This window comes from Macaca fascicularis, chromosome 4 (genome assembly GCF_037993035.2).
Source record: "Macaca fascicularis isolate 582-1 chromosome 4, T2T-MFA8v1.1".
Lineage (NCBI taxonomy): Eukaryota > Metazoa > Chordata > Mammalia > Primates > Cercopithecidae > Macaca > Macaca fascicularis.
The window spans coordinates 4,116,564-4,187,721 of NC_088378.1; the positions used below are offsets into that span (position 1 = coordinate 4,116,564).

General features: G+C 46.4%; 1 protein-coding gene across 4 annotated transcripts; it reads left to right on the plus strand.

The window, feature by feature from the left end:
- The first annotated feature begins 21,061 nt into the window (after window positions 1–21,061).
- On the plus strand, window positions 21,062–51,485 carry RNASET2 (ribonuclease T2). Of its 4 annotated transcripts, none has more exons than XM_005551454.5 (9): window positions 21,062–21,503; window positions 24,726–24,786; window positions 30,524–30,579; window positions 32,714–33,151; window positions 37,294–37,364; window positions 42,041–42,154; window positions 46,952–46,997; window positions 49,698–49,772; window positions 51,183–51,485. In XM_005551454.5, the coding sequence occupies exons 4-9, from the start codon at window positions 33,005–33,007 to the stop codon at window positions 51,384–51,386; spliced, it is 657 nt and encodes a 218-aa protein (XP_005551511.1). In that variant the 5' UTR covers window positions 21,062–21,503; window positions 24,726–24,786; window positions 30,524–30,579; window positions 32,714–33,004; the 3' UTR covers window positions 51,387–51,485. The 4 variants fall into 4 exon arrangements, with proteins under 4 accessions (XP_005551511.1, XP_045246339.1, XP_073892864.1 ...); XM_045390404.3 differs by having other exon boundaries at window positions 32,714–32,771; XM_074036763.1 differs by lacking the exon at window positions 49,698–49,772.
- The last annotated feature ends 19,673 nt before the right edge of the window (window positions 51,486–71,158 follow it).

Below are 71,158 nucleotides of genomic sequence, written 5' to 3' on the forward strand. Positions count from 1 at the left end.
CTTGTGGCGGCAGCTGGTCTAGAGTCCACATAGCAAGTAGCTTCAAGAGCTGATTACTTAGCTCAAGGAGGGAATGTGGGATGCGACTGCTGCCTCACCCTCCTGCCTCTGTGGGTCTGATGATTTGTAGCCGGTTCGCATTCCTCAGATAAACTTTCTTTTCTTTCTCAATGTCTATACAAGGATCCCTCAAGTTGCAGGAAATATGAACAGGTACTCAGGCCTTTCGATTTCCAGCACACAAGTTTCTATACTCTCACCAAGAGTTAGTTGCCTGATCTTTTCTAAAAGGGCTCAATGAATGCAAACGTCAAACTTGCCTTTGCAGCTAGATCCAAATGATCACCCTGCATTGGTCTGTTCTCACACTGCTCTAAAGAAATACCTGAGACTGGCTAATTTATAAAGAAAAGAATTTTTTTTTATGCTGACTGCAAACTCCGCCTCCGGGTCAAGCGATTCTCCGGCCTCAGCCTCTCCAGTAGCTGGAACCACAGGCGCCCACCACCACACCCGGCTAATTTTTGTATTTTTAGTAGAGACGGGGTTTCACCATGTTGGCCAGACTGGTTTCAAACCCCCACCTCGTGATCCACCCACCTTGGCCTTCCAAAGTGCTGGGATTACAGGTGTGAGCCACCGCGCCTGGCAAGAAAAGAGGTTTGATTGGCTCACGATTCTGTAGGCTGTACAGGAAGCCTAGCAGCTTCTGCTTCTCCGGAGGTCTCAGGAAACTTTCGATCATGGTGGAAGGCAAAGGGGAAGCACAGGCATCTTACTTGGCGGGAGCAGGAGGAAGACAGAGAAAGGGAAGGTGCTCCACACTTTCAAACAGCGGATCTCATGAGAACTCACTCACTTTACAGTACCAAGGCGGGATGCTGCTAAGGTGTTCATGAGAACTCTGCGCCATGATCCAATCACCTCCCACCAGGCCCCATCTCCAATACTGGGGATTCCAATTCCCCATGAGATTTGGTCGGGGGACACAGATCCAAACTGAGTCAGGAAAAGAGGGTCTGGAGGCAGGGAATATAAGGCCGATTCACACTTCAGCTATTACAGGAAATATCTTCTCCGTAGGGGGCACGCTGAGTAAATGACTTTGTAACTTTACTCCTTCCTCTTCATTTACACAGGGTGTACCCAAAGTAACCAATGGAATACAACCTCTAGAGGGCATCTAAACTCCCAGAAATTCTGTAACGGGGCCCTAGAGCCCCTGTGTTCAGCCCCCACTCACACTGTGGAGTGTACTGTCATTTTCTTTTTTCTTTTTTTTTTTTTTTTGAGACGGAGTCTTGCCCTGTTACCCAGGCAGACTCACTGCAACCTCCATCTCCCAGGTTCAAGCAATTCTCTGCCTCAGCCTCCCGAGTAGCTGGGATTACAGGTGCCTGCCACCAGGCCCAGCTAATTTTTGTATTTTTAGTAGAAACGGGATTTCACCATCTTGGCCAGGCTGGTCTTCAACTCCTGACCTTGTGATCCACCTGCCTCAGCCTCCCAAAATGCTGGAATTACAGGTGTGAGCCACTGCGCCCAGCTGTGCACTTTTCATTTTCAATAAATCCCTTCCTTCCTTCCTTCCTTTGTTTGTGCCTTTTGTCCAATTCTTTGTTCAAGACACCGAGAACCTGGACACTCTCCACCAGTAACATATTTTGGCGAGCCAGCCATGAGAAGGTAGACCCAAAGTTGGGGATTTATTTTTCTCCTTTCACCTTTAACATACAGGGACATCTTTGTCTTTTCCTTTCCAACTCAGGACCCTTGGTGGGAAGCGTAGAAACACGGAAGCAACTGCAGGTTTCTGGCTGTGGCCTGTGAAACTAAGGGGTTTCCATATGGAGGCACCTAGCCGCCACCACCACCCTATTCACTTAAGGGACCTAAGTGTTTTTCTTTTTTTTTTTTTCCTTTGTTTTTCAGTCTTTCAGCGACTATTTCCTAGCAGCTTCTAGGAAATTGAGAGCAATTCGCTGGGGTCACTCCCTGGTATTGCCTGAAGGCCAAAGAGTGAATGGGAGTAATTGCCCTACCCAGAAGGGGGAATGACTCTTTTTAAAAATCTTTTCCAGGTGTAGTCCCTGATCCCTGTGGTGGTGAGGCTCAGAGAAAACTCACAGTTGTTTCAGGTGACTTAAACCTTTTCTTATGCTAAGTTCTTTCCTTGTCCTATTCAACTGTCTAAGGACAAAAAAGCCCACCCAGCATCCAGTTCCTATTTATCATTACAATTGAGAGCTATGCTTATAAAGCTCATAGTAGGCTCTGGAGGGAAAACACGCAAGTGGCCCCGGTGCCCACCTAAGGTCAGAGATGTCTGACATTCTAAGATTGGACCCCACAGGGGGACGCCCTGGGGATCCTCCGAATCTCAACCTCTCCAAAGGGGATGCTCTCGGCAGAGGTTCTGAGGTCTAGTACTAAGCCCCCCTTAGAATTTTCTCTTGGATTTGCAATACTGTTTAGCCCCAGTATAGTTTGGAATCTGGAGTTTCCTGTTGAATGGGAAAGTGGGATGGCGTTGCATGTATCCAGCCTTTGGTGCTGCTGTTCTAAGCAGGGGGCCTGGTGAACATGTGACGTGCTCCTTGGGTGCTGTTTGGCCCCAGTGTTCTTTGGAATCTGGAGAGGTTTGGTCTTTAAAAAACAAGCTCCATGGAGACTGTTTTACCTGAAATTTTGGTTCACAGCCTTCATTGGATTATCTATTGGGACAAAGTAAATAGCAATAAGCTTGTATTGCTGTCTCATAGCTGAGCTTCCAAGCTGTTGGTTCTTCATTTACGTGTGGGTATACATGTCTAGATGTGTTTATTTGTGTGTACACCTATTGCTATACATTGTGTCTACCAATTGGCTTGTAAGTAAAAGAGCGCTCATAAATTAAGTAAATAAGTTCAAGCAATTTCAAGTTCACCTGACTTAAGTATAACTTTGCTAAACAAGCTGACTGTAAAGTTATTGGTAGAATAAAAATAGAAATATAGGAAGTGGCTCATGCCTGTAATCCCAGCACTTTGGGAGGCTGATCTGGGTGCATCATCTGGGGTCAGGAGTTCGAGATTTAAACTGCTACTACTGCACACAATGTGTTTTTAAAAATGTTAAGCCAGTAAGTACTCAAGCACTAGAAAAAGCCTCCTAAACATGCCCCGACATAACCCTTCACAGAGAAAGGTCCTGTAAAACCAACCCACACACTACCCTTGGGGAGCAGCTTGTTCCTTTTTCCTTCTTGGTGCTGACTTCCTTGTAAACAAGCTAAAATAAACTCTCTTTGCTACTATGTCTGGTGATCTCTCTTGATTTCTATCCTGGGAGATTACAAGGGCCAGGCACCTGTAACACCAGGGTGCAATGCCAGCCACAGTTGGCTTCCTAAACTGGGTGTGTGGCAGGTGTCTGGGAGCGTTTGAAGCCAGGGATCTAGACCAGTGGTTCCTGATTGGAAGCTTTTGGTCCTCAGGGGACATTGCAATGTCTAGAGGCATTTTGTGTTGTCACAACTTGGGTAGGGAGTGCTCCTATCTTCTGTTGGGTAGAAGCCAGCAATGCTGCTAAACATCCTACAGCGCACAGGGCAGTACCCCCACCCACCCCACCCAAAGTGTCAATAATGCTGAGATTGAATCTTGATCTTGAGGGTCAACTTTATTCAGTATGAAGTTATTTAAAACATAACCCCCAAAGCTTTGTATATTCATGAATTCTTCTGGTCAAGAATTCTTAGGAGACAGAGTGGGCTGGTCCCTGCTCCATGATGTTTGTGGCCTCAGCTGGAAAGAATTGAGTGTCTGAGGTGACTGGTACAGCCATAGTAGGCCTTAGGCTTCCTCACTCACATGCCTGCCCTGGGGTCACCCAAGGGCAAGATGAGCTACGACTGTCCCTGGTACATGGGACAAGAGGTGCATGCAGCCTCTCTGTGTGGCTGGGCTTCTTTATACCTGACCACCTCAGAGCAGTCATCTCAGGGCTCTGAGGGTGAGTGTTCCTGCGCTCAGGGTGGGATTTTATGATGGGACCTTTATAGGAACCACCTAGGGTGCCTTCTGACATACACCGTTGGCTATAGCAGTCACAGCCCTACCAGATTCAGAAGGACGGAACACAGACCCCATCTTTCTATGAAAAGAGGGTTCAATAATTTGTGAACTTGTGTCAAAATTGCCACAGATATGGCCCTCCCTTTTCACTGCTCAGTTCAGCCATGGTGTGACCCAGTGCATGGGCTCAGTGTGTCCTAGAGCACCGTCCCTCCCACCCCTGCAAACCTGGGGCAGAAATGCTCCTGGTGTTTATCCTACCCGAAGCCTCCATGTCAAGGATGTATAGGTTTTTCTTTTAAATCTCAACCAGAAATGTCTCTGTCCCTAGATAGCGGGGCTACTTACAGTAATCCAGGTGAGTTCTCTTGCTAAAGGAAGGCTCCTCTGTACTCCTCCCTCTGCCCCAGTGTGCGACCCTTACTCTTGACATGTGCTTTCTGCTTCTCCTGAGGGCTGGAGGGGTGCACACAAAGCTACCTGCTGCCGTGATTTCCAGATGTCATGGGTTTATCAAAGTATAATTTATCAAAGTATAATTTTCAAGAATTTGTAAAACACAAACCTCATACCAATGTATGAGTATGCAATGTAAGTGCATGTCAAAGACCTAATACTAATATGGAAAAAATCAGGTGATAAACCGTTTGTCTTTGAACTAGCTTTATTTTCTGAAGAAAGATGAGGAATGAGATTGCTAGATACAAAACTGGTAAATGCACCTTCAGAGAACTAAAACTTAACTTCAGAAATTATCTTTTTTATGAGACAAAAATAATTTGCATTTGTACCCTAGCAAGATTCTAAAAGTTGTTGGAAACAGTGAGTTCCTCTTCAAAGTTTCCTCTTGTCCTTTATTTTCAAAGGCCAACTACCTTGCCTCCTTGCCCTTAGTTACAGTAAACAGCCTTCCAGCCATTCTCAATCTGTAACCCACATCCATTCCCAATCTGTGACAACCCACGTCTGTGCCTTATTTGGCACCCTTAATTCTGAAACGGCTCTTCCTGCTGCTGCAGTCCCCACCCCTGCTCCATTTTGAAGTAGCTGATTGGGATCGGCTTAGATTGTGCTGTCTGACCCCAGCCAATGGGGACCGGACACAGTAGTAGGAACTGACTGCGTTAAGGATAAAAACCCGTTCCCTCCTTTGTTTGGTGTGCTCTCGCAGTGACCAGAGGAAGGAGCAGCACGCTTCTGCAAAAGGGTAACTCTATTACCCTACAGCTCTACAGTTCTGGAGTCTCATACAAGCCTTGGTGGGCTGCGTTCCTTCTGGAGGCTCTAGAGAGAGTCTCTTTCCTCGTCTCTTCCAGCTTCTAGAGGCCACAAGCATTCTCTGGCTCACGGGACTCTTCCTCCACCTTCGGAGTCAGTGGCGGGGGCTGAGTCCTTCCCACACTACGTCTCTCCGACTCTCTTCTGCAGTTACATCTCCCTCTCAATGTCTTCAACAATCAGATCTGTAAAAGTTTTCTTTTGCCATGTAAGGAACATATTCATAGGTTCTGGGGAATAGGACGTGGGTGTCTTTGGGGGCCATTATTTTGACTATCACACATGGGCAAAAGAGCCATTCAAAATTCCTGATAGAGCGATGGATTCTAAAGGAAGAGTGAGAAAAGAGTCAGAGATTCCACGTGGCAGCTAACCTTTTAGAAGCTTTACAGTTTGTGTCTAGTATCTAAAAAGGTATTAAGATACTCTTCCCCTCCCCAACTACATATCTGTATAGAGCTGAATTTTCTCTGTAAACTTTAACCAAACACCATATTGTAACAGACTGCATGCAAAAACAAATATAAGAATCCAACTTTCTTTTATTGAACCAGACATTAAAAAGATTTGCAAAAATATAAAGCAATGCTATTTTTCTTTGGAAAATATTTTTAAAACAAATTTTTAATAAAAATATATTAACATAATGGGTCATTATAGTTACTTTTAATTAATAAATATTTTTAAACATTCTCAATTTTAATTTCTAATAAGGTGAATATCAGTAGACATAATGTATAGACACTGGAGTTCTTTTGGGTCCTCTATAAGTTTTGAGAATACAGCAATCCTGGGCTGGGTGAAATGGCTCACGCCTATAATCCCAGCACTTTGGGAGGCCGAGGCGGATGGATCACCCTGATGTCAGGAGTTCGAGATCAGCCTGGCCAACATGGCGAACCCTGTCTCTATTATAAATACAAAACATTAGCTTGGTGTGGTGGAGGGCACCTGTAATCCCAGCCACGTGGGAGCTGAGGCAAAATAATTGCTTGAACATGGGAGGCAGAGGTTGCAGTGAGCCGAGATCCACACCACTACACACCAGCCTGGGTGACAGAGCAAGACTCCATCTCATAAATAAATAAATAAATAAATAAATAAATAAATAAAAAGAAATAAAAAGAATATAGCAATCCTGAGACCAAAAAGTTTAAGAATCACTGTTCTAGACTATACACGAATCCTTGATGGGCCTGTTACACAATGTGCCTGGATGACAATGGAAGGACATGTTATCATCTCTTGGTGGTGTTTCCAAATTGTTAATAACATTTCTTTTTTCTTTTTTTTGAGATGGAGTCTTGCGCTGTCACCCAGGCGGGGGTGCGGTGGTGCGATCTCAGCTCACTGCAACCTCTGCCTCCCAGGTTCAAGTGATTCTCCTACTTTAGCCTTCTGAATAGCTGGGACTACAGGCGCACACCACCATGCCCAGCTAATTTTTGCATTTTTAGTAGAGACCAGATTTCACCATGTTGGCCAGGCTGGTCTTGAACTCGACCTCAAGTGATCTGCCTACCTCAGCCTCTGAAGGTGCTGGGATTATAGGCATGAGCCACTGCGCCTGGCCTATAGATAACATTTCTTAACAAATATTTTCTGGAACGTCTGTGTCATGGAAGAAATGTTGATAAGGACTTGGCATTGGACTGTGTCACTGTTTATGCATTAACTGGCTGTGTCTCCCTCAGCACACACTGAACTTCACAAAGCCTCAATCTTCTCCTTTGTGAAATGGGCATAAATACTTGTTTCATCCAGCCACAGGGTTGTCAGAAAACAAAACAAGATAATTAAAGTAAAATGTATTCTAGGCCGGGCGCGGTGGCTCAAGCCTGTAATCCCAGCACTTTGGGAGGCCGAGGCGGGCGGATCACAAGGTCAGGAGATCGAGACCACAGTGAAACCCCGTCTCTACTAAAAATACAAAAAATTAGCCGGGCGCGGTGGCGGGCGCCTGTAGTCCCAGCTACTCAGGAGGCTGAGGCAGGAGAATGGCGGGAACCCGGGAGGTGGAGCTTGCAGTGAGCCGAGATCGCGCCACTGCACTCCAGCCTGGGCAACAGCGTGAGACTCCGTCTCAAAAAAAAAAAAAAAAAAAAAAAAATGTATTCTAATAAAAAAATTGCTACTTAAATGTAAGTTGATTTTTAAAGCATCTATAGGAGGGTATCCAGGGACAAACTGCTTTTGGCTGAGTGGATAAAGGGATACAAAAATAATAAATGAACAAATGATACTAAAACAATGAATGCCTACCCTAGTCACAGCACAGGGGTGTGTAAGAATTATAAGACACAGCTGTGTCCTGAGGAGTTTATAATTTGTTGAAGAGAGTGATAAATCAGTATATGAGAGTATATTTTCAATGGCTTTAGCCTTCAAGGAAAATAAAAGTTCAGATAAATAACTGAAGGCCTTAGATGAAAGGGGCCAAGTTTCAAGAAAAAGGTGAAATATGAGTTGCATTTTGACAAATGAAGAGGATGTGAAGGGGAGAAGGAGCAGAAACTACCAGCAGAGATGCTAAGATGAAAGGTTAGTGTACCAGTAGAGACAGTCAGAATGGGGAAAAGCCTAATATCTAGTATTCTGAGCCATGCGCCCTGGCTGGCTTTGGTTCTGGTGCATTTTCTATTCCTGTTGCTTGTCTGGTGCAGGGCAACCTTCAGTCTCTTCCCCTGTACCTCCCTTTAATGTTCTTTCCCCTGATGCTTCTGTTTGATGTTGATATTAACAGACATGTACAGAAAGTTAACACTATGATGAGCCAATTAGCCATCCCACACACATACTTATTAGGACAATAATGAAAGCCAAAAGATGATGACATCTGGTTTACTTCAAGCTAGTGAAGACAAGTCATAAGCCATCATTTTAATCTGGTCCGGGTAAACAATTTGTGGTTTAACTAGTTTTCCAAGCCAAAATCAGCTCCAAGGGTACAAGTAAATTACTTTAATGACTAACTATATTTTGAAGAAGGAACAAGATAGTATTTAGACTAAATAGACTCTACTTTTTAATCTGTGGCCAAATGCTTGAAAGAGATTAAAGGAAAATGCAAAGATAAATCAATACAAGGAAACAAAATAAAATAAGAAACAAAATAAGAAAGCTCTTTTATTCCTAAAACTGATTTTTAAACATTAATATGGACTTGTGATGTATTTTCTTTAAAACAAACATAAATCAAGGCTGGGCACGGTGGCTCACGCCTATAATCCCAGCACTTTGGGAGGCCAAGGCAGGTGGATCCCCTGAGGTCAGGAGTTCGAGACCAGTGGAGACAGGGTTTCACCCTGTCTCCCGGGAGGCGGAAGTTGCAGTGAGCTGGGATCATGCCACTGCACTCCAGTCTAGGCAACAGAATGAGACTCCATCTCAAAAAAAAAAAAAAAAAAAAAAGGAACCAAAAAAAAGAAAAAAAACCCATAAATATAACAAATGAGCAAACAAAATTTATTTCCTAGCTCTATCTGCTGAAAAGAGTTAGAAACAAGGACCAACCCAGTGGCAATAAGCACCCCTTGGACCAGGACTATGACCTCTAAATACAAATTTCAACTAAAAAGAATGAGGGTTCCTTTTAACAAAATAAGGCAGGAGTAGCAATATGTGTATTAACTGATATGAAATTTGAGGCTAAGCATATGACAGTACAAAACAGGACTTTAATGACAAAAAGATGAATTTTATAAAGAAAATCAAAAGAAACTGTATCAAGAAAAATAAAATTTTATAAAGAATGTCAGCCAGGCGTGGTGGCTCACACCTGTAATTCCAGCACTTTGGGAGGCCAAGGTGGGCAGATCACGAGGTCAGGAGATCGAGACCATCCTGGCTCACACGGTGAAACCTCATCTCTACTAAAAATTTTTTTAAAAATTAAAAAAAAAAATTAGCCGAGCGTGGTGGCAGGTGCCTGTAGTCCCAGCTACTCGGGAGGCTGAGGCAGGAGAATGGCATGAACCTGGGAGGCAGAGCTTGCAGTGAGCTGAGATTGCGCCACTGCACTCCAGCCTGGGCGACAGAGTGAGACTCCGTCTTTAAAAAAAAAAAAAAAAAAAAAAAAGAATGTCATGGCCAGGCACAGAGACTCATGCTTGTGATCCTTTGGGAGGCTGAGGCGGGTGGATTGCTTCAGCTCAGGAATTTGAAACCAGCCTGGACAACAAACTGAGATCGTATCTTTATTTTGTTTTGAAAGGCGCAGAGAGGCAAGTTGTATTGAAAAAGCAAGACCTATCTGAGTGCTGACTTCAAAAGACTCATCTCATACTTAATGACACCCATAGGCTCAAAGTAAAGGATTGGATAAATATTTATTATGCAAATGGAAAACAAAACAAAAAAAAGCCAGGGTCACTATTCTTATATCAGATAAAACAGACTTTAAACCAACAAAAGTAGAAAAGGACAAAGAAGGGCATTAAATAATGAAAAAGATTTCAATTAAACAAGAAGACTTAACTATCCTAAATATATATGCACCCAACATTGGAGCACCCAGATTCATAAAACAAGTACTTCTAGACCTATGAAAAGACCTAGACAGATATACAATAGTAGTGGAGGTTTTACACACCCCAGTGACAGCATTAGAAAGGTCATTGAGGCAGAAAACTAACAAAGAAATTCTGGACTTAAATTGGACACAACCAACTGGACCTAACTGACACCTACAGAACACTCCACTGATCAACCACGGAATATACATTCTTCTCATCTGCACAAAGAACATACACCAAAATCAATCACTAGCTTAGCCATAAAGCAAGTCTCAATAAATTCAAAAAATCAAGATCATACCAACCACAATCTTGGGCCACAGTAGAATAAAATAGAAATCAATACCAAGAAGATCTCTGAAAACCACACAATTACATGGAAATTAAAAAACTTACTCCTGAATGACTTTTGGGCAAACAATAAAGTTAAGGCAGAAATTTAAAAAATATTTTAAATAAATGAAACAAAGACATAACATACCAAAAATCTCTGGAATGCAGCCAAAGCAGTGTTAAGAGGAAAGTTTATAGCACTAAACGCCTACCTCAAAAAGTTAGAAAGATCTCAAATTAACCATCTAACATAATTCCTAGAAGAATTAGAAAAACAAGAACAAACTAAACCTAACACTAACAGAAGAAAATAACTAAAATCAGAGCAGAACTAAACCAAATTGAGACCCAAAAATCCATACACAGAATCAAAAAAACCAATAATTGGTTATTTGAAAAGATAAACAAGACTGACAGACTGGCCAGGCACGGTGGCTCAAGCCTGTAATCCCAGCACTTTGGGAGGCCGAGACGGGTGGATCACGAGGTCAGGAGATCGAGACCATCCTGGCTAACACGGTGAAACCCCGTCTCTACTAAAAAAATACAAAAAACTAGCCGGGCGAGGTGGCGGGCGCCTGTAGTCCCAGCTACTCGGGAGGCTGAGGCAGGAGAATGGCGTAAACCCGGGAGGCGGAGCTTGCAGTGAGCTGAGATCCGGCCACTGCACTCCAGCCTGGGCGACAGCACGAGACTCCCTCTCAAAAAAAAAAAAAAAAAAAAAAAAAAAGACTGACAGACCACTAGCTAGAGGAACAAAGAAAATGAGAGAGATTCAAATAAGCACCATTAGAAATGACAAAGGTAACATTGCATCCAATACTACAGAAATAAAAAAGGTCCTCAGAGGCTATTATCAACAACTCTATGCACACAAACTAGAAAATCTAGAGGAAACGGATAAATTTCTGGAAGCACACAACCTCCCAAGATTGAACCAGGAAGAAATGGAAACCCTGAATATCAAGTTCCAAAATTGAATCAGTAATAAAAAACCTACCAAACAAAAAAAGCCCTGGTCCAGATGGATTCACAGATGAATTCTACCAGGTGTTCAAAGAAGAGCTAGTACCAATCCTACTGAAATGATTCCAAAAAATCAAGCAGGAGAAACTCCTCCCTAATTCATCCTACAAAGCCAGAATCACCCTAATACAACAAAAGAAGTGAAAACCACAGGCTAATATCCCTGATGAACACAGACAGAAAAATCCTCAACAAAATACTAGCAAACCAAATCCAGCAGCAACATACATAAATCAACAAAAGTAATACATCACATAAAGAGAACTAAAGACAAAAACCACATGATCATCTCAATAGACATGGAAAAAGCTTTCAATAAAATCCAACATCCTTTCATGATAAAAGCCCAACAAACTAGGCCTCAAAGGAACATACTTCAAAATAAGAGCCATCTATGACAAACTGATAGCCAACACACTAAATGGGAAAAAGTCAGAAGCATTCGCCCTGAGAACCAGAACAAGACAAAGATGCCCACTGTCACCTCTCCTATTTAACGTAGTCTTGGAAGGGCTAGCCAGAGCAATCAGTCAAGAGAAATAAAAGGCATCCAAACAGGAAAAGAAGAAATCAAACTATCTCTCTTCACTGATAATATGATTCTATACCTAGAGAACCATAAAGACTCAATCAAAAGGCTCCTGGAACTGATAAATGACTTCAGTGAAGTTTCAGGATACAAAATCAAGATACAAAAATTAGTAGCATTTCCATATACTAATAATGTACAAACCGAGAGCCAAATCAAGAATGCAATTCCAGGGCCAGGTGTGGTGGCTCACACCTGTAATCCCAGCACTTTGGGAGGCTGAGGTGGCCAGATCACTTCAGGTCAGGAGTTCGAGACCAGCCTGGCCAACATGATGAAAAGCTGTCTCTACTAAAAATACATTAGCCTGGTGTAGTGCCAGGCACCTGTAATCCCAGCTACTCAGGAGGTTGAGGTGAGAGAATGGCTTGAATTCAGGAGGTGGAGGCTGCAGTGAGCCGAGATGATGCAACTGCACTCAAGCCTGGGCAACAGAGTAAGACTCTGTCTCAAGAAAAAAAAAAAAAAAAACAGGCCAGTCGCAGTGGCTCACATCTGTAATCCCAGCACTTTGGGAGGCCGAGGTGGGCGGATCACCTGAGGTCAGGAGTTCAAGACTGGCCTGCAACATGGTGAAACCCCGTCTCTACTAAAAAGTACAAAAATTAGCCAGGCGTGGTGGTGGGTGCCTGTAATCCCAGCTACTCAGGAGGCTGAGGCAGGAGAATTGCTTGAACTTGGGAGGCTGAGGTTGCAGTGAGCCGAGATTGTACCATTGCACGCCAGCCTGGGCAACAAGAGCAAGACTCCATCTCAGAAAGAAAAAACAAACAAACAAAAAGAATGCAAGTCCATTTATGATAGCCACAAAAACAATAAAATATCCAGGAATACATCTAACCAAGGAGGTGAAAGATTTCTACAAGGCAAACTATAAAACTCTGCTGAAAGAAATCATAGATGAGGCTGGGTGTGGTGGCTCATTCCTGTAATCCCAGCACTTTGGGAGGCCAAGATGGAAAGATTATGAGGTCAAGAGATTGATATCATCCTGGCCAACATGGTGAAACCCCAACTCTACTAAAAATACAAAAATTAGCTAGGCATGGTGGTGCGCACCTGTAATCCCAGCTATTCAGAAGGCTAAGGCAGGAGAATCGCTTGAACCTGGGAGGTAGAGGCTGCAGTGAGCTGAGATCGTGCCACTGCACTGCAGCCTGTGAGACTCCATCTCAAAAAAAAAAAGAAATTATAGATGACACAAACAAAGAGTAAAGCATTTGATGCTCATGGATTGGAAGAATCACTATTGTTAAAATGGCCATAGTGCCCAAAGTAATCTATAGACTTAATGCTATTCTTATCAAACTTCCAACATCATTTTTTCACAGAATTAGAAAAAAACTATCCTAAAATTAATATGGAACCAAAAGGAGCCTGCATAGCTAAAGCAATCCTAAGCAAAAAGAACAAAGCTAGAGCTATCATACTATCCAACTTCAAACAGTACTATAAGTCTACAGTAGGCCAGGCTTGGTGGCTCATGCCTGTAATCCCAGCACTTTGGGAGGCTGACTGGGGCGGATCACAAGGTCAAGAGATCGAGACCATCTGGCCAACATGGTAAAACTCCGTCTCTACTAAAAATATAAAAAATTAGCCAGGTGTGGTGGCATGCGACTGTAGTCCCAGTTACTCAGGAGGCTGAGGGAGGAGGCGGAGGTTGTGGTGAACCAAGATCGCACCACTGCACTCCAGCCTGGGCAACAGAGTAAGATTCTATCTCAAAAGAAAAAAAAAAAAGACTACAGTAAACAAAACAGCATGGTACTGGTACAAAAATAGACACATAGACCAATGGAACAGAGTAAAGAACCCAGAAATGAAGCCGAATACCACATACTTACAGTCATCTGATCTTCCACAAAGTTGACAAAAATAAGCAATAGGAAAAGGACTCCCTATTCAAAAAATAGTGCTGGGATAGCTGGCTAACCATATGAAGAAGAACGAAACTAGACTCCTATCTTTCACCAAAAGTTAACTCAAGATGGTTTAAAGATTTAAAAGACCTCATACTATAAGAATCCTGTAAGAAAACCTAGGACTCACCATTCTGGACATTGACCTTTGGAAAGAATTTATGACCAAGTCCTCAAAAGCAATTGCAGCAAAAATGAAAGTTGACAAATGAGATCTAATTAAAGAGCTTCTGCACAGCAAAAGAAACTATCAACAGAGTGAACAATCTACAGAATGGGAGAAAATATTTGCAAACTATGCCTCTGACAAAGGTCTAATATCCAGAATCTACCATAAAATTAAATAATTTAACAAGCAAAAAACAAATAATCTCATTAAAAAGTGGGCAAAAGACATGAATAGATACTTCTCAAAAGAAGAGATACAAACAGCCAACAAACATATGAAAAAATGCTCAATATCTGTGATTGTTAGGGAAACGCAAATCAAAACCACAACACCAACCAGAATGGCTATGATTAAAAGTCAAAAACCCTAGCTATGGCAACATGGTGAGGCCTCCATCTCTACAAAAAAAAAAAAAATTTTTTTTTTTTGAGACGGAGTTTTGCTCTTGTTGCCCAGGCTGGAGTGCAATGGTGCAATCTCGGCTCACCAAAACCTCCGCCTCCCGGGTTCAGGCAATTCTCCTGACTCAGCCTCCCAAGTAGCTGGGATTACAGGCACACACCACCATGCCCAGCAAATTTTGTATTTTTAGTAGAGATGGGGTTTCTCCATGTTGGTCAGGCTGGTCTCGAACTCCCAACCTCAGGTGATCTGTCTGCCTCGGCCTCCCAAAGTGCTGGGATTACAGGCATGAGACACCTCGCCCGGCCTACAAAATTTTTTTAAAAATTAGCCAGGTGCTGTGGTATGTACCTGTGGTTCCAACTACTTGGGAGGCCCAGGTAGGATAATTACTTGAGTGCAGGAGATCAAGGCTACAGGGGGCAATGTTCACGACATTACGCTCCAGCCTGGGTGACAGAGTGAGACCCTGTCTCAAAAAAAAAAAAAAAAGTCAAAAAACAACAGATGTTGGCAAGGCTGTGGAGAAAAAGGAATATTTCTACATTGTTGGTGGGAATGTAAATTAGTTCAGTTACCGTGGAAAGCAGTTTGGAGACTTCTCAATGAATTTTAAAAAGAACTACCATGCTCAGGTGCGGTGACTCACACCAGTAATCCCAGAACTTTGGGAGGCTGGGGCTGGTGGATCACCTGAGCTCAGGAGTTCGAGACCAGCCTGATCAACATGGTGAAACCCCATCTCTACTAAAAAATACAAAAATTAGCCGGGCAAGGTGGCAGGTGCCTGTAATCCCAGCTACTTGGGAGGCTGAGGCATGAGAATTGCTTGAACCTGGGAGGAGGAGGTTGCAGTGAGCCAAGATCATGCCATTGCACTCTAGACTGAGTGACAGAGCAAGACTTCATCTTAAAAAAAAACAAACAACAACCAAAAAAACTACCATTCCACCCAGAAAAAAATCCCGTTACTGGCTATCTATCCAAAAGAAAACAAATCATTCTACCAAAAAGATACATGTACTCTCATGTTCATCACAGCACTATTCACAATAGCAGAGACGTGGGATCAACTTAGGTGTCCATCCACGGTAGACTGGATAAAGAAAGTGTGGTATGTACATACCATAGAATACTACACAGCCATAATGAAAGAATGAAATCATGTCCTTTGCGGCAACATGGATGCAGCTGGATTATTCTAAGCAAATTAATGCAAGAACAGGAAACCAAATACCATACCAAAAAGTGGGAGCTAGGCTGGGCGTGGTGGCTCACGCCTGTAATCCCAGCACTTTGGGAGGCCAAGGCAGGTGGATCACCTGAGGTCAGGAGTTTGAGACCAGCCTGACCAATATGGTAAAACCCCATCTCTACTAAAAACACAAAAATTAGCTAGGCATGGTGGCCCACGCCTGTAATCTCAGTTTAGGCAGGAGGATAAGACAGGAGAATTGCTTGAATCCGGGAGGTGGAGGTTGCACTGAGCTGAGTTTGGGCCACTGCACTCCAGCCTGGATGACAGAGCAAGACTCCATGTCAAAAAAATAAATAAGTAAGCGGGAGCTAAACCCTGGGCACCTTGTTGACAAGGTGGCAACAGCAGACACTGGAGACTATTATAGAAGGGAGGCAGGGAGCAGAGCAAGAGTTGAAAAACTAACTATAGGGTACTACGCTCACTACCCAGGTGACAGGATGAACATACCCCAAACCTCAGCATCATGCAGTATACCTGTGTAACAAACCTGCACAGGTACCCCCAAATTTAAAATAAAAGCTCAAAGTTTTAAAAAAATACGTATTAAATATCTATTAAATTAACTGTTTTGTTTTGTTTTTGAGAGGGAGTCTTGCTCTGTCACCCAGGCCGGAGTACAGTGACAACATCTCGGTTTACTGCAACCTCCACCTTCTGGGTTTAAGCAATTCTCCTGCCTCAGCCTCTCGAGTAGCTGGGATTACAGGCACCTGGCACCATGCCTGGCTAATATTTTTTTTATTTTTAGTAGAGACTGGGTTTAATCCTGTTGGCAAGGCTGGTGTTGACCTTCTGACCTCAGGTGATCTGCCTGCCTCGGCCTCCCAAAGTGCTGGGATTACAGGCGTGAGCCACGGAGCCCAGCCAAAATTAAATGTTAATGTAATTTTAAACCATTATTTTAATGCAGAAGGGCTTATCTAAAGCAAAACATCTCAGTTACGTAGTAAAATCTCAGAAGTCTAAAATGCCTTGCTTACCTTTTTAAGATAAATAATTATAAAACAGCTCAAGTTAAGGCAGGAGACCACTACTACTCCTGCTGCCCTCCTCCCCCTACCTTGCCTAGTTCACAAGACAAAAGAGAGAAAGCAAAAAGTTAGAAAGAAACAAAAGTAAGATAAATAGCCAGACAACCTAGGCACCACCACCCGGCCCTAGGAGTTAAACAAAGTAATAATAATAACACCAACCCCTGACCTAAACTACTTGTGTTATCTGTAAATCCCAGACACTGTATGAAAAAAGCGTTGTAAAACTTTTTGTTCTGTTAGCTGATGCACATAGTCCCCAGTCACGTGTTTCCCACGCTTGCTCGATTCATCACAACCCTTTCATGTGGACCCCTTAAAGTTGTAAGCCTTTAAAAAGGTCAAGAATTTCTTTTTCGGAGAGCTCGGCTCTTTAGATGCGAGTCTGCCCATGCTTCCGGCCGAATAAAAAACCTCTTCCTTCTTTAATCCGGTGTCTGAGGAGTTTCGTCTGCGTCTCGTCCTGCTACAAAACAAGCAGCCTAATATCCACATGTGTATGAATACATGTGTGTATGTGTGTGTGTAAGCTCATGGGTCTTTATCTTTTCCTTTTTCAGAGTAAATATGCTTTGAAAATTTGACATCCATGATTAAATGTAATACGTTGCTTTGCTTCACATTTCATAGTAGCATGCTATTTGATCTGATTTATTCTTATTGTCCAGTTCCAAAAAGTTTTTTTCCCTGTGATTCCAATTAGTTAAGTCACACTTGAAGAACAAATTATATTGTGAGAAACACGTGATCGGTCTTTTCTGTTTCTCGCCTGTCCTCCTTTTGTCATAGCCACAGCTCAGAATAAAAGAGTTCCACAAAATGTGTACCACAGTGGCCAGGCTGGCATGGTAAGGCCAGATGTGCTGGGACACCCTGACCAACATGGTCAGACTCCGTCTCTACTAAAAATACAAAAATTAGCCGGGCGTGGTGGCACACGCCTGAATGCCCAGCTACTCCAGAGGCTGGCGCAGGAGAACTGTTTGAGCCTGGGAGACAGAGGTTGCAGTGAGCTGTGATTGTGCCACTGACTGCGCTTCAGCCTGGCTGACAGAGTGAGACTCTGTCTCAAAAAAAAAAAAAGAAGAAGAGAAAGGGCAGGGAAACACTCAGCAGTTGGCCTCACTTTCTCAGTAAATAAGTAATTCAGAATGCAAAGGAGTTTTTAAGGTGAGATTCTTTCAAGTGTGACAAAGCTCTTTCGAACTTGAGAATCCTAAACTGTGTAGCTGTGCCATTGCTCTGCCATTGGAATGGCCAGCACCAGATATGGGCTGTTCCTACAGCCTGGGTTCCAGAGTGAAAAAGACTGGGGACCACAGTGGCGTCTGACCCACAGCCAGCATGGAATGTGAGCAAATGAATGATAAATGATCAACTTCTGTTGAAGCGAGACACTGAGATTTGGGGGCGGTATATTATTGTAGCATAACCCAGCAAAAGCTGGCATGGAAACAGGAAACCTGGAGCTAAAGCCGAGAAGAGTTTTGTGGTGAAAGTATCTCGGTCTCTTCAGAATTAACAAGGATTTAAGGATGTCTGTTCACAGACATGGATGTTGCCATCCTGTCCCCCTCCCCTCTCCTGAGGACATGTTTCTACACAAGCCAGCAGCATCTTTTAAATCTCATAGTTTTACCCATTTACACTATGTTGTGGGAGCCAATGTAATTCCCATTCTGGCCCCTGCCCACCTGCTTGATGCTGGAGCCCTCTTTGTTTCTGTAAAGCTGGGCGGCTTCCAGAGCCAAATCCAGCCCTTACAGCCGCTGCCTCTCCCCTATGTAGGGTTCTGTTTAGGATCCTGGTAGGTGGACAAGTAGTCAAGACAGATGACAGATGCTCCAGGTTCACACCCAAGTTTTTGGGGGTTGAGAGCTTTTCCATTTGGATGTCCTTCTTCAAGAACAAGAAGGTAAAATTGTGGATACGGAATGAGATCTGGGGTCTTGGTGGGGCCCAGGCCAGCGAGGGGCTGAAGTTCCTCATTAGCTTCCCATGCAGGGGTGGGGGAGTAGGAGCGGGCAGTACAGGAGGAGGTGACAGGAACTCTCAGGGGTAGGGAGAGCTGTGTCGAAAATAAACAAGGAAGTGCAACAGGAAATGACTGAGTGGCTCCTTCAGGCTGGGTAGGACGCTGCTGAATTTATCTGAGCCCTATGATCCGATTAAAAATCCCGAGAGTTCTGGAAAATGGCTTCCTGCGAGAGACCCCCTTCTTCCCCACATGACATAGATAAGAGTGATAAGAGTGACGGATGCGGCCGGGTGCTGTCTCCAAAAAAAAAAAAAAAAAAAAGAGTGACAGATGCTCCCTCACTCCACCCCCGCACCCATTACTTAGGACAAAGGCAGACACAGATCCTCCAATTCCCATTCTTCGCCTCATCAATGATGAGCTGATCAATAGGAATAACACACTTGCTAAGCAAACTTGGTGAGGCTCCTCTCTTCCCCCGAGGCTGAGCCTCATCTTAGCCTGAGTCAGTCCCTCCTGAGAGAACAGGCTGGTCAAGGGGTCAACCTTCTCTGACCTAATGTCCTATGAAGGTAGGTTCTCATCCCACTTCTCCATTCCCAGTTGGTTCTTTCTCTCTCTTTGTTTTGTTTCTTCCTGTTTTCTTTCTTTCTTTTTTTTTTTTTTTTTTTTTTGACGGAGTCTCACTCTGTCGCCCAGGCTGGAGTGCAGCCCAGGCTGGCGCGATCTCGGCTCACTGCAACCTCTGCCTCCCGGGTTCAAGTGATTCTCCTGCCTCAGCCTCGGGAGTAGCTGGGATTACAGTCACATGCCACTCTGCCCAGCTAATTTTTGTATTTTTAGTAGAGACTAAAGGCCCCCAGGCCCCTGCAATAATGCTCCTCATAATGCCGCTCCTCCCTGAATCCAGATTTGCTTTATATCTGGCAGTGGTCACAACAGCCCCCCTTGACAAGGGGATGTTTAAACAGACTGGACTGTGATTTAAGGGAAAATGAGGATTCTGGGAAGTACTATTGTTTTAAGAAAATTATTTTTTAGTTTAAAAGAAAAGAGAAAAAGAACTGTGGCTTGTGTCTATATCCTTGAGAGGAAGGAATGAAAAGAGCCAGAAAGAAGTCGTTAAGGAAAAGGAGAACGAGAATAACACCATGACCTGTCGGAGGTCCTGGAGGAGCTAAGGAGGTGTCGGCCGTCCCCCATCTGTTCCAGAGGTGGCATTTTTTTGAGGACCAACTGTCCCTCATCCACTGTGCTCAGTGGCGGGGACTCAAGGTGGGCAAAATAGACATGGGTCTCGCCTTGCAGCCTAGAGGGAAAGACAGATATTAACTGAATAATTAAATATTTTGTTTCAAATAATGGTGATGTATGCAGGCAAGGTCCAGGCCTGTGGGAGAGCTGGCTACAGGCCCACCTGCTATTTAGACAGTTACCAGTGGCAGAGGACTCCGAGGAAGCTGCAGTTTACTTGACATGTAAATAGGAATGGCCTTAACTAGCCGTGGGTGTGCGGGCGGGGAAGGGAGAGAGGAGAAACATCTGCAGAGACACTTCCGGGTGCACAGCCCGTGGGCGGGGCGGGGGTGCGGGGAAACCCGCGCCTTCGAAGGGCTGGGAAGGCCAGGGTGTGGGGGGAGGAGTCCGGGCCTCTGGGACTGGGCCTGGCTGCGCCAAGGTGGGGCTGCCATGAAGTCTCCTTCATCCGTGGGGGGTGGCCCGTCCCTCTAGGAGGGGATCCCTCACAAGATGACTTCCCAGGTCGCGCCCCGAGGCGGCTCTTTGCGGACCCCAAAGAGATGCCTTCCGGGCTCCTGGGGCCCGCGGGGAGGGGCAGGTGACGCCCAGGGCTGGGTGAGGGCCAGGCCCTTCTAGGAATGTTGGTGCTCCCAGCACCTAGCACCGGGAGACCGGAGAGGTTTCCAGGGGAGTGGCCCGAGTAGGTCCCTTCCTAATTCTGGAGCCGTCCCTCGGGCTGCTCAGTGGTGCGCCGAGGAGGCCGGAGGCTGCGGGAAGCCTGGGCGGCCAAGCACCGCCTGCAGTCAGGAGGTCCCGGGCAGTTTGCAGGGCGCAGTTTTTGAGAGCGGGTGCGGCTTGCGGGCCGCAGATGATGGCTGTCCCTGGAGCGCCGGGTGACCCTGGGGCCCGCACGCCCACTTGCTGGCGGGGGTGGCGCAGACACGGGCTGTCCCCCCGAGGGCGGTCCTCACGGATGGTCCAGGCTAGCTCCGACCCGGGAGTGGGAGAGTGGCGCAGAGCTGCGTGGGAAGGCGCGGGGTGCCTGCGTGGCGAAGGAACACAGCTGCCTGACACGCCCGCAAGGCCCGCGGACCTGCTCTGACCTCTGCCTCTCCCGGCCAACCGCGGGGCGGGGCGGGACGTGAACGCCGGGAGGGGAAGGGGCGTTCTGGGGGGCGTGTCCGCCGGCGGGGGCGTGTCGTACTGGGGGCGTGGCTCTCTGCTCCGGTGCAGGCCAACAGGGCGTCCTCGGCTGGGCTGGGCTGGGCTGGACGCAACTGACCGTGGTCGTGGGCGGACGGTGGCTGCAGCGCGGAGGAGCTGGGGTCGCGGTGGGCCCGGGACGTGCGCGCTTGGTGCACGAACCTGAAGGGGAGCTCCAAGGGGCCTGGGTCGCCAGGGCTGCTGCTGCAATTCTCAGAGCCCGGCGAGGGGCCCGCGAGTCACTGGCTCAGGCCGTCCCAGGGCCCCGGGCGCACCCGGTGGCCGCTGCTCAGCGGAGGGAGCGCGGCGGCGCGGGGTCTCGGAGACAGCTTTTCTCCCGGAAGCATTCCTCGGGCCGCAGGCGGAAAGTGGGGGCCGGAGCGGCAGCAGGCCGCGTCCTCTCCGCAGGTCGGCACCATGCGACCTGCAGCCCTACGCGGGGCCCTGCTGGGCTGCCTCTACCTGGCGTTGCTTTGCCTGGGCGGTGCGGACAAGCGCCTGCGGTGAGTTACCTTGCGAGGTAAAGTGGGGAGCGTGGGAGCCGGGCCCTAGAGCTTTCCACGGGGTGCAGGCTGCTACTCTCGGGGTCGGCGCTCGCTGAGCCCCGGGCAGCGACTGGGGAGGGCAGCGAGAGCCGAGCACGCTCCGGGGTGACCCCTGGGAAGGAGTGGGTTGGGGGGAGCCCTGAGCACGCTCCGGGGTAACTCCTGGGAAGAAGTGGGTTGCGGGGGGGAGCCCTGAGCACTCCCCGGGGTGACCCCTGGGAAGGAGTAGGGGGTAGGGTGAGGTTCTGGGTACACTCCGGCCTGGAGCAGGACTGGAAACTGGTCCCACAGACAGCTCCCAGCCTAGAACGCGACAGAGCACGTGGCAGGCTTGGTGGAGCACGGTTCCTGCACTCGAAGTTCTCCCAGAGGTCGAAGTCGTGGAGGGGACGCTTAATTTTAGCTTCCACTGCAGCGGGTGGTGAAACGACTGTTCTTCCTCTTTTTGAGTGGCCTGTTCTGAATCCCTTACCCTGGCTCTCCCTCCCTATTTGTGTGTGTGTGTGTCTGTGTGTGTGTGTGTGCGCGCGCGGGGGTGGGGGCGGGCAGCCGCCCAGATTAATTAGGGGTAAACAGGCGTTGCTGCAAAGAATTCCAACTTTAATTCTGTGGAAGACACCAATATTTGAATACCATAGTTTTTTCCTTCTATTTGGGTAATGATCGGATTAATAAAATGATTTCTTACTTACATAGAAGTTGTTGAAAAGGTGGGTTGTACTTGTTATTTATTTATTTATTATTATTATTATTTTTGAGACAGAGTCTTGCTCTGTCACTCAGGCTGGAGTACAGTGGCGTGATCTCAGCTCACTGCAACCTCCGCCTCCCGGATTCAAGCGATTCTCCTGCCTCAGCCTCCAAATAGGTGGGATTACAGGCACACACCACCGCCTGGCTAAGTTTTGTATTTTGTATTTAAGAACTTCTGACCTCAGGTGATCCGCCCGCCTCGGCCTCCCAAAGTGCCGGGATTACAGGCATGAGTCCCCGCACCTGGCCAGGGTTTTGCTTTTTAAACACCTTAGATTTTTTTTTTAATCTTATACATTAAAAGGTAGCATTATATTTCAATGTTCCAGAAAATGTATTTTCTGAAAAAGAGCTACATTTATGTCCTTATTTATTGGCCATGAGGTTCAGAGCCTCTCATTGGGGAAGTCTGGCGTGCTGACCGGTGCTGGCTGAGTGGGAACTGCTAGTTCACAGCCAGGTGTGGGACGTTTCAGCTCTTTGCTTTGCAGTTTCCTCTTTTGTAAAGTAGAAATAGTAACAGTCTGCCTCACAGAGTTGGCTTCAGGAGAAATCAGTTAAGGTACAGAATGTACTTGGAATGATGTTAGCATAAAACAGGCTGTCATATGTGGATCCCCCATCCCACCCCATAATTCATGCAGCTGATATAATCGGACAACCTTGAGTAGGCAAGATTTGCCAGAATGTGGTTGATTCAGACCACCAGGGCTTCACAGATCAGCGGGTATTTTCCCAAGTTCTAACTGGGTTTGAGACCTTGGTGATTTTTCTTTCTTCTTAGACTTTCTTTAGCTTCTCCATTACTTTCTCCATGAATAGGGGAGGGGGCGTGTGTGTGGGAGGGGGTCTCCTGCACTCACACCACTCTTTGCCTGGTTGTACATGGAGATTTTGTTACGAATGTCTGAATCTTGGTAGTTTTGTTGTAAGCATATTGATAGTCTCATCTTCCTGGGCGTTGCTAAGCTTTCCAGCCTCAGTTTCCATCTATGTAAAATAAGGTTTTTGCACCCAAGGGTAAAAAAGTCTTTAATGCTTTTCCCAGCTTTAATTCTCACCCTGCAGCTCATCCTTTTTTTTTTTTTTTTTTTTTGAGACAAGGTCTGGCTCTGTCGCCCAGGTTGGAGTGCAGTGATGTAATCTGGGTTCACTGCAACTTCCACCTCCTGGGCTCAAGCTATCCTCTTGCCTTAGCGCCTTCCAAGTAGCTGGGACTACAGGTTCATGCCACCACACCTGGCTAATTTTTGTAGAGACAGGGTTTCACCATATTGCCCAGGCTGGTCTTGAACTCCTGAGCTCAAGCAATCCGCCCGCCTCCGCCTCCCAAAGTGCTGGGATTATAGGTGTGAGCCACCGTGCTTGAACCCTTTTTTCCTTTTGTACTGAGAGCTTGCATAATTAGTTCCAACGTACAACTAAGTTTTCATACCATCTTAATTGTAAATTTTATACAAGTTCAATAGGACTCAATTATTCACAAAAGCTAATGTGTAACAACTTGATCTTTTTACTTGGAATCTTCTCTTCTAAAATTTGATTTATCCTGAAGTGTCTGCTTGACTTATATTCCTGTGTTGCTGCTGGCTTTTTCCATGTGCATTTTTTGCAAGCTGCACTTTTTACTTCAGTCTCATTGTTAAGTCTTGCAGATCTGGCTAGAGGCCTCCTGCCATGAATAAGCTGAAGCTCCAGAGTGGCTTCTGTGAGGTCTTAGAGTCAGATGAGTTTCAGTGTTCAGGTTTGTGATCTAGTGTGGCCCCATGTTCTGGGTAACACATGTGATGCAGTGCTGTGTGCATACCATGTCCTGGATAACATTCAGGATGCAGTGCACATACTGTGTTCAAGTTAACAGTCCTGGTGGCATCTGAAGTAGCACCCTAAAATCAAAGGACACATCCTGCAGAGAAGCAAGTGAAATCTAAAAACTGAGTCAGGGTAGTGACGATAAATAACGTTATGCTAGTTCAGGTTATGTTTTGTTGCCGAGTGAATTACAAAAAACTGCCAGGTTTCAAGCTTTTATGGGTTTCACGAATGCAGGGGAGGGATGGTGGGTCTGCGTTTCTCTTGAGCATCCTTAGGAGAAAGGTGCTTCGTGGCTCAGTGGCTTCCCTTCAGTGAGGACCTCCCTGGCTGCCCTCCTAGCTTGCCCTGCCTCTGCTTCCCTTCCTCTCCCCTCCTCCCCTTCTCCTATTCATGTTCACTGCCACTCAGCACTGGACACCACCACGTGTGCCTTCTTAGTGTAGGGGTTTACCGCCTTCCTCACAGGAGTGTGCGCAGCAGCAGGGCAGGCAGTGTTCCTCGTCCCACAGGCACTCAATGCTGAATGAATGAATGAAGGGATGGATGGGTGGATGAATTTTTTCTGTAACTTTAAAAAAGTTCTTGAAAAATAAGTTTCTTGTGTTTTAACAGTGACAACCATGAGTGGAAAAAGCTGATTATGGTTCAGCACTGGCCTGAGACAGTATGCGAGGTGAGTGTTTCTGCCTTGACGGGCCCTGGGGCCTGGGGAGCCCTGTGAAGAGAGGTTTGCGTGCATGTGCCCGTCCAGGGCACCCACGCTGCTGGTGCAGGAGGTGGGCACTGCTCTGGTGGGTGGGCGGTGTCTCCTGCAGAGACTGCCCCAGGAGGGCTGTGTGTGAGCTTCCCAGGGCTGCTGTAACAAAGTGCCACAAGCTGGGTGGCTAAGAGCCTCAGGAATTTATTCTCACAGTTCTGAAAGGGGAAGTCTCAACCTAGGGGTCAGAAGGGTTGGTTCCTCCTGGAGGGCTCTGAGAGAGTTTGTTCTGTTTCTCTGCTAGCTTCTAGTAAGGACCCGTGGTCCTCTGCGTTCCTGGGTGACCCATCACCCCAATCTCTGCCTCTCCTTCACAGTGTGCTCTCCACTTTGTGTCTCTGTGTCTCTTCTGATGAAGACACCAGTAATTGGATTTAGGGCCCACCCTAATCTGGTATCACCTCATCTTAACTTGATGACATCTGCAAAGACCCTGTGTCTGTGTCCACACATGTTCACACATGTTCACACATCATGTTCACACATGTTCACACATCATGTTCACACATCATGTCCACACATGTTCACACATCATGTTCACACATCATGTCCACACATGTTCACACATCATGTTCACACATCATGTTCACACATGTTCACACATCATGTTCACACATCATGTTCACACATCATGTTCACACATGTTCACACATCATGTTCACACATCATGTTCACACATCATGTTCACACATGTTCACACATCATGTTCACACATCATGTTCACACATGTTCACACATCATGTTCACACATGTTCACACATCATGTTCACAGATGGGAGGAGGGGTTAGGACGGGGATATATCTTTTGGGAGGACACAGTTCAACCCACAGCAAGTCTCAGTTCGACTCCTCCCTCTGTGGGTGGCAAGCCACCAAGGTGCCAAGGCAAGAGACCGAGGGCACAAGCTGTTCCAGTATAATAAAGAAAATATATAAAACAAGAAGAGCTATACTATAAATAGATTATAGATATGATGATATATGAATATTATTAATCATCAGTTTGTAGCATTACTCTTTATTCCAATATTATAAAAATCCTTTTTTTTTTTTTTTTTTTGAGACGGAGTCTCGCTCTGTCGCCCAGGCTGGAGTGCAATGGCCGGATCTCAGCTCACTGCAAGCTCCGCCTCCCGGGTTCCCGCCATTCTCCTGCCTCAGCCTCCTGAGTAGTTGGGACTACAGGCGCCCGCCACCTCGCCTGGCTAGTTTTTGTATTTTTTAGTAGAGACGGGGTTTCACCGTGTTAGCCAGGATGGTCTCGATCTCCTGACCTCGTGATCCGCCCGTCTCGGCCTCCCAAAGTGCTGGGATTACAGGCTTGAGCCACCGCGCCCGGCCAATAATAACCCTTGCTCTACAATTATAACCTAGGAAAAACCAGGCCATACAGAGATAGGAGCTGAAGGGGCACCGTGAGAAGTGACCAGAAGACAAGTGTGAGCCTCTGTCGTGCCCATACATGGCCACTAGATGGCTCCTTGATCTAGCGGTAACGCCAGTGCCTGGGAAGGAAACCCTTACTTAGCAGACCTTGGTCTAGCCGTAGCGTCAGTGCCTAGGGAAGGCACCCATTACTTAGCAGACTGGGAAAGGGAGTCTCCCTTTCCCGGGGGGACTTAGAGAAGACTCTGCTCCACCACCTCTTGTGGAAGGCCTGACATCAGTCAGGCCTGCCCACAGCCATCCGAAGGCCTAACCATCTCCCCATGATGCTGTGCTTCAGCGGTCACACCCCTGTTTCACTTTCATGTTCCATCCTGTACACCTGGCTCTCCCTTCTAAATAGCAGTAGCAGAATTAGTGAAAGCACTAAAAGTCTTTGAAGACGAAATAATGGCGTAAGGTGTCCTCTCTCTCTCTCTCTCAAACAGGGAAGGGCCCCCCCGTCCAGTGGACACGTGACTCACATGACCTTATCAATCATTGGAGATGACTCACACTCCTTACCCTGCCCCTTTTGCCTTGTATCCAATAAATAACAGCTCAGCCAGGCATTCGGGACCACTGCTGGTCTCCACGTCTTGGTGGTAGTGGTTCCCCGGGCCCAGCTGTCTTTTCTTCTATCTTTTTGTCTTGTGTCTTTATTTCTACAATCTCTCACCTCTGCACATGAGGAGAAAAACCCACAGACCCTGTAGGGCTGGTCCCTACATCCCTCCATGTATTGGACATTATTGAACATCTTATTAACATGTCCTGTGAGTGAAGAGGACCCAAGAGCATCCCTGCCTCCTTTTGCTGTGCTTGGCACCCATGGCACCCACAGCCCTCCAGGCTGGCCCCTCTTCATCTGGCTCTGTTTTGCTCCATGCCCCACATCCCTTCAATGTCCCATCAGTGTCCGGGCCCTTCTCCTTGGAGCACCCAGAGCCAGGATGCTGCCTGGATCTGCCCCTCAGGGCCTGCCCTGCTCAGTGTATCAAGCCGACCCTGGTGTGCCTCGCACACTTCTACAGTGTTTCATCGTATTGCTGAGCTAGCTCCACATTCTGTCAGGAGCACGCAGGCTTTATGTTTTGCCTCTAGCACTGAGTGTTAATGATTTTCTCTTCTACTTCCTCACTGATTTTTCTGATGACAAATGAAAATGAAATTTTGCTTATCTGGCTCAAATTATGCTCTTGCTCATTTCTATACATGAGATTGCCCCGTTTTCAGTTTTGCGGACTTAACATTGCGCTCCTGGTGCTGTTTCCTTGCCTTGGGGTAGGGGCAGTGGACAGGAGGAGCCGGAAGCTGCTTGGCACCAACTTTCAGTTGTTGGGAGTGTGGCTGGCGTTCTGAGATATAGTGAGGGATTCCTGGAGTCCTTGGTTCCTACGGAAGGAAGGACCACCAAGGACCATGGAGGAGGAGCTTGAACTTAAGCACTGTCTTTGACCCACACTGAAGGATCTGCCTCCAGGGCCTGAGACCCAGCTGCTCTGCATTCGGGGAGGCACTTACATGACAAAATGTGGGTGTGTCCCTGCACACTAATGTAAATATGCATGGAGGCACATCTTTGCCTTGAGGCTTTAGAAAAAGATTTTTTAAAAATCTGTAGCAAAATGTCCTTGTTAGGGAGTGTATTTCCTACCAGGCAGCCATGGTGAAGGGTTCTGTTTCAGCCCAGGTGTCCTCCTAGGCAGTGAGGGCCGTCCCTGGTGCCCTGTCTGATGAGATGCTTGTGTCAAAGGTGCTTGGTCTGTCTGGGGTTCCCAGTGTCCTGGGCTCTCCCACAGCTCCACGCAGGCAGGCCTGGGAACCGAGTGCTGTGCAGAGCCCTCAGAGCCCCGTGTGGTGCAGGCTTTGCTCTCCGCAGTGCCCCCAGGAAAGGAGCCCAGCTTCTGGCTTTGAACTGGGTTCCCTGAGGGATGGGGTTGGGCGGCAGAGGTGAAGTTACAGGTTTTGGCGTCTGACCCTCTTCCTCTAGCACTGAGCAGTAAGGACTTTCTGTTCTACTTCCTCAACTGATTTTTCTGTTGACAAATGAAAATGCAGTTTCGCTTATCTGGCTCAAATTATGCCCTTGATCATTTCTTTTTTTTTTTTTTTTTTTTTTTGAGAAGGAGTCTCGGTCTATCGCCCAGGCTGGAGTGCAATGGTGCGATCTTGGCTCACTGCAACCGCCGCCTCCTGGGTTCAAGCCATTCTCCTGCCTCAGCCTCCTAAGTAGCTGGAACTATAGGAGCCCACCACCATGCCCAACTAATTTTTATATTTTTATTTTTTTTTATTTTATTTTATTTTATTTTATTTTTTTTTGAGACGGAGTCTCACGCTGTTGCCCAGGCTGGAGTGCAGTGGCACGATCTCGGCTCACTGCAAGCTCCGCCTCCCGGGTTCCCGCCATTCTCCTGCCTCAGCCTCCTGAGTAGCTGGGACTACAGGCGCCCGCCACCGCGCCCGGCTAATTTTTTGTATTTTTAGTAGAGACGGGGTTTCACTGTGGTCTCGATCTCCTGACCTTGTGATCCGCCCGCCTCGGCCTCCCAAAGTGCTGGGATTACAGGCTTGAGCCACCGCGCCCGGCCTTTTTGTATTTTTAGTAGAGACAGGGTTTCATTATGTCAGCGAGGCTGGTCTTGAACTCCTGACCTCAAGTGATCCACCTGCCTTGGCCTTTTAAAGTGCTAGGATTATAGGCCTGCGCCATTGCGCCCAGCCCAGTCTTGCTCATTTCTAATACTAGAGATTGCTCTGTTTCCAGGCATTTTGCCGCTCAGACGTTCAGTAGCTGACACCTCTCAGCTGAACCAGACTCCCCCTCCTTTCCAGATCAACCGTGAGCTGAAGCTGCCTCCCACAAAAGGCAAATTCGGGGAAAGCGCTGGGCGGGATGGACCCTGGTGCCCGGGCGGGTCCTCTGGGCTCAGACTTATGCTTTCCTTTGCTGCCCCCACTGTGTTGGGCCAGGCATGCCCTGTGCTTCATCTGCTTCCATAGCCCACATATATTTCCAGATGACTGTTTTGGAAAAACTCCATTTTAGCTAAACAATTTGAAGGTACTTAAAAAATGCTAAGCTGAGATTTTTTTTCTCTATTGTTTTATCTTTATGATGGTGATTAAGGATATACTCCTTACCTTTTTATTTTTCTGGCTCCAAATTTTTTGATACTTATTATTTCACTAATCTATTTAGACTTGGTACCTGAACAAGTATTAGTTTAGCAGGATACTCTCAGCCTTTTGTCCTTAAACATGTATTTTCGGGTGTGTGTTAAGTAAATTATCTCTGGGCAAATGAGTGTTCCCATCAGATTGGCTTAACAAAAACAGCTTTTTTTTTTTTTTTTTAAAGATGGAGTCTCACTCTGTCGCCAGCCTGGAGTGCAGTGGCACAATCTCGGCTCACTGCAAGCTCCGCCTTCCTGGTTCAAACGATTCTCCTGCCTCAGCCTCCTGAGTAGCTGGGATTACAGGCGCGTGCCACCATGCCCAGCTAATTTTTGTACTTTTAGTAGAGACAGGATTTCACAGGTTGGCCAGGATGGTCTCGATCTCCTGACTTCGTGATCTGCCCAACACCTCCCAAAGTGCTGAGATTACAGGCATGAGCCACCGTACCCAGTCTTTTTTTTTTTTTTTTTTTTTTTTGAGACACAGTTTTGTTCTTGTCACCTAGGCTGGAGTGCAATGGCGTGATCTCGGTTCACTGAGTTCAAGCAGTTCTCCTGCCTCAGCCTCCAGAGTAACAGGGACGACAAGCGCCTGCCACCACACCCGGCCAATTTTGTGTTTTCAGTAGAGATGAGGTTTCACCACGTTGGCCAGGCTGGTCTAGAACTCCTGACCTCAGTTGAACCACCCGCCTTGGCCTCCCAAAGTGTTGGGATTACAGGCGTGAACCACTGTGCTCGGCTCGTAAAAGCACCTGTTTCTGTTAAGTCAAATATTTGAGGAATGGCTTAACAAAAATGGCTGTTTCTATTAAGTCAGTTGTTTGAGGATTGGCTTAGAACATCCAGCCCTAGAGTAGCTTCCTCATGGATGTGTTGTTGTAAGCAATTTATTATGAACTAACACTGGTTTTAGCTTGTGTTATTAGCACAGTACCTGTATCTCATTGGCATATGTTGCAACTAGTTGCTAAATGTATTTTAATAGGGTTCTAAGTGTATTTTAATAAAGAACCAATCATTTTCTTTTTATATTTTCTCCCTAGAAAATTCAAAACGACTGTAGAGACCCTCCGGATTACTGGACAATACATGGACTATGGCAAGTGTCTCACACAATTAAATCTTAGGCAGAAGAGGCTCTCTGACTGGGAACCCTAGCTTGAATGTATTTATTCTTGTTTATTTTTAGGAGTTTATCCAACAGACCAGATTCTTTTTTTTTTTTTTTTTTTTTTTTTTTTTTTTTTGAGACGGAGTCTCGCTGTCTGTCGCCCAGGCTGGAGTGCAGTGGCCGCAATCTCGGCTCACTGCAAGCTCCGCCTCCCGGGTTCACGCCATTCTCCGGCCTCAGCCTCCCGAGTAGCTGGGACTACAGGCGCCCGCCACTGCGCCCGGCTAATTTTTTCTATTTTTAGTAGAGACGGGGTTTCACCATGGTCTCGATCTCCTGACCTTGTGATCCGCCCGCCTCGGCCTTCCAAAGTGCTGGGATTACAGGCGTGAGCCACCGCGCCCGGCCCAGATTCTTATTTAAAAATATCTTTAGTCTTTCTAGCAGAACACTGATTCTCTTGTTCTTTAATTCTGTCTTCATATAACAATAACACTTTTTTTTTTTTTTTGAGATGGAGTCTTACTCTGTTGCCCAGGCTGGAGTACAGTGGCACGATCTCGGCTCACTGCAATCTCCGCCTCCCAGGTTCAAGTGATTCTCCTGCTCCAGCCTCCCAAGTAGCTGGAATTACAGGTGTGCCCCACCACACCCAGCTAATTTTTGTATTTTTTAGTAGAGACAGGATTTCACCATGTTTGTCAGGCTGGTCTTGAACTCCTGACCTCAGGTGATCCGCCTGCCTTGGCCTCCCAAAGTGCTGGGATTATATGTGTGAGCCACTGCGCCCGGCCAGTAACACTTTTTAAAATAGTGTTCACAGATTCTCGGTACATGTTAGGGTCACTACATTTTAATTTTCTCATTTTGTTCTTCTCTTGGGATTCATTATAAATAACTGCATGAAAATACATAAATGTGTGTATCTCTCTTGTACACATTTCGGAGACACTCAAATTTATTTTTCTGGTTTTGTCTGCCTTTAGTTAATTCTTTTCTATTGAACATGGACATACTTGTGACGTTGAACTGGGCGCATGAATCGCCCCATCTGAAGGACCGGTTTTGTCCTGCTGCCTCGATGCCGGGATTGAAAAGGGCCCTTTTAGCTTTATTGGTGCCTCCTGGTTCCTTAGGAAGAGGGATTGGTGGAAAACAAGTTAAATTGGAATTTAGCTACTGGGGTTTCACTTTCTTCTCAGGCTGCTCAGATGACCTTGACTTCCTGTCTCTGGGGCTCCTGGCTTTCCTAGACTTTGCATGGTGTCCTCTCCCCTGCTGTTGCCAACTGCACTGGTTGTGTCTCTGCTCGTCATGGCCGTTTCATTTCTGAGGCTGGAATGAAGCTTTGCAATGCCGTCCAGTCCAGTGCATGGAATCAGGCGGGTTTCAGATGCTGGTCCAGCTGTTGACCCTGAAGACACGCTCCTCCCTCCCTGGCCTCTTTGGGGCTCTGAGGCGTCGGGGTCTTAGGAAGTTGGTGACCTTGTGGAGTAAGCAGCACTCAAGAGTCAGAGGTGATATGTCCAGAATTAGATGTGTGAGGATGGAGTTAAAGTTCTAGACAGTGTAAGTGCGTTTGCTACTAAAAATGAAATGAAAATCCTGCTAGCTGATCTTCTGTCATACGCTAGGTACTTTCTGACAAACATGTTACATTTGTCATCTCCTGAAGTCCTCCTCACCATTGAAAGGAACAGACTGTCACTGTTCTCATGCTGGATCTGTGGCATGGAGATTGGCCAGGGGTCAGCTGACTTAGGTCCCGGTGCTAGGGAACAGCAGAGGTTGCTATCAACCCAGTCAGGGCTGACCCCAGAGCCCCCGCTGCTAGGTGCTACTAGGCCATCCATTGCGCTTCCTTTACTAAGCAGCAGCCTGTTTACATTACTCCTGGATGCTCTTAACACAATTTCTTTTCTCTTCTAAAGAAATCTGAACTCTGACTACTCTTACCTGCGTCGTCTTTCTTAAGCGTCCTGCATGGGATAAGGAATTCCCAATTAGAATTTCTCTTTTTATGCTTGGCAGACTTTAATGAAAGTGTTTTCTAAGGTCATGTAGAAGCCACCCCAACCAAGACTCATATTTCTTATTTTCTCTTTTCAATTTGAATTTCCAGGCCTGATAAAAGTGAAGGATGTAATAGATCGTGGCCCTTCAATTTAGAAGAGATTAAGGTATTGATTTTTAATTATATTTCTACTGCAGAGTGTTGACCTAGATTAACTCTTTTCTTCACACGTGTATCTTCAAAGTCATCTTTAAAATTATGGGGTCATGAATGTATTCACCAGGATTGAGCCCTTGGTGCTGTTTTAGTAAGTATTGCTATCTCAACCCCACAAATTACACCAACTGACCTTTCCCCTCTCCTTCCCTCCCCTCCCCTGCCTTGTACCCAAGCCACTGCATGAGGGGCCTGAGCGAGGGGCTCCAACCAGAGCAAGCCCTGACACTCCCCCGTGCCAACCTTGTGCAGATCCTGACGCTCGCCTGCCAGCCCTACCTCGTCCCAGGTCCCAGGACTCCTGGGTCGGATGGCTCACGTGGGAATCCGGTTGGTGTGCTATATTGCCAGGCATTTCCAGACAGCTGAGGCTCAGAGAGCACAGGCCTGGGGCTGTCCTATCTGGTGGACGGGTTTCTGAGCAGGGTGGACATGCTGGGCCTTTCCAGTACAAGAGCTTGATTAAAGAAAGCTCACAGGGTGGGAATTTATTAGAGATACTAGCAGAGGCGTTCCTTTGAGATACCCGTACCTCATATGGCATACGGAGTCTTCACTCGTACGCACGCCCTCATCTTTCCTTAGGGGTGCCAGCAGTTCCTGTGTGTAACCAGTATATGTCAGGGTAACTGGTCCTGGACCCAGGGAGGCAGTGGTAACTGGGGCCTTCTTTAAAATATGCAGTAGAATGGAAGGATTTGTGGAAGTTGTGGGTCCTTCCTAGGAATGCTACATTTCCCAAGGTCATTAGTTGCAAATCCATCACGAGTTCTTTTTTTTTTTTTTTGAGTTAGAGTTTCGCTCTTGTTGCCCAGGCTGGAGTGCAATGGCACAATCTTGGCTTACAGCAACCTCCGACTCCCAGATTCAAGTGATTCTCCTGCCTCAGCCTCCTGAGTAGCTAGAATTACAGGCATGTGCCACCACACCCAGCTAATTTTGTATTCTTAGTAGAGACAGGGTTTCTCCATGTTGGTCAGGCTGGTCTCGAACTCCCAATCTCAGGTGATCTGCCCACCTTGGCCTCCCAAAGTGCTGGGATTACAGGTGTGAGCCACCGCACCCAGCCCACAAATTCTAATCCGTATGGAATTGTTTTCTTTTTCCTCCCCATGAAGACCTTCAGTGGGATAAGCCAAGAGGCTGGGGACTGCCATGAGACTTAGAAGGGACACCCAGAGCCTGGTGCTGTCTCTAGCTCCTCACGAAGACTCTCCTCCTCTCCTCCAGGACCCACTGCAGGGAATGGGCTCTGGGGAGGCGTGATGAAGAGGCCACTTCAGGATATGTTGAGTTTGAAGTGCCCTTGAGACCTCCAGGTGGTGACATAGAGGATCTTCAGGGTCAGAGGAAAGGTGGCTTTAGGCATAATTAGCATGAGGATGGTGAATCAAAATGACAGGTGTAGGGATGTACATGGGTCTGTGGACATGGGTGGATGAGGGGCCAGGGCTGACAGGTGTGGGTGTGGGTGGGTGAGGGGGCAGGACTGACAGGTGTGGACCTGGGTAGGTGAGGAAGCAGGGCTGACAGGTGTGGGTGTGGGTAGGTGAGGGAGCAGGGCTGATAGGTGTGGATGTGGGTGGGTGAAGGGGCAGGGCTGACAGGTGTGGGTATGGATGGGTGAGGAGGCAGGGCTGACAGGTGTGGATGTGGGTGGGTGAAGGGGCAGGGCTGATAAGTGTGGACATGGGTAGGTGAGGGGGCAGGGCTGACAGATGTGGGTGTGGGTAGGTGAGGGAGCAGGGCTGACAGGTGTGGGTGTGGGTAGGTGAGGGAGCAGGGCTGACAGGTGTGGATGTGGGTAGGTGAGGGAGCAGGGCTGATAGGTGTGGATGTGGGTGGGTGAAGGGGCAGGGCTGACAGGTGTGGGTATGGATGGGTGAGGGGGCAGGGCTGACAGGTGTGGATGTGGGTGGGTGAAGGGGCAGGGCTGACAGGTGTGGGTATGGATGGGTGAGGGGGCAGGGCTGACAGGTGTGGATGTGGGTGGGTGAAGGGGCAGGGCTGACAGGTGTGGGTATGGATGGGTGAGGGGGCAGGGCTGATAAGTGTGGACATGGGTAGGTGAGGGGGCAGGGCTGACAGATGTGGGTGTGGGTAGGTGAGGGAGCAGGGCTGACAGGTGTGGGTGTGGGTAGGTGAGGGAGCAGGGCTGACAGGTGTGGGTGTGGGTAGGTGAGGGAGCAGGGCTGATAGGTGTGGATGTGGGTGGGTGAAGGGGCAGGGCTGACAGGTGTGGGTATGGATGGGTGAGGGGGCAGGGCTGACAGGTGTGGATGTGGGTGGGTGAAGGGGCAGGGCTAATAAGTGTGGACATGGGTAGGTGAGGGGGCAGGGCTGACAGATGTGGGTGTGGGTGGGTAAGGGGGCAGGGCTGACAGGTGTGGGTATGGATGGGTGAGGGGGCAGGGCTGACAGGTGTGGGTGTGGGTGGGTGAAAGGGCAGGGCTGACGGGTGTGGGTAGGTGAGGGAGCAGGGCTGACAGGTGTGGAGGTGGGTGGGTGAGGGGGCAGGGCTGACAGGTGTGGGTGTGGGTGGGTGAGGGGGCAGGACTGACGGGTGTGGACCTGGGTAGGTGAGGGAGCAGGGCTGATAGGTGTGGATGTGGGTGGGTGAAGGGGCAGGGCTGATAAGTGTGGACATGGGTAGGTGAGGAGGCAGGGCTGACAGATGTGGGTGGGCTAAGGGGACAGCACTGACAGGTGTGGGCCTGGTGGGCAGAGGGGCAGTGCTGGTGGAACCCCGTGATAACAGCTAGGTGAAAAGGGGCATGTGTGCCTGCAACCGGGAAAGGCGGAAACTCAGGAGAGGAGAGATTCGTGCAGAGGCCCCATGGGACTGCATATCCCCGGGGCATCCAGGACAGGAAGGCTGAAACACCTTTTGGGTGGGGTCGGCGGGTCATGGGTCTGTGGTGGCCTGAGCCGCCGCTCCTCAGAGTAGTCCTGGCCTCCTCGTTGTGTAGCGGTAGGTCCAACTTTGCATTGTCCCAAACGGAAGTAACCCAGTTTGCACAATCATCGTGGCCTAGATCATCCCAAGGGCTGATGGGGCTGAAGCCAGCATGGTGGGGCAGGAGAGGTGGGGTGGGGGCTGCAGGGGGTCAGAGCTGCGCCCACACGGGCAGGGGCTGTGGGGTGGGGGCCGCATTACAAATGGGCTGAGGAAAAAACCCTTATATAGGGTGCTGGAAAACAGGAGAAAGGGAAGAAAAATGAAGTTATCTGAAGTTTGTTATTGGGTTTTTTTGGTGTAGAGGGTGTGTAGAAATTGAAAAGTAAACTCCAGTTCTGTTGAATTTAGCATGACCGGCGCAGTGTGGAGCCCAGGCTGCCCAGCTCACACAAGCTCTTCTCTGGGAAAAGAAGAGCTTGTCCTTTGTTTGTTTGTTTTAATTGATGGTTTATTGTTTGTTTTTTAAGACAGAGTCTCACTCTGTCACCAGGCTGGAGTGCCCTGGCTCGATCTCGGCTCACTGCAATCTCTGAGTCCCTGGTTCAGGTGATTCTCCTGCCTCAGCCTCCCGAGTAGCTGGGATTACAGGCATGTGCCACCATACCCAGCTAATTTTTGTGTTTTTGGTAGAGACGGGGTTTCACCAGGTTGACCAGGATGATCTTGATCTCCTGACTTCCTGATCCGCCTGCATCAGCCTCCCAAGGTGCTGGGATTACAGGTGTGAGCCACCGCGTCCGGCTGATGTTGTTTTTAGAACAGTTTTAGGTTTACAGAAAAATTGGATGGAGATTATAGACAGTTCACTCCCTTCCCCCTCAAATCTCCCAATCATTAACATCTTCTATAGTGTGTTACATTTGTTACAATTAATGAACTGATACTGATACTTTATTATTAAATAAAGTTTAGCGTTAACATTAGGGTTTAGTCCTGTGTTGTGCATTTGTGTGGCTTTGGACAAATGCAGGAGAACAAGTCCCACCCAGTGCAGTGCAGAGCAGCCCCTGGCCTCAGACCCCCTGAGCCATACCTCCCTTTCTTTCCTCCCCTTGAACCCTTAGCAACCGCAAATCTCATTTCTGTCTCTTAAGACTCCCTTTTCCAAATTGTCACATCATCGGAATCATACAGTATGGAGCCTCTGCAGATTGGCCTCTTTCACTAGCAATATATGTTTACAGTTCCTCCAATGGCTTTTCATGGCTTGATAGTTCATTGGTTTTTGTTGCTGCGAATATTCCATTGTTTGGATGTACACTTTATCCCTTCACCTGTAAGAGCTTGTATTTTCGTGTGCAGTTTTATGATTACTCAAATTGCACTTGTAGCTATATCTTAAACACTTTGTACAAAATAAGTATAGGGTTATTTTACTCACCCAAGTATTGTTAATTAGCAGAGCTCAATTCTTTGAATGTGTCAGTTTATCAAATTTACCTTCTGGGTTTGGAGTTGATTATTAAGATCCTGCATGGACTTCTTTTATTTATTTTTTTATTTTAATGCATAGGATCTTTTGCCAGAAATGAAGGCATACTGGCCTGATGTAATTCACTCGTTTCCCAATCGCAGCCGCTTCTGGTAAGTCCCAGCCTCTGATTGCTGTCTTGATTGCTGTCTGAGCGGGTGTGGGGAGCGTGATGAATCGCTCTAAGTGGAAACTGTGTGGGAAGCAAGATAACAGAATTTGTCTTATGGGGCTGAGCAGTTTGAACAACCTTTTATGAGATATGATTCTGTTATGGCATTTTTGGTGCCTTTCTCCAATGTATAAAAAAATGAAAGCAAGTGGAATTTACCTTATAAGCCTGTTTTCTAACCTATGTGATATTTATTACTTTGCTTGAAAACTTTTCTCAGCCAGTCACAATGGCTCATGCCTGTAATCCTGGCACTTTGGGAGGCTGAGGTGGGTGGATTGCTTGAGTCCAGGAGTTCGAGACCAGCCTGGTAATATGACAAAATGCCGTCTCTACCCAAAATTTAAAAAGTAAGGCAGATGTGGTATTGTGTGTCTGTGGTCCCAGGAGCTCAAGGTTGCAATGAGCTGTGATCAGCTGGGGTGATAATCAGCCTGGGTGACGGGGGGGTGAGACCCTGTCTCAAAAAAAAAAAAAAAAAAAAAAAGAAAGATACGAATTTTCCCTTCTGAGGCTCAACAAAGTCAAATGCTTGCATATCTAAGAATTAGTCTATATCAGACAGGAGAGAATATTTCTTAAGGAAATTGTGCTCCTGTCTTGAAGTACATGAAGAAAAAAGAGAACAGTCACAGTGGTTCACACCTGTAATCCCAGCACTCTGGAAGGCCAAGGCAGGTGGATCACTTGAGGTCAGGAGTTCAAGACCAGCCTGGCTAACGTGGCAAAACTCCATCTCTACTAAAAATACAAAATTTAGCTGGGCATGGTGGCGTACACTTGTAATCCCAGCTACTTGGGAGTCTGAGGCAAGAGAATCAATTGAACTCAGTAGGTGGAGGTTGCAGTGAGCCGAGATCACGCCACTGTACTCCAGCCCAGGTGACAGGGCAAGATTCCATCTCAAAAAAAAAGATGTCTTCTAAGATGATGATCTCATGCCTATGACTTAGGGAAGAGAGAAAGTGAGACTTAGCACGTGAGACAGAGTTCAGTCGGGGTGAAGTGCCTTTAAGTTCAGCCGAAGCTGAGCCTAAGACCTAAATGCCACATTGAATTCAAGGTAGCTTTTAAAATCATGGCTTTTGGCCGGGCGCGGTGGCTCAAGCCTGTAATCCCAGCACTTTGGGAGGCCGAGACGGGCGGATCATGAGGTCAGGAGATCGAGACCATCCTGGCTAATACGGTGAAACCCTGTCTCTACTAAAAAATACAAAAAAAAAACCAAAAAAACTAGCCGGGCGAAGTGGCGGGTGCCTGTAGTCCCAGCTACTCGGGAGGCTGAGGCAGGAGAATGGCGTGAACCCGAGAGGAGGAGCTTGCAGTGAGCTGAGATCCGGCCACTGCACTCCAGCCTGGGTGACACAGCAAGACTCCATCTCAAAAAAAGAAAAAAAAAAAAAAAATCATGGCTTTTTTAATAACATGAAGTGAATTCCTTTTATTAAGATTATGTTAACTGAAGGTAATTATTTTCTCCCACTTCAATGTTGCAATTTATAATTCAGATTACAACCCATCAAATTTTAGGTAGGAAGGTTAACCTAGTAATATTTTTGTGTGTAATTTTCAGGAAAGTTAAAAGTTAAGTTTAGAAGAAAGCTTTTTAAAACAAAATGAAATGGAAGTGATGTCTGTCTTCCTGGTTCATCGGTGTGGCAGTGAAGTGGCCTTAGGATTCACGGACCCTCAATCTGTGCCTTGAATCGCCCTTGAGTACAGAGAACCACTCTTAATGAAAATTCGGATGGTGAATGGTTCAGGTCTCAGTCACCTGTTCTGTACAGCCTGTGTTCCAGAAAATTATTTCAAAATAATGGCCATGATAAGTTGAAATGGAAGAAGATAGGAAAAAAAATTGTATGTCACTTCACAGTGTACTTCAGATAATGAGTGTATGGTAACTGAGTTATATGAAAGAGAATTTTTCCAGTTGTTACAATGTTCCATGATAGAGTCTGTCAGACTAGCCAAATGGCTGAAAATAAATCAGCAAACATGCAAAGGCCTTCAGTGAGCTGGATCTTGAGCATTTAATCAAAACAGTGTGGGCAAAGTATGCATTTATTTTTGTGCTCTGATAAAGGCAAGATGACTTACTTTAAATTTTCAAGCTGATAGTTGAATTACACACTTTAAAAAACTGTCTGGTTCTAAATGAAAAGGATAAATCTCACACACAAATTAATATTTATATTTTTGAGTGCTCCTAAATACAAAAGATCAGGGAGGAGCTCCTGTCTGGGCTGTGTCACCCAGTCCTGTGCCTATCACTCAGGTCACCTGACTAACTCCATGGGGGTTGGCCTCTGGCTTCTCCACCTCTGCTCCTTGGGCAGAGGAAGGTGTCACAGCACTGCTGTGGAATGTGTCTTTGGGCATAACCGGCCCCAAGGATTGGCTGCCTCTTGTGGCCCAGCGGGCCAGGTGACAGTGGGTGGGTGAGCTCGGGACATCCGCTCCTGGCTGCATCTACGCTTGGTGGGTGAGTCAGGGTGTCTCTCAGCATAGAGGGCAACACGCTGAGTCACTTCGCATTGGTGACTGACCGTTTTGATGCTTAAAAAAGGTCCAGTTCCAAATGAAGTGTGAGTGAATGTCGTTGAGCTCCGTGAATATCAGTCTATTTCCAACATCTGTTGAGTTAAGCTTGCTCCAAGAATAATGATGGCTGACATTTGCAGTTTATTGTGAGCAAGGAACTGTTTTCATTCGTGTGGAAGGGCTCGGCACACCTCATCTGACCTGCAGAATTACCTCTGTTTTATAGCAACTAAGTCACCTGGAATTCAGGTTACATTTCTATTAGTTTAAAATAATCTCTCTTTTTCTACCCCATAGGACATAACAAGTTATCAGGTAATTCGCTCTGGAAAGTCTTCTAGATGAAGATAGTTACTCATCCACTTTTATCCTTCCTGTTTTCAACTTTTCATTGTTTTCTGCGACTTAAGTCGATAGGAATTATTTAAAACTAGTATTTTGGATGAATTTTGCCAATGAATTAATGCACATTTAGATTGTATTTTTAAGACTGCATATAAGTGCTTTATAAGTGGTTGCATGAATGTTATTTATTAAAACATCATGAATTCATCACTAATGAAGCTGAGGAAATCTGATTCCCATTTTGTCTTTTCATGCTAATGATGATAAACATCTGAATGACACGCTGGTCATTGTGAAGGTGGCTGTCAGTCTCGTTAGCAGTTGATTGGACGGCAGCCCAGTGCAGTGGGAAGGGTGCTGACCTTGGACTTGAGAGTGGCCTTCAAGGGCAGGCTCTGAGTGACCTTTCAGCAAGTCCCCTGGCCCTTCTGGGCTTCCGTTCCCTGTCTCTAAACTAGCAGTGATATTTTCGCCTTGCAGAGTTTTGAGAACCAAATGAAGAACGTGAAAGATTTTTGTAAGCCTGTAATCTGCAGTAAAATATCAGAAATCATTGTCGGTGACCACATGTTTCTGGAATACAAATTGCTGTTGATATGCAGCCCTTTGGTTATGGGCTGTTCAGTTGTTCTTATTGTCCTCTATGTAGAATGGATGCTTGAACTATCATTTGTAGCAGCTGAAATGGAAAATGGGCCTGAGGTGTTTCCTGGTAATTAGCTGTCCTGCCTTTCCGTGGCTGGTTGCTTAGAAATGACAGTTTGTGCCACTCTGCGAAATTCCCTGGCTGCGAAGCACCCACTCGCTGCAGGAGACCACACGCTGCTTTGTGAATCAGTAGGGGGTTAGGGCAGCATCGTGTTCTTTTTTCTCAGCTTTGATTTGTTGTTAATTGAGCAAGCTGTAATTGTAGACGTGAACTGAAACTGATTATTTCATCGTGGGGGATTGAAATAATCGCCTATGTTGCATATAAGGAATTTTATCCTTCCTACTTTGTAAAAGAAATGACATGCCTACTGCACGGGAATAGTCTGTGCTAAGAGAAAACATGCTTGAGCATTTTTATTAGGAATCAGTTTCATCACCTTATTTTTTTTTTTTTTTTTTTTGAGACGGAATTTCTCTCTTGCCCAGGCTATAGTGCAATGGCATGATCTCGGCTCACTGCAACCTCTGTCTCCCCGGTTCAAGCGAATCTCCTCCTCAGCCTCCTGAGTAGCTGAGATTTCAGGCACCTGCTACCACACTCGGCTCATTTTTTTGTATTTTTAGTAGAGATGGGTTTCACCATGTTGGTCAGGCTGGTCTCAAACTCCTGATCTCAGGTGATCCACCCCCTTCAGCCTCCCAAACTGTTGGGATTACAGGTCTGAGCCATTGCGCCCAACCTGTTTCATTCCTTTTTTTTTTGAGATGGAGTCTGTTTGTCGCCCAGGCTGGAGTGCAGTGGCCGGATCTCAGCTCACTGCAAGCTCCGCCTCCCGGGTTCACGCCATTCTCCTGCCTCAGCCTCCCGAGCAGCTGGGACTACAGGCGCCCGCCACCACACCCGGCTAGTTTTTTGTACTTTTTAGTAGAGACGGGGTTTCGCCGTGTTAGCCAGGATGGTCTCGATCTCCTGACCTCGTGATCCGCCCGTTTCGGCCTCCCAAAGTGCTGGGATTACAGGATTGAGCCACCGCGCCTCATTACTTTTAAGTGGAGATTTTTTTCTAATCCTCACAGGAAGCATGAGTGGGAAAAGCATGGGACCTGTGCCGCCCAGGTGGACGCGCTCAACTCCCAGAAGAAGTACTTTGGCAGAAGCCTGGAACTCTACAGGGAGCTGGACCTCAACAGGTGGGTGCGCCCTTCCCCCTGCTGCTCTTCCCAGTGGGGATCCTGCTGTCTCCCAAGCCTGACGGCTGGATCCAGGGGAGTGAGTGTAGACCACGCTGCCCTCCAGCAGCTTCTGCATGTGCACTGTTTGGCCAGTGAGATCATTCCTGAGGAATGTTCTGTGCCTACCGAGCCTTTCCGGATCATTCTACACCACGATCACACAGAGTGGGTGCAGAATATTGGGATGCCTGTCTGGGCACCATCTCATCATCAGAGTCCGCCGTAGGGAAAATGAGAACTCCAACCAGCGCGTGCCTTTCTCAGCCATGATTCCTGATAAAGGATGGTGCATTAACAGGTCGTTTCCTTTTCCTTAGAAAGACGGAACCTCAGGAAGTCTGTGGGTCTTTGTCACAGAGCTCCTGGAACAAGCAGGCAGGAAAGAGATGTTGGCCAGGGCTCTTTAAACCCCAGAAATGATCCAAACCTGCCTGAATCGTCCCTGCCTGCCCTTACCTCAGTTCTCGAGAAGGGGAATATGTTGTCACCACTTGAACCAGTGAACTTGTAAAACAAAGTGCCTCCCGAGGGCCACGCCCAGCCCACTCACTGTCCAAATCTGGTCGCTAGAGATCCAGGGTGTGCCCTTACCTCTCCGTCTGGACGTTTCAGTATGTCAGTGTCTTAGCTGTTCTCACTGACCTTCATCATAAGAGGTCATAATAAACCAGTGAAGTGCTAAAAAAACATGACAGGCGATTGCACAGCCTCTGTGTTGCTGCTTTTGCAATTTACGCAGCTTGTTTTAGAGCAATTCTCCTTCAAATCAGAATAATACCAGGAGCCTTTGCTAATCAGCTGTATTTAAGGTTTCTGAATTAAATCTGCTTAAAAGATGAATAAACCTCCATTGCTTATCTAGACATGTGCTTTACCTCAATGCACAAAATTGTCTCACACAGATGGTCTCCTGTGTCATGTGATGAAACGCGGTCTAACAGCTGCGACTTGGGTGGGATAGAGCTCAGGCGCTGATAGAAGAGGGGCTTGGCACGGTTAGCGGGGACCAAGATTACATCAAATAATGCCCTGTGAATAAGCTTTTTTAAAAATCACTTCCCAGAGCGCACGGCTTTAGGTGGGCCTTTTCATCCTGGTTCTGACACTAACTAGTTGTACAATTTGTGTATCTGACCTCTAGATCTTCTTTCCATGCTGTAAAATAAATAGATAGGTTGCCATCAACCCTGCAGTCTCTTCTAGCTCTTAAAATCTGCGCTACCAAGTACATACGCTAAGAAATGTACACAGACCTCCACACTTTGATTTGTATATAGTTTGTGTATATAATTTGCTCTATATAATTTAATCTTAGGTTTTTAATAGAGGAAGCATTGCTTTCTTGCAGTAAGAGCAATATTTTAGGAAACATCTTCTCACCCAAAAAATGTAGCTAATTAGCTGTTCAAAAGTCATTGTGGGCCGAGTGTGGTGGCTCATGCATATAATCCCAGCACTTTGGGAGGCTGAGGTGAGTAGATCACCTGAGGTGAGTTCAAAACCAGCTTGGCCAACATGGTGAAATCCCATCTCTACTGAAAATACAAAAATTAGCCGGGTGTGGTGGTGCATGCCTGTAATCCCAGCTACTCGGGAGGCTGAAGCAGGAGAACGGCTTGAACCCAGGAGACATAGGTTGCAGTGAGCTGAGATCGTGCTATGGCACTACAGCCTGTGCAAACAAGAGTAAAACTGTCTCAAAAAAAAAAAAAAAGTCATGATGACGGTTAACCAAGAGAGTGTCTTAGGCAGCTCCTGGAGCACAGGAGACTTACAATTAAAAAGAAAGTCTGTCATCGCTGAAAGACTGGAAGGGTAGGAACCACTTTGGAGATAACAGGAGAGATGCCCTCTGTTTCAAAATATGGGTCTTACGGTCCCGACCCTGCCGCAGAGTGCTGGTGCTTTCCAGGCTGACTCCATAAACCAGTTCATTTAATCAAACAGAGAAAGGAGGATAAGTGGATACTGCCGAAAATTTTAAAATCAGTTTTCTAAATAATTCATCTCTGTATCCAACAAATAGCTTATTAAGTGGCTCCTACTTATACTTGTTGAAACTCAGTAGCTTTCCTGCTATGGTTTGGATGTGGTTGGTTTATCCCCACCAAATGTCATGTTGAAATTTGATCACCAGTGTGGAGGTGGGAGGTGTCTGAGTTGTGGGGAAGGATCCCTCATGAATAGATTAATGCCCTCTTGCAGGGGTGAGCGAGTTCCCACTCAGTGCCCCAAAGAGCTGGTTGTTGACAGGAGCCTGGCACCGCCCCCACCCCCTGGCTTCCTCTCTGGCCATGTGATCTCTGTACACACCAGCTCCCCTTTGCCTTCTGCCATGAGCGGAAGCTTCCTGAGGCCCTTGCCAGAAGCAGAATCTGGTTCCATGCTTCTTGGACAGCCTGCAGTCCCGTGAGCCAAATAAACCTCTCTTTTAAATAAATTACCAAGCCTCAGGTGTTCCTGTATTGCAACACTGGACAGACTAAGACACGCACACACGAGACACGTGCAAAACTCTTAAGTCCTGGAGTCCCTGTGGGGATTCAGCAGGGCCCAGTGCTGCCCCGCCATTGATGTAGATGGGGATGATGGGTCCTGTATTCATTCATTCATTCATTCATTCAGTAAATGTTCACTGAGGGCTTGCGAGGGCAAAGCACTACTGAGAGTATGTTTGCTAGAACCTATAAAGAACAATTACAGGAAAATTATATTCTTAGTTTCTGCAAGGGAAATCTATAATTCTTAGTGCCTTAATTTTAATCTAAAAATAAAATTAAGAAGTCAAAATTTAAGACCCCTCATTTTTCCTCGTAAACTGGTATCACAAATTATCTTTTTCTCATAGGTTGGCTTTTCAAATTATCATAAACTGTAACAGGCCGGGCACAGTGGCTCATGCCTGTAATCCCAACACCTTGGGAGGCCAAGGCGGGTGGATCATGAGGTCAGGAGTTCACGACCAGCCTGGCCAACATGGTGAAACCCCATCTCTACTAGAAATACAAAAATTAGCTGGGCATGGTGGTGCACCTAATCCTAGCTACTCAGGAGGCTGAGGCAGGAGAATCTCTTGAAACCAAGAGGCAGAGGTTGCAGTGAGCCGAGATCACACCACTGCAGTCCAGCCTGGGCCACAGAGCAAGACTCTGTGTCAAAAAAAATAAAATACAATACAAAACTGTAACATTTTTTTCTTCACTTCATAGTATGAAGGCAGCAAACCTGAAAAACCACAAATCATCTTGAAGCAAAGTTCTCAGGGTTCCCATAGACTCAGATGAGCTGATGGCACGTCCTAGAGTACCCACAGATAAAGACCTGGGATGAGTGCCAAGCTCATCGCAACTCAGCAGAAAGCATGGTGCTGGGCTAGGTACTGCATTCCCCCACATCTTTCTCTCTTTGCCTTACTCCCTTGATCACCCAGGTCAGGAGCATGGTACCCAATAGACATGTAACACGAGCCACAGATGTCATTTAAAATGTTCTAGTAGCATCATTAAAAGGAGCAAAAAGAAACAGTTTAAATTAATTTCAAAAATATTTTATTAAACTCAATATTCAAAAATAGGATCATTGAAACTTAGGATAAATATCAAAAAATTCATGAGCTAGTTTACTTTTTTTTTTTTTTTTTGCTGCAAAGTCTGAAACCTGTTATTCATACAACACCAACAGCTAGGGTATGCGAGGTCCTGTGGGTTCGGGCCATGTCTGGGGCTGAAAGGACCCTGGCTTGGCATCTCAGTCCTTGTTCCAGGAACTCTGTGGCCAAGACAGTCTGACAATCAGTTAGTGCCCACAGAGGCTGTCAAAGTCCTTGTGTCCACTCTGTGATCATGATCTAGAATTTTCTACAAAGGCTTGAATATGGGGAACTAGGATATTCTTCTGGAATGATTCAGAATTTTTACAGTGTACCTTTATAATTTAATAAGTCAATTCTGTATATAGTAGTTTGGTAGGATTCTGTGTAGCAGTGCTTTAGGAGGCGATTGAAAGCTATAGGGACTTAACATATGGTTGTGTATTGCTTAGTGATGGGGTATAAAATTGTCATTATGTGAATATCTTGGAGTGCACTTACTTAGCTGATACAGCCCACGACACACCTATGCTTTGTGGTATAGCCTGTTGCTGTGAGGCTACAAACCTGTACAGCGTGTGACTTTACCGAGTACTGTAGGCACCTGTATGTAACACAGTGGTAAGAATTTGTGTATCTAAACATATCTCAACATAGAAAAGGCACAGTAGAAATATGATCATATGGGTCCGCCCTCGTACCTGCAGCCCGTCACCGACTGAATGTCGAAATGTGGCGCATGACTGTGTTTGAAGATTTGACCAAATGCAGTTTACCAGGATAAGCCTGGAATCCAATTTCATTTGCTATCTTTTAAAGCAGGTGTGGCAAATGGGTGGTGCTCTGTGTGCCACCTCCACTTGGTGGTGGCCCCTGTGATCCCATGCTCAGAAGGAGTCAGGAACTGGAAAGGGTGTCTGGAGCAGTTAGTGTGTGTGCTGAGGGGTGGGAAGGTGGGGATTGGGAACCATCTATTTGCTGTCCATGTTGACACATTTGTTGCATAAAGTCATAGAAAAAAAGCACTTTCCTTTAAGAGTGTCTTAATTTTTGCCATGAAATGTGATATCTGAAAAGAACAAGAAAGGAAAATGGACCTTCATTATACAGCTAACTTTTTTTTTTCTTTTTGAGATACAGCTAACTTTTTTAAATTTAAATTTTAGTGTGCTCCTAAAATTGGGGATAAAACCATCCATCAATTACTACCAAGTAAGTCTTGCTTTTGCTTCTTTTCTCATGTGTATCTCCTGGGGACCTCCAGCAGGGCCATTTCAGCCTCTGAGTCAGTGGACTGTAAAGTGACCCAATGCAAACTCCCTTCCTACTTAACCGTTATCATTTAAACAGATTTTATTTGCATTTTATTTTTCTGTGCATGTTGCGTATGAACTGAAGGCTTCTTAGACCAGTGATTTGGAAGCACAGATTCACGGCTCCTTTTGTGAGAAGCGTGTGCCCCAGGGTCTGGCAGAGCAGGTGGAGTGTGCAGTTTGAAGAGTCACATTCACTTTTGTAACATAGTCTTATGTTTGTGGTTTGTTTTATGATTAAAAAAAAAACAAAAACAAACTATAGACATTTAAGCATGACAAGATGTTATTAGCTGGTAAGCATATACAAAAAGTTGTTTTTGGCCAGGTGTGGTGTAAATCCCAGGACCTTGGGAGGCTGAGGCTGGAGGATTGCTTGTGGCTAGAAGTTCGAGACCAGCCTGGGCAACAGAATGAGACCTCTACAAAGAAGTAAAAGCAACTGAGCATGATAGTATGTGTCTGTGGTCTCAGCTATTCAGGAGGCTGAGGTCAGAGGATTGCTTGAGCCCAGGAATTTGAGGCTGCAGTGAGCCATGATCGCCCCACTGCACGCCAGTCTGGGTGACAGCCAGATCACGTCTCTTAAAAGGAAAGAAAAAGTAGTTGTTTTCCACTCTTGGTTGCCTGTTTTTGTCAACAAAATTGTAATCCTTTATTACCTGGGGATGCTTGTGCTCCCATGATGTAGCTGCCGTAGAGACCCATGTGTTACTCACAAAGCCTGGGATATTTACGACGTGGACCTTTACGGAAAATGTTTGCAGACTCTTGCCTTAGAGAAATGTATCGGATTCTTTGAGATAGTTTTCGTATTTATCACATGTTGTAGATTTAGAAAAAGGTTGAAAGTCACTGATTTTAGCAGTTCTGGGGTGATGGCTCTATGTTGAACAATTATTTTGGTGCCTTGACAGTTGGAGAAATAAACTGGCAACAGTGTCTTTGCTCTCAGTGGTGTCTGCTTACCTGTGCAGCCATTTTTCCAGGGTGTGGGGAGCAGTGGACTTGAGGAGGGAGTCTGCCAGCCCTTTGCAGACTCCCCCACAACCCCAGCCCCGGGAAGCCGTAAGATGATTGCTTGCAGGGCCCTCACAGTCCTCACCCGGACTCATGTGCGAATAGATGAGGGGAATGTGCCTGCCATGTTTGCCCAGAACTTGGCGTTCAGGGAACTGATTCCAGTGGTGAAAGCCACAGCGACCACACACTTGCTGAGCTGCTTCCAGGTGCTAATGGCGTTTGATTGGGCATCAGAAACAGCACGGTGGATACTCAGAATTCTGTCCTTTAAAAGGAGTTTGATTTATCGTCAGGAGAGACTTTCTGCTTTTACATCCAGCATCCAGCCACTTGTCCACTCATCTGTTTTATGGGAAAATCAGGACTGTGGGAAAACCCAAGAGAGTTGCTGACCCAGACATTTCCTGGGAAATACGTTGCTGAGATGGAGGCCTGCAGCCTGCCCAGGCCCTGTGGGGAGTGGCTCAGTGGAGCAGAGCTGGGGGCTGGAAGATATGAGACCAGTTGCCACTTGAGGGGGATCGAGGGAGAGCAGGAAGTTTGGGAAGAGGCCAGGTGGGAGCCACAGACGTGAGGACCTCATCCTCCAGCAGCGCTGAGCTCTGAGCAGGCTGGGGTGTTTGCTTGTTGCTGTGGTTGCCTGGTGCTGGGGAGAGACTAGGGACAGAGACCCTCCAAGTAGGCCACATGGTGGGGGAGTCTTGGCCCATGGCCATGCAGCTGGAGAAGAAGCGATAGTGTGAAGGAGGCCAAGGCGTTAGGGCAGGAATGGCAGCCAGTAGCCAGGCGGTCAGTGGAGCAGGTGCTCAGGAGGTCACAGGAGAGCTTTCTGGAAGGAGTGGACAGTGTCTGCGCAGACAGGCAGGCAAGGGGCAAAAGGCATCTGCTGGAGCTGGTGACCCCAGCTCGGTGCCCCCCAAAGCCAGAGCACGAGGCTTAGAGGATGCAGGTGTCCTCCTAGGAAGTTTGACTCAGAAGGCACGAGGCAAAAGCAGTGGGAGAGGATTCCCTCAGTAGAGCGGGGAGGAGGCCTCTCGTCCGAGAGGAGTTGGAGCACACGGGGGTCTAGGTTTGCAGTTTTGGGACTGGTACCTGAGGGCTCCCAGGGCCTGCCTTCTGTGAAGGAGAATGTGTCCGCCGTGGGAAGTGGGTCGGGAGAGAGGGAGACTTCAGAGTGGGCAGGGCTGAGAAAGCTTTGTGGGCCATGAAAGGCGGAGTAGGAGTTGGTGGATGAGGGTGGCTGTGGCAGGTGGCATTTCAGGTGAGACAGCTTGGGAGGGAGTGTGGGGCCCGGAAAGACACTGGGAGGAGGAGAGCTCCGCTCTCCAGAGAAACAGGAGTAGAGAGAAAACAGAGCTGCAGTGAGTAGCTTGTGGTCTGGGGATGAAGCCCAGGATGACAGCATCCTCTGCTTTGCTGGTGGGAATGGGAGCTTCATTCTCACACCTGTGCTGGGTTCTGTCCCTGCCAGCCGGGGTAGAGCAGGACCCTGCCACTGTTGCGCTTGGGATAGCCCAGAACTGTCAGATCTTTTCTGTTGAAGTTTAATTTCTAATACACTTGTATTTAATATCAGGTTGCAGATTTTAAAGATGCCCTCGCCAGAGTATATGGAGTGATACCCAAAATCCAGTGCCTTCCGCCAAGCCAGGTTAGACAGTTATGTTGTGTCTTCCTTTTTTTCTCAAGAAGACAGGTTCTAGTTTCCTGATGGCTTTGTCTTCACCATACAGTTCCCATGGGCAGACTTGTATTTGTGCATTTGTGTCTGTATATGTGGGCATGTGCTGTGTGTGTGTGTGAGTGTGTACATGCATGTGGGCATGTGCTGTGTGCACCTTTGTGAGTGTGTACATGCATGTGGGCATGTGCTGTGTGTGTGCATGGTCCTGTGCATCTGTGTGCATGTGCTGTGTGTGTATGTGTGCACGTGTGGGCATGTTCTGCATGTGTGCACAGGCCTGCGCATCTGTGTGTGTGGGTGTGCATGTGTGTCTGTGGGAGCATGTGCTGTGTGTGTGGGTGTGCATGTATGTCTGTGGGAGCATGTGCTGTGTGTGCACAGGCCTGTGCATCTGTGTGTGTGGGTGTGCATGTGTGTCTGTGGGAGCATGTGCTGTGTGCGTGCATGGTCCTGTGCATCTGTGTGTGTGGGTGTGCATGTGTGTCTGTGGGAGCATGTGCTGTGTGTGCACAGGCCTGCGCATCTGTGTGTGTGGGTGTGCATGTGTGTCTGTGGGAGCATGTGCTGTGTGAGCAGGCGTGGTGGTTCCTTGACAGCGTGTGAGGACAGGATTGTCTTCTTGCTTATCTTTAACAAGAATATACCTGTTCGTTTAGCAACAGGGTACTGTTGCCCTTTTGGCCTACAAAAGTCGTTTTTTCCTCCTAATATCTTTTTTTTTTTTTTTTTTTTTTTGGAGACGGAGTCTTGCTCTGTCACCCAGGCTGGAGTGCAGTGGCCGGATCTCAGCTCACTGCAAGCTCCGCCTCCCGGGTTCATGCCATTCTCCAGCCTCAGCCTCCCGAGTAGCTGGGACTACAGGCGCCCGCCACCTCGCCCGGCTAGTTTTTTGTATTTTTTAGTGGAGACGGGGTTTCACCATGTTAGCCAGGATGGTCTCGATCTCCTGACCTCGTGATCCGCCCGTCTCGGCCTCCCAAAGTGCTGGGATTACAGGCTTGAGCCACTGCGCCCGGCCTCCTCCTAATATCTTAATAGGTATGTTGAGTGCTGTTGTATCTGTGTCTTTGTTAATTTTCTCTAAGATAAAAGCAGAGGCTTTTCACCGGGGCTGCCAGGCTGGCCTCTGGTGGTGACCAGGAGATCCAAGCCCCAAGCCCAGCTCCACTGCCAACAGGCAAGTTGCCTAGAGCCACCCGCTCCAATTTAGTGCATGTCAGCCTTCTGCTAAATGAAGGGGTCTGTTCTTGGAAACTCGAACCTGTGGTGTGGAGCCTCTGCTTTTGTTATCTTCAAGTTCTGAAAGTTCATGATCATAAGACCTTGATGATAATCCAAGATCTGAATTCTAAAGTGTCTTTCATCGTTTATTTTTAGGATGAAGAAGTACAGACAGTTGGTCAGATAGAACTGTGCCTCACTAAGCAAGACCAGCAGCTGCAAAACTGCACTGAGCCGGGGGAGCAGCTGTCCCCCAAGCAGAAAGCCTGGCTGGCAGATGGGGACACCGAGAGCCGGGGTCTGAGGGTCTGTGAAGATGGCCCAGTCTTCTATCCCCCACCTAAAAAGATAAAGCACTGATGCCCACGTTTTGGAAATATTCTGTTAAAGAATATTTTTTTTAAAAAAGCAAGAGAAATTCACAAACTGCAGCTTTCTAAAAAACAACTCCAAAGTGAAGTTTCGTGTGTGCTTTTTCACAGCAAGCCTTTCTGTTTGCTTTGCTGTTTCCCTTCCATGCCTGTGAATTGGATGCTTTGGTCCACGTAGAGTGAGTGTGTGCAGCGTACATGGGGAGAGAGGAACTGTCCCATGCCTCAGTGGCTGTTTTGTCCTTTGGATAAAGCTCACAGATTGTTTTTTTTTTTTCTTCTTGATTAAGCTCTTCAGTGCCCTGGTAAATCAGGCAGGCATACTTGGAATTTGGACAGATGCCGCCAATTCAGGGGACTCTCTTGCTTGAGTTTACCCCTCAGAGCCTGTTGCCTTCTTGGCTCAGGGACCCCGTCCAGACGAAGAGCTCTGCGCATGGCAGGCGCCCATGCCGATGCCTGGTGGGCCCGGGCGGTGTCTGTAGCTCAGATTGGGTCTGTTCCATGTGGCCAGAGCCCCAGGACATCGTTCCTTAGCCAGCTGCTCCCTTGTTGCAATCCTTGTGTGGTCACGGGTGTGTCCTGGAACGGTGACTTTGCCACTCCTGCCCTAGGAGATTTGGGTGTATTCACAGAGCAGCCAGCCCCTGTCTCCGTCAGAGCAGTCTCTTCCGGGTTACTGGAAGGGCAGTTTCTGTCAGGCCTCACTTCCTTCTTATCAGAGGGTCCCTGCACTGACACGTATTTAGAAATGTACATGGAGCCCCCAGCAAAATGTGCCTCCGTCATATGTTCCAGAACCAGAAGTGCCCTTTCCTTCTAGATATGTGATGACATGGCTCTCGTCAGGCAGACTGCTGTGCCCACGGTCTCGGCCTGCCGTGCAGGGATTTCGCTCGTGGAGTGAGGCGTCTGGGGGCTGTGCAGTGGGAACTTTCCATGTGTTGTTAAGACGACCTGTTGGCATTGTCTTCTCCCAGGTCTCCTGGCCTCTTCTCTCTTTAAATCCTTTTCTCTCTTTGTCTTAATCATGCTAACATCCTATTTATGTTTTATGCAACACACATTTACAATAGAACTTACACTGTGCCAGGCATTGTGTTCAACACGGGAAATATTTAATCCCAAGAGTAACCATATTGTCAACATAATTTACCAAAAAAGCCAGCTGTATCAATGCGTGTGAATATTTGGCTTTACTTGCCCATTTAAAGAAGAGATTTTCAGGCCGGGCGCGGTGGCTCAAGCCTGTAATCCCAGCACTTTGGGAGGCCGAGACGGGCGGATCACGAGGTCAGGAGATCGAGACCATCCTGGCTAACACGGTGAAACCCCGTCTCTACTAAAAATACAAAAAAACTAGCCGGGCGAGGTGGCGGGCGTCTGTAGTCCCAGCTACTTGGGAGGCTGAGGCAGGAGAATGGCGTGAACCCGGGAGGTGGAGCTTGCAGTGAGCTGAGATCCGGCCACTGCACTCCAGCCTGGGTAACAGAGCGAGACTCCGTCTCAAAAAAAAAAAAAAAAAACAACAAAGAAGAGATTTTCAAACTGGCTCAAAGCAAAACCTCGCTTCATGGTGTCTACAAGACAATCTGAAATGCAGAATGTTCAGAGAGAGACAAAGGTTTACCAGGCAGATGGGATAGTAAGAAAGCAGGTGTTGGCAGTCCTGATCCTAGACTAAGTGGCCTGTGTGTCCCCCGCAGGCATTAAAGGAGACGCAGGATGGCCCTCTGCCCCTCCGGAAATGAGCTCTGTGGTAAGAGCCGGTTCCCTGAGACAGGCAGCCCCCAGCCAGGCCTGACAGCTTCTTCAGACGGACAGAGGGAGATGATCAGGAATTTCATGGAAGCAGTCCCTTTATTTTGCCTCCTCTATAATAGAGGGAGGAGCTCAGCCCTCTTCTGCATGCTGGGGGAAGGCTACTGGAGCCCAAGGGTCCAGGGTCCCCACGTTGTCATTGTCCCTCAGCCCTTCTCTGAGCTCATTTCTGTCTCCAGTGTTTTTCTGCGGTGTGGCAGGGCAGGATTTGTTTCTGTCGGGAACTGGTGATTTGTGTTTGGATGCCTGTGAAAGGGACAAGGTCTGATTTGTTTTGCACCTGGAAGGGCATTATTCCTGCATTTGCTCTGTGTCCTTGGGCAGTGGGTGTACTTCAGGGTGTGGACCCTTAAGCCTCAGAGTCCTTTAAATGATGTCAATTCTTTTTTTGAGTCATTTTGCAAACACGGCTCAAGGCTCGGGTTTTATCTTCATTATTCCCAGATGAGCTGGTGGATTTGAACAGCCTTCCTATTCAAATTGCATTTATTTTATAGCCTTGGGGGGTCAAGGAAAGCAGCTCCTCAGAGGCTGTCTGCAATCGGCTGCTTTTGCAGTTTTTAAACAAGTCATTCTTTTTTTTAAGTAGTGTGTATTTATTATATTAGTCTGAGCATTTGAGAGCGGACTGGGATGCCAACAGGGTTACATCCTGGTGGGAGGCATGGGTTGCGGAGTAAAACATCGTATGCCAAGTGCTGGTTTCCTGCCATCGTCACATCAGCTAAATGGAAGAAAGCACTGATGAGGTGCTGGAGGGTTCAAAACACCAGCACAAGCAAATGCTTAGATCTCTTAATATTCCTTTTTTGGCCTAGAGCTTAGTAGCAGGTAGAACATAAGCGTTTGATAACCTGCATCAGATCACTTAAGTATAAGGCACTCATGAGCCTCAGGAGACGGGAGAAAGGGAAGACTCTGCGTTTAAGGTTCGTTGATGGAGATCAGATCCAAGCACATGTTTTTACATCATTAAACAAGTAGGTCATGTGCATTTTCCAGATTCAACTCGGAAAGATGCAACTCTGACCACATGGTTCTCGCTGTTAACACTGGGCAGAGGTGACTGAGAAAGGGCTCCCGTGTGAGCAGGGTCTGAGGCTTGTATGTGTGGAGGGAGGAGCAGGCAGGGCTCTAGGATCAGAGCTGGGAGTACGAGGGGGGCAGAGGAGCAGGCACATCTCAGGACGGAGGGCAGCCAGTAGGGGCAGCTGGCCTGGGTCTCAGCCAGAGGAAGCTTCTGCCTGGAGCATCTGCAGCACCGTGGAAAAGAGGAGCCGTGAACTAGGCCCAGGGATGAGTGGAACTTACAGTGGAAAAAGACACCACAGATAAAAGTGAGAGAAGAAAACCAGGTTCCCATGAAACTCCTCCAGACCAGCCCCTTCTCAGCAGGGCTGTTGCTGTACCCGAGAGCATTTCTCTTGCCCTGTGAGGGGACAATGCTTTGTCACCTAGAAAGCAATGCTTCTCTCCAAGCTAGTAGTGGAAGGTCATTATGTGCTTGAATTACTAACTAGCAATTGTATCATATTCAGAACTAGGTATCTTTTCTTTCTTTCTTTTTTTTTTTTTTTTTTTTGAGATGGAGTCTCGCTCTGTCACCCAGGCTGGAGTGCAGTGGCACGATCTCAGCTCACTGCAACCTCCGCCTCCGGAGTTCAAGCAATTCTCCTGCCTCAGCCTCCTGAGTAGCTGGGACTACAGGCGCACGCCACCATGCTCAGCTATTTTTTGTATTTTTAGTAGAGTCGGGGTTTCATTGTTGACCAGGCTGGTCTGGAAATCCTGACCTCGAGTCATCTGCCTGCCTCAGCCTCCCAGAGTGCTAGGATTACAGGTGTGAGCTATCGCGCCTGGCCTAGGTATCTTATCTTTCCACTGAAACTTTCACCTCCATCTCAGTGAAAAACATCACCATCCACTTATTCCAGGTAAAAACCTCAAAGTGAACTGGCAACTTAAAAAAAATTTTTTTTTGCCTAAATTGTTAAAGTATTCTGAATTATATTCAGTTTCTCCTTCTCATTATTGACTTAGTTCAGAGCCTCAGTTTCCCATCTGGGCCACACATTGACTGCCACCCCACCTGACTGTCATTCTGGATGCTAGTACGGTGTTTGTGTCACTCTCCATAATCAACCATGGCTCTCTGCTCCCAGATCACACCTCCAGCCCCAGTATGGCAGCTCAGGGACCTTCCCTCAACCCCACCTGCCTTGTCACCAGTGCCTCCACCCACTCCCCCACAGCCCATGAGGGCTCTGCTTAGCACTTCCTCGTGCCTGGATTCTCCCGCGCAGTTTGGGTGACCTGGAGTGCTCTTCTACTCATTTAGTTTAGCATGTTCCATTGGATGTCAACACCCAGCTCCACATTTGGCCGTTAAGAGATCTCTGCAGTCCTAGGCGGCTCTGGGCTTCCACATCCAGGGACCAGGGCCTCCCCTCTTCCAGCTCTTGTTGCGTTACAATGAAGGTGCCAGCTGGATGGCACAGGGGAGGGCTGTACAGTGTAGGTGCAGACAATGTGGCATAGGTGAGGACTGGACAGCAGAGGCAGTGGCTGCATGATGGAGATGAGGGCTGGACGGGGGAGGTGAGGGCTGGGCAGTGTAGATGAGGCCTGGGTGGCAGAGGTGAGGGCTGTGCCATGAAGGTGAGGACTGGGTGACAGGAATGATGCCTGGATGGAGGGGGTGAGAGCTGGGTGGCATGAGTGAGGGCTAGATGGCATGGGTGAGGGCTAAGTGGCACAGATGAGGCCTGAGCAGTGGAGGCGTTGACTGCACATTGCAGGTGTGGACTGGACAGCAAGGGTGATGCCTGGACAGCAGAGGTGAGGGCTGGGCAGTGGAGGTGGGGATTGGCCAGTGGAGGTGGGGGCTGGGCAGTGGAGGTGGGGATTGGGCAGTGGAGGTGAGGGCCGGGCAGTGGAGGTGAGGGCCGGGCAGTGGAGGTGGGGGCCGGGCAGTGGAGGTGGGGATTGGTCAGTGGAGGTGGGGGCCGGGCAGTGGAGGTGGGGGCCGGGCAGTGGAGGTGGGGATTGGTCAGTGGAGGTGGGGATTGGGCAGTGGAGGTGGGAGCCGGGCAGTGGAGGTGGGGATTGGTCAGTGGAGGTGAGGGCCGGGCAGTGGAGGTGGGGGCCGGGCAGTGGAGGTGGGGGCCGGGCAGTGGAGGTGGGGATTGGTCAGTGGAGGTGGGGGCCGGGCAGTGGAGGTGAGGGCTGGGCAGTGGAGGTGGGGGCCGGGCAGTGGAGGTGAGGGCCGGGCAGTGGAGGTGGGGGCCGGGCAGTGGAGGTGAGGGCCGGGCAGTGGAGGTGGGGGCCGGGCAGTGGAGGTGGGGGCCGGGCAGTGGAGGTGAGGGCCGGGCAGTGGAGGTGGGGGCCGGGCAGTGGAGGTGGGAGCCGGGCAGTGGAGGTGAGGGCTGGGCAGTGGAGGTGAGGGCTGGGCAGTGGAGCTGGGGGCCGGGCAGTGGAGGTGGGGGCCGGGCAGTGGAGGTGGGGATTGGTCAGTGGAGGGGAGGGTCGGGCAGTGGAGGTGGGGGCCGGGCAGTGGAGGTGGGGGCCGGGCAGTGGAGGTGGGGATTGGGCAGTGGAGGTGAGGGCCGGGCAGTGGAGGTGGGGGCCGGGCAGTGGAGGTGGGGGCCGGGCAGTGGAGGTGGGGGCCGGGCAGTGGAGGTGAGGGCTGGGCAGTGGAGGTGAGGGCTGGGCAGTGGAGCTGGGGATTGGTCAGTGGAGGTGGGGGCTGGGCAGTGGAGCTGGGGATTGGTCAGTGGAGGTGGGGGCTGGGCAGTGGAGGTGAGGGCTGGGCAGTGGAGCTGGGGATTGGTCAGTGGAGGTGGGGGCTGGGCAGTGGAGGTGAGGGCTGGTCAGTGGAGGTGGGGGCTGGGCAGTGGAGCTGGGGATTGGTCAGTGGAGGTGGGGGCCGGGCAGTGGAGGTGAGGGCCGGGCAGTGGAGGTGGGGGCCGGGCAGTGGAGCTGGGGATTGGTCAGTGGAGGTGGGGGCTGGGCAGTGGAGGTGGGGGCTGGGCAGTGGAGCTGGGGATTGGGCAGTGGAGGTGGGGGCTGGGCAGTGGAGGTGGGGATTGGACAGTGGAGGTGAGGGCTGGGCAGTGGAGGTGAGGGCTGGGCAGTGGAGGTGAGGGCTGGGCAGTGGAAGTGAGGGCTGGGCAGTGGAGGTGAGGGCTGGGCAGTGGAGGTGAGGGCTGGGCAGTGGAGGTGGGGATTGGGCAGTGGAGGTGGGGGCCGGGCAGTGGAGGTGGGGATTGGGCAGTGGAGGTGGGGATTGGGCAGTGGAGGTGGGGATTGGGCAGTGGAGGTGAGGGCTGGGCAGTGGAGGTGAGGGTCGGGCAGTGGAGGTGAGGGCCGGGCAGTGGAGGTGGGGGCTGGGCAGTGGAGGTGGGGGCTGGGCAGTGGAGGTGGGGATTGGGCAGTGGAGGTGAGGGCTGGGCAGTGGAGGTGAGGGCTGGGCAGTGGAGGTGGGGGCTGGGCAGTGGAGCTGGGGATTGGTCAGTGGAGGTGAGGGCTGGGCAGTGGAGGTGAGGGCTGGGCAGTGGAGGTGGGGATTGGGCAGTGGAGGTGAGGGCTGGGCAGTGGAGGTGGGGGCTGGGCAGTGGAGCTGGGGATTGGGCAGTGGAGGTGAGGGCTGGGCAGTGGAGGTGGGGGCTGGGCAGTGGAGGTGGGGATTGGGCAGTGGAGCTGGGGATTGGGCAGTGGAGGTGAGGGCCGGGCAGTGGAGGTGGGGGCTGGGCAGTGGAGGTGGGGATTGGGCAGTGGAGGTGAGGGCTGGGCAGTGGAGGTGGGGGCTGGGCAGTGGAGGTGGGGGCTGGGCAGTGGAGGTGGGGATTGGGCAGTGGAGGTGAGGGCTGGGCAGTGGAGGTGAGGGCTGGCAGTGGAGGTGAGGGCTGGGCCGCAGGAGTGAGGGCTGGATGGCATAGATGAGGCCTAGCAGCAGAGGTGAGGGCTGTGCCGTTCCGGTTTTGGGCTAGATGGCAGGGAGAATGCCTGGATGACTAGGTGGAGTCCTGGGTGGGAGAAGTGAGGTCTGGACACTGTGGGTGAGGGCTGGATGGTATAGATGAGGCCTGCGCAGTGGAGGTGAGGCCTGTACATCTCCTGCCATTAAACCAAGAGCTGTTTATGGATTCCACACTTTTTTCGACACTTCCTATGAGCCGCCTCTCTCCTTGGCACTGCGACATGGCCATGACAGGGATCTCTTTCCTCTTGGAGCCCACTCTAGCACAGGGCGGCAGACAGCACAGGAAAAGAGGAGCGCAGCTGGTGCGTTTGATGGTGGTAGGTTGGAGGGAGGGAGGAGGTCAGGGTTATGAAGGTGGCCAGGGAACGCTTCCTCGGAACCTGAAGAAAGGGAGGCAGCAGCCGCAGGGAAGGACCTGTGGGCCCTAATGGCCGTGTCACACTGCAAAGGCCCAGACTTTGTCCACCTCGCTTCTGTGCTCTCTGAGTGCACCCGTGTCTGAGGCACATCAGCTATAAGCCAGCGTTCTCTAGTGACGGAGTGAATAAATGAGTAAAATAGAAAGCAGAGGCCAGGCGCGGTGGCTCACGCCTGTAATCCCAGCACTTTGGGAGGCCGAGGCAGGTGGATCACAAAGTCAGGAGTTCAAGACCAGCCTGGACAATATAGTGAAACTCTGTCTTTACTAAAAATACAAAAATTAGCCGGGCGTGGTGGCGGGCGCCTGTAATCCCAGCTACTCGGGAGGCTGAGGCAGGAGAATGGCGTGAAACTGGGAGGCGGAGCTTGCAGTGAGCTGAGATCGCACCACTGCACTCTAGGCTGGGCAATAAACACACTCCGTCTCAAAAAAAAAAAAAAAAAGAAGAAGAAAAGAAAAAAAGAGAATGCAGCACCCGTCCCAGCGGAAGATGCCTGCTGTTGGCTTCTCGCCACGCCCAGATGAGGAAAACACGCAGATGGCCTGTTTTCACTTTTTGTTTCTGTGAACTTTGGATCAGGAATAAAAATAATTTAATCCAGGTCCTAAGGCAACTGAGAATTGTAATGTAAAATATTTTCGGAATTCAACTATACTGGCTAGATCTATCACTGCAGAAGGCTGAAAAAGACTCAGAAGTTAAAATGCTACTTTTCCTCACAAGCTCTAGCTCCTGAAATGAAATTACCAGGATAGAATCACAGATACAAAGTCAGTATTTGCACGTCTATGGAAGATAAGTCCATTGCATTGCTTATGGGATAAGCTACGTTTCCCATAGAAAAGGGAGTAGTGAGGGTTTTCTTATCTGAAGCAAAATCTCTGACAAATGATGAGAAATGCTGCAGTTTTATGTCATTGTTTTCTGATAAAAATTCTATTTTTTTTTTTTTCTGAGTGACTGTAATGAGCCTTCTATTTATTTTAGACAAAAAGGACAGAATTAGCATTTTAGGCTCAGATGATAGAAAGTTTGAGATGGACCGGGCACAGTGGCTCACGCCTGTAATCCTAGCACCTTAGGAGGCCGAGGTGGGCGGATCACTTGAGGTCAGGAGTTCAAGACCACCCTGGACAACATGATGAAACCCTGTCTCTACTAAAAATACATTAGCCAAGTGTGGTGGTGGGTGCCTGTAATCCCAGCTACTCAGGAGGCTGAGGTGAGAGGATGGCTTGAACCCAGGAGGTGAAGGCTGCAGTAAGCCGAGACTGTACTCAAGCCTGGGCAACAGAGTAAGACTCTCAAAAAAAAAAAAAAGGCTCGGGCCCAGTGGCTCACGCCTGTAATCCCAGCCCTTTGAGAGGCTGGAGTTGCAGGGAGCCGAGATTGTGCCACTGCACTCCACCCTCCAGCCTGGGCGACAGAGTGAGACTCTGTCTCCAAAAAAAAAAAAGTTTGAGTTGGATAAAGTTGAGATCCATTAAATGCTGTAATGACTTTATGCTGATGTGCTTTTCACATTTCAGACCTGTGCATTCTTATGCATTTACATTCCCTTTATTTGAGGGAGCAAAAATTACACGATAACCTTTTCTTACCTGCTTTTAACACTGAAAAAAAGTCTGCAGAGTGGCAGTGGCCCATTTTTACCAGCGAAGACATTGAACCTGGTGTGTACAGCTTTGGTGGCTGGTACCTGTCACCATCTGCTCTGCTGTCTTGATGACCATATGTCTTGGGCTGCACCCTGAGATGTGGGCTCCTCGTGCTGCCCCAGTACTCAACATAGCTACTTGGGTATAGTAGGTGTTTTGAAAATATTTAACCTGAATTGAGGAAAGAGAGTCAGCAGTGGCCCAAAGATAACAACATATATCAAAAGCCATGCACTGGTTAAATTTAGAAGATTCAGCCAGTCACCAAGATGCTCCCAATATTCAGGGGCTTGATACCTCATTAATCAAAACTGAAATGTCACCCGATCGGTTTTTCTCTGAATGTTTTAGAACAGAATAGACCCAACTATGGGAAGAGATATTTGAGTGGCCTCTATTCGGGTTGATTCGAGGTTCCCCCAGGTTAATCATTCCACTTAAGTCAATGAGTGAAATTTTGTACGTCTGAGAATCTAGCCTTGATTCCTGGAAATCAAGTGGTGTTTGTGACGGGGGGTCAGTGGGATGCAACTTGCTCATGATGAGAGATGAGGTGTAAGATATTATCAGGCAAACGCCAATGAAACAGGATTTACTACAACTCGGAGCACTGCACTTTTCGAGTGTGTCAGTGAGTAATCCATAACCACATTTACAGATACTTCTTTCACATTTATAATAATGTCCCCAACATAAACATGTAAACACGATCAACATATATGCTTAGCAGTTAGGATCCTTATAGTTAGAAATTAAAAAAGGAAGCTGTCTTTAAAAACAGAGAGAATTAATTGACTCAAGTAATTGAAAATTTCAGTTTGTCCACCTAAATGACAAACAGGCTCTCTAAAAGAAAATGATATTTATTTGGGCATAGGGCATTGCAATAACCATGTGGCCTATCTTCTTATTTCATATAACTTTCCCAGAGAAATTTATCCAGGTACAGCATGTGGTATTAACAATAGTACAGACATTTTAAAATTTAACCAGTAGATACTAAGGATTTCTTGGGTCAGGTTATGTCAAGTTATAATAGAAGTTAGTAATTGTGAAATTTCAATTATACCATTGTCCTGCCAAGTGAAAAACGTGGATATTAAGAGAGATAAGTCTCATATGATATGGAGTCTCATTCTGATGTCATGGGAAAAGCTGTCCACAGCATGAAAAACATCAACTTATCCAAGTTTGCTGTTGGAGTGTCACTGGGTTATAGCATTGAGCAGTTTGGTGAACTTACTGCATGGCTCATACATCAGACTTTAAGAACAAAGCAGTTTCCATTTTTAGTAATTCTGTGGAGGACAGTGAGATGGGAGGAAATCTGAAAGAATTCAGATCTAGTTTAGCCTATAGATAACAAGAACTTTCAAACAATGAATGGGGCTACAGTCTAATAGCAGGTTTATGACAGTCTTTTAGAAACACAAATTTTTCTCTCTGCATTGATCACATAGGAACCTCAGGTTTAAAAGCCTCTTGAGGCCAGAAAGCCAACCCAATGCAGACTTCAGGTTTTCCTTACAGCCTTAAGGTTCCTGGGCCTGCCAGGAAGTGATATTTTTTCCTCAGTCACTTAAAACTGGGAACTCTTGAAGACAGACATTCTACACACATTCTTGAATATGAAATTTGGTCAAAGCCTTGGTAATATAATCAAAGTTTACAATTTTATCCTGCTATAAAGATAACAGGTTTTTATGGAACTTAGGCACACTGTCATAAAAAGAAAGAATATGAATAGTTACCAAATTTTGGAGGAATCAAGTAGGAAGAAAAAGCAAATGCTTTCACCTTTATTCACAAAAGTATACTTTACCAAACTGCTGTAGACTATAGATAGCTTAAGATAGAACAGTTTCTTAAATCTGGTGAACAAAACATTTAAGTAAAGAACTCAAAATGTTTTAAACAAAAGTTATAAAAACGTGGTCAGTTACTTAATTTTATGTAATTAATTTTTTGTTTTGCTTGATCTTGATTAGCAGTTCCATGAATGCTTCAGTTTTTGGTTAGAGTTCTGAAAATTGTTATTTAGCCCATTGATCTTAAGGTTTTCAGAAATCTGTGTTCAAGAGTGCTTGTTAGGGTCCTTTCCATAAAAAGCAATTTTAGACTATAGCTAATTGCAAATGCTTTTAGAGAAAAATTCAAACAGTAACTGTGGATGATAAAAGCTTACACTAGCTATGGGTGAAAATCATATGACAGTTCACAATTGACAAGAAAGTTTATTTCTTTCTATTGTGGCATCTTAAGAGAACACTCAGAATCATGAATGGCAGCATCACATCAAGACCATCGGACTTTCATAAATTCTACATAACTTTTAGAATACATCAACAATATTCATGTAAATATAACTTAAAAGAAGGTTTAGCAACCAAAACTATGACTGATAACATACTAGATCTCTAGAAATGTATATAGTTTTTGAAACATTCATATCAGTACCATTCCCATAAATGTAACTGAAAGAATATCCAATATCACTTATCATTTGATTATGTTTCCCATACAATTTACTAAATAAGTCTAATCATCTAATATCTCTATAAGATGAGAGATACATTCTTTCAGGCTCCCCAGGGACCTAACTGGAAACCCAAAGTTAATTCTAGGTCAAAAGACTCACGTTAGAATTTTGATCCCAGGGAAACCTGTCATATATGTGAAAAGGTTTAAAATGCTTGCTCAAAACAATCATAGGTCACTGTGCAATAATAGTCATTTAACAAGAGTGATAATCAAAAGACTTTGAGAGCAATACAGAAAGTTACATGGATGTGAAAACCTTAACTTTTTCAAAGCTCAGTTTCCCTTAGTAATCAAAAACCTGAGAAAGACAACACAGAAAATTATCTTGATAAAACATAAATTCTTTTAGGCCAGTTACCAAAAAGGCAACGAAAAACCTCTTACAGTGTGAGTGTTCTCCTTGCGGAAAGCTTGTTTAGATAACCTGGAAGCCAGACCTTTTGAAAATGATACTTGAATTTAACTGAACACAGGAAGAATGTGTGTCCAAGCTATAAGTGTACCCCATGTTATAGGGAAGAAACAAGAAAACTCAGGCAGGGGAATACATGGTTCTTAGTGAAAATAAAAGTATGTGTAGATTCTTGGTTGCATGGAACCATTCAGGCACAAGAAAAGCCAAGAGCACAGAATCAAGTTATATTGGAAGGCAACATTACTTTCCGAGGCTTTCAAGATAAATATTTCAGTGTCACGTTATAATAGCAGATATAGAACTGGAGGAAAAAGTACAGGAGTGACAAAGATTGAAGCAGAAGATTATCATCACGGTCTTCTCAAAGAGAAACAGCTGAAGGCCATGGTTTGTGACCTGCAAATAATGTGCTGTGAGATACAGCAAAAGCTGAGCTTCTGAGATAGGAATCGGAGAAGGTTTAAGAAGAAAATTCTTCCATAAGAAAGAAAACTTCATTCTGAATGAAAAAGATGGCATTTCTAACCTGTAACTAGGGAAATTAAAAGAATCTCAGTAAGAAATGTGGCAGAAAGAGAAACCCTCTGCAATTTAGAAGATAACTTGAAGAAACCGATTTCAAAGGTAAAAATTAAAACCTCCTTACAGTTTTACTAAGAATAAATCAATATTTTTTTTCTTTTTTTTTTTGAGACAGAGTCTCGCTCTGTCACCCAGGCTGAAGTGCAGTAGTGTGATCTCGGCTCACTGAAAGTTCCACCTCTCGGGTTCAAGCAATTCTCTGCCTCAGCCTCTTGGGTAGCTGGGATTACAAGTTCCTGCCACCACGCACAGCTAACTTTTTTGTATTTTTAGTAGAGATGAGGTTTCACCATCTTGGCCAGGCTGGTCTTGAACCCCTGACATTGTGATTCACCCACCTCGACCTCCCAAAGTGTTGGGATTACAGGTGTGAGCCACCGCACCTGGCCGAGCAAATCAATATTTCAAGAAAACCCTGTTCTGACATATGGGATCAAATTTTTAGTTTTCTATTAGTGTATTTTTATATCAAAGCTCAAACTTCAGAAAGAATTATAATTTCCTTCTAATTATAGCCAACTTAATACTATGAAATTTCCTCAGAAATTCATCCTTCATTAACCTTTATTTACCTGCTTAGAACTTTTACAGAATGTTTAGACTTTCTGCTTTGTCCTATACTTTCTTTTTTAAAAAAACCAACCAGTCATTTTATTTTAGTACAAAAAATTATCACACAAGATTCTCATACAAAATTATTATCTTGTCTTTTCAACCTTTCTAACCAAAAGTACATCTTCATACTCATAACTTTCTTTACATCTCTCCTGCTTACTGATTTCCTTGTATCTTGTTTCTGTTTTCTTTCTAATTCCATATGTTAAAACCTTTAACCTTCAAATTAGACAAAATTATTCTTTAAGTAACACATGTTTAATGCCTTTTTAAAATGGCTTTTATTATTAAAACATCTTAGGTACACTTTATGTACAGTTTATAATTATTAATTAGAATTTTAACTCTTAATAACCTTAATTTTTAGCAAGTAATTTTAAACTGTCACATGCTGGTAGTTTATAGATAAGAACCATTTTATAATTTTAAAAAATGTTTCTCCACAACATAAATTTTATGTACATTAATAGAACCAAATATATTTAGTCATAAAATTTAAGAAGCAAAGAACAAACATTTATGTTCAGAAATTTCTCAGTTTTAACTTCATTTGGAAATAACCCAGATATTTAATGAATATTAATTTAATTTAGCTTTAATATTTCAAATTACATGAAAAGTTAATTTATAAATGTGTATCCCATTTACACTTAACTAATTTATCTATTTTGAACAATATACCTAGATTACTTGTGAAAACCAAGATATTAGATAAGGCTAGTTATTTCATTTTTCTTATTGTTGTTAACTATTTTTATAGCCTAAAGAATATCACATGTTCACCTAAATAAGAATCTCAAAATTAAGTAGGTGAATATTTTGCAAATAACTCAGAAGACACAGCTATTTATATTAAACCAACAATATTAAATTAGTCTTATCAAACAGTTGGACAAAGATCATCTTGTTGTTGGCTGGGTTTATGGTTTTACAACCTGTATGTTAAACCTCGATACCTTAAAATATCTTGTTAGAGAGAGAGACTTAAAACTGACCGATAAACTCAGGCAAAAATGTATTTTGACAATTCTTAAGATATTTTTATTTTTCCAACAATTTTAGAGCCAGTTTATTAAAGATTTACTTAAGTCATATGAACTAAAAGTGAATTAGTGTATATTTTATATGAGTGCTTTTTTATCTAAGACAATCTGAATAATATTTCTTAAGAGATTTCTGGCTGAACATGCCAGTTTTTGCCATGGAAACACAACATACAATATAATACATGTACATATGCACAAACACACAAATTCACACACAGAAACAAAGCTCTGATAGCTTTCATTTTAGAATTTTAGTCATAATACTGTAAAGCATACAAACTCATTTGTTTATAAAAGACAGTTGGATCCAAATTGTATTTCTGACAAAACTGGGACCTGTTCACATGACTACACTTTGTTTGCCCAGATAGGTAAATACAATAAAAGCTGTGTACCAGAATTTTGAGTAAAACAGTTTGGTTTTTAAAAAGAATGAAAACACCTCTTTTAATCCTTTTTTTCAGTTTCAAATGACGTTAAGGTTACATTTTCAATGTTTATATTTTAGCTAAATTATATAAGAAGATCTCCAAGTGGCCTTGGATTTTAGTAACAATTTACCTTTTTGCTGGTCTGTTTTGCTTGACTAGTCATTGTGGGTGGGGAAGCATTACAGTAGATTATGTTTTGGCTTCACCCCTATGTGGCAGACAAAGCAATTTTTATGCCAGATAGAAATGTCTTATTCCTCTGAGCTCAGGAGTTCGACTTGTTTTATTTGAAAGCCTAATCTTTATATCTTTATAAACATTTATCTAGTTCTTTTAGTTTTATATTAGCCAGTCCTTCAATTAATTATTAATTATCCTAAGCAATTGTTAGGCAAGCCCAAATTTACATGAAAAGAGTTGACCCTTAGGTCTAGTTTCTTGGTTACCATTGAGCTCTTGTTATTTGTAAAGCTATTAATTTGAATGACGTTTAGGACCTTTTGTAAAAATATTGGCGGAATGCAATAAGCAGTGAATTTTATCTGAACACCAGTAGAAAAGTCAGCAGATTCAAAGTAGGCAGAAAAAAATTGAAAGAGAAAGTTAGAGAACTTAGAAGGCACTACATGTTAACTCTATAGTTTCAGGGGTGTTTTTAGAGAGTTTCAATAAAGACCATTTCAGCCTCTGAATTTTCCTTGATGTAATTGGGCAATCAGTTTAAAAATATGCACAAGAATGAGCCATGATATCTCAGAAAACTTAGCATGCCTTTATGTTTGAGAATCCCATTCCATTTCTTATTAATCTCTGAAGAAAACAAGATCCTATAAATCTTGTCAGAAGTTTGGACTGATGTTTTAGACAGCAGCAACCACCCTGATGGCTTTTAGCCATTTAAATGTTTATTTTTTGCTCTCAGACTATACTCAAGAGTGTTCATTTTAACCCAGGGATGATGATCAAACAAATTATTCAACTAGGTGCATAGAACAAACGTAAGTTCACCAGAAAATACATACCTCATAGATAGAATATAAATTCTGTGGAAACCAGGGTACTCAAATCAGAAAGATTCTTGTTTTTATACCAGAAATGACTTGCCAGAAAAGACAAAAAGTCTTTTATCATCTCCAGGAAGGATGTAAGATCCTTTATTAAGACAGCCTTGTAACCAAACAAAATCCTGAATAATATAAAAAATTCTCTACCAAAAAGAGTGAGGCTTGTCCTGAGAGAAAGTGCACCAGGGCAGAGAAAGTGAGCCCTGGAAGCAGAGCATTCAACAGGCTCAAGTGAGTAGTCCACACCAAGTCCAATAATCACTGGTGCTTTCTGATGGTCTTTTTCAAGGTCCCACTTCTGACACCATTTATGTCATCCTAAATAACACATAGACATGGGCGCTCTAAAGAAAAATGATGGCCAGGCGCGGTGGTTCACGCCTGTAATCTCTGCACTTTGGCAGGCCGAGGCAGGTGGATCACGAGGTCAGGAGATCGAGACCATCCTGGCTAACACAGTGAAACCCCGTCTCTACTAAAAATACAAAAAATTAGCTGGGCGTGGTGGTGGGCACCTGTAGTCCCAGCTACCCGGGAGGCTGAGGCAGGAGAATGGCATGAGCCTGGGAGGCAGAGCTTGCAGTGAGTTGAGATCACACCACTGAACTCCAGCCTCGGGGACAGAGCAAGACTCAGTCTCAAAAAAAAAGAAAAAAGAGAAAAATGATATTTATTTGAAGATGGACATTGCAACGGGAATACATGTGCCATAGTAAACTATGGGCATATTTGGGGAACTAAAAGAAGACAAAGGTTTTTAAAGGAAAAATGCAGGAGAATGACATAATTGTTTTGTGATAATTATCCTTGGCTACAAGGATCAATAATAAAGATGATGCTATTCTGAGACTGGAAAGGCAGTTGCTGGGCAGATGTCCTCACAGAAGCACTTTTTGTGTAAGTTTGGGATGGCTCTGTGCAAGGTTGTGTTTTTAGTAACCTTTTGTGACAGTTTTGTTACCAGGCATGCAAGCATGAGAACCCCTTCTTCATATCCTTCCCCAGATCAATTTGTCAGGGTTCTGTTTTTGTTTTTGTTATTTTACACAAGTGACTTCATTTTGATTCTGAAAACTTTCACAAGGTACAGTTTGATCAGGGGTCCAGGTTAATTGTTTCCCAGGTCGCTGGGCTCTGTCCTGCTTTATATTATGGCTTTTCTCTTAGCTTGTCTTCCATGTGAAACAAAATGGTAGGAGCCATGCCGGGACTCCAATCCATCTGGGGGAAAGTTCCCATTTATTTTCTTTGTAATGCAAAGAAACTTTCCCCAAAACCAAGTCTCTGAAATAATTTTCTCTTTCATTTTTTTCTATATAGGATTTATGAGGACAAGTGGTCCCTTTCTTATAGGCACTATTAAGAGCTGGAGATTCTAATAGAATAAGTCATTTTCCATCTTATGCATAATTGTAATATATAATAAGTGCAAAAGTGCATATGCTGGGCATTTTACATATATGTTCCTATTTAATTGTCACAACAGCTCTGCAAAGTATAGTCCCTGCCATTTTAATGAGGCATCAAAAATAGTCATGTTAAACAATTTGTCTAGGGACACAGTGATGGTAAGTGGCATTTTTAAAAAAGCATTTGAACTGTTAAAATCACTAGTTGAGCACACTTTCAATCACAACACAGATTTTGATTTATCTTTGTGGAAGGAGTCAATGATGCTGAATGAACAGGCTGTGCATTTAAATCATGCAGCCTTTTTGCCAGCCTCTGTCAGTGTGTTGCGCAAATAGTTGGTGCTGTGTGATTGCTTGCTGAATTGAATTGAAGACGTCATTTCATTCCAGGCCATTGTAAACAGCTGCTAGTTGCTGGCATCCTCCAATTTTCTTTGTGAGTTTGAGACTGAAGCTTGAGATGTGAACTTGAATGCCTTTTTATGATCCTCTCCTTTGGGTCCTAGCTCATGCAAAGAAAAAGAGAGTTTGGGGAGAGCCCCAGTGGAGCAGGGCTTCTACAGCAGAGCTGCACTCACAGAGGCAGGGCTGACCTGGGTGAACTGAAGATGGAGGTCAGCAGGAGTCACCCTTGCTGCAGCTTGGTGAACACAAGTAGGGCCCCATGGGCCATGTATCAGTGAGGTAAGGGACTTCAAGGTCACCATACCACTTTTTCAAACAACATAGGACCTGTAGACCCTCAGAAAAGCAGAGACAGGCACAAGCCTTGAGGGACGGAGTGGCTCTCTAAACCTAGACTTTAGACAAAGCACCCCGAATGTGCAAGGTGTAACATACAGAAATGTACATTTGCACATGCAGGACTGTGATGTCTCTGGGCTCTGTCTTGTGCCCATCTTGAATGGGGACTGTAGCTGCCAGCACACATTGAACAATGATGCTGAGAATGCAAGAAGATACGGATTCTTCTACTTCCTGTCCTTGTGCTGTTCTCTGGGGACTCTTCACTGGTGAAGAATGCAATCACCGAGTAATTTTTTTATTGGGCAAATTGGGCTTACAATGACATCTTTTTATCCATAGTTCTTCCAAGAGAGCAGGCAGGTGGCAACCAGGACTTGTAATGGGTGTTTGCTAAGCACATCCCGCATGGAACCAGCATATCACCCTGTATTACTGAGTCCTGATAAATGAAACTGGAACAAAGTAGACTTCTGTGCTGAACACCTGAAGCATTTCTGTTCTGAGGATAAGAGCCCTGAAGACGATGTGAGACTTTCTTTTAAGCAAAATAGCTTCCTGATTGTGTCCTATTTGTCTCAAGTTCAATTTTTAAAATCTGAGTTATACCAGATATGGACAGGATCTTTGATAAAGGGAAACTAAACCCAACAACAAATTGAATTGGGTTTGGAAAAGCATGTATGAAATTCAGCCACTCCTCCGAATCTCATCTCTCTTCACCACAGATCGTTGGGGGCTGCACGTTGCTCATTGCTGTTGTTGAGAATTAGTTTTTTCATCAATAGTCCATATTTCTAAATTGGAAAATATGGATGGGCCGGTTACGGTGGCTCACACCTGTAATCCTAGCACTTTGGGAGGCTGAGGCGGGCAGATCACTTGAGGCCAGAGGTTCAAAACCAGCCTGGCCAACGTGGTGAAACTCCGTCTCTACTCAAAATACAAAAAAATTAGCAAGGCATGGTGGCGTGTGCCTGTAATCCCAGCTACTTGGGAGGCTGAGGCAGGAGAATCACTTGAACCTGGGAGGCAGAGGTTGCAGTGAGCCGAGATCGCACCAGTGTTCTCCAGTCTGGGTGACAGAGACTGGAGTTGAGAGAGAGGGAGAGAAGGAAGGAAGGAAGGAAGGAAGGAAGGAAGGAAGGAAGGAAGGAAGGAAGGAAGGAAGGAAGGAAGGAGAGAAAGAAAATATGGATGATGACTTTCTAAGATGATCACCAGGAGGTGGATGGCAACTTGTTTTTACTCAGGCACTATGACTTGTTCAATATAAAATTAGGAGCTCTTCCCTCTTCTTCTCTGAATGCTGTTGCTGGTGATGCTGTCACTTCTCTCCGCCCCTGGCATACAGTGTGGTGATCAAAATCAGATGTGCAGAGGAGTAGAAACAATGGGTTATCAACACACGGACGGCAGAACCAGGGTATGTTATGAAGTTCACCTTGCTCTTTCATGATCCCTTTTGTCTTTCCTGTTGGATGGGATACCTGTTCCTTTATCAGTGAGTTTCTCCAGTTAGCAATCTTTCTAAGAAAGGGTTGGTCAATCTCTTAAGAATGTGGTATGTCTTCTACTTATTTTAATGTCAACAGACTGGTTGCTAATTTTTACACTGAGGTCAGGCGAGTTGCTTCTTTTGTGTTATCTTTTCTGCTGCTGTGAGTCAGTAGACAATTTCTGATACATGGTAATGCAGGAAGTGGTGACATGGATATTGGGAACATATAATTGCATTTACATTTGGCCATATCTGTGAAGTTTAGGCAGTTTAACACATTTGCATTAAAATAATGAAATTATAACATAAAAATATAGCCCAGAAAAATTGAAAAATTGTTCTACTTTCTTTCAGATTTTCTGTTCAACATAGTGGCTAATTTCATGCATCAACTTGGCTGGGTTCAGGGTGCCCAGATATTTGGTTGACATTATTCTGCCTGTTTCTGTGAGGATGCTCTTGGATGAGATGAGCACTCAAGTAAGTGGAGTTGAGTGGAGCAGATAGCCCTCCCTAGTGTGGATGGGC

What these genes read in the sequence shown, in the direction of transcription:
- RNASET2 (XM_045390404.3), top strand. Translation starts at nt 21,418, where the DNA reads ATGCGACCTGCAGCCCTACGCGGGGCCCTGCTGGGCTGCCTCTACCTG. An exon ending in GGTGCGGACAAGCGCCTGCG is followed by an intron (nt 21,504 to 24,725) that starts GTGAGTTACCTT and finishes GTGTTTTAACAG; the next exon opens with TGACAACCATGAGTGGAAAA. An exon ending in AGTGCCTTCCGCCAAGCCAG is followed by an intron (nt 49,773 to 51,182) that starts GTTAGACAGTTA and finishes GTTTATTTTTAG; the next exon opens with GATGAAGAAGTACAGACAGT.